The sequence below is a fragment of the Gossypium hirsutum genome, chromosome A07, assembly GCF_007990345.1.
Source record: "Gossypium hirsutum isolate 1008001.06 chromosome A07, Gossypium_hirsutum_v2.1, whole genome shotgun sequence".
NCBI classification, from domain to species: Eukaryota; Viridiplantae; Streptophyta; class Magnoliopsida; order Malvales; family Malvaceae; genus Gossypium; species Gossypium hirsutum.
In genome coordinates, this window is record NC_053430.1 from 7280101 (window position 1) to 7352189 (window position 72089).

Sequence of the window (72089 nt, forward strand, 5' to 3'; positions counted from 1 at the left end):
TTCATCACATTCAAGTTTTGTTCACTAAAATCTGATAAAAATTTAATCCAACATCCATTAATTCCAAAATCTTTGAATATATGAAAAAAAATCAAAGGAAATAATACAACTTCCCCATGAAATTTTTGCCATAGGAAAAAAAGCCTATGTCTTTCTTCTCAGACGCTTCCTTAGCTTCTTGTACTTATGCTTATTCATCTTCTTCTTCCTCTTCTTCTTCACACTATCAGCCCAAATTTCAGTCTCTGTTGTCCCTTCTTCCACTTCCATTGCCATTAATGAATCAAACCCGGTTAAGCTAATGGGATTTAACAAATACCCAAAAGGGAAATTGGGGTAAAACTTCAAAGGTTCAGTAAAGTTGCCATCTTTTGGGGATTTAGGATCGAGGAAAAAACTTGGGCGGTTGAGGAAATCAGGTTTGGTTGATGCAAAATCATGGAGTTGATTGGGAATGAGCGAAGGAGTGAGTTTCGGGAGTGGGTTTTGAAGTTGTGGGGCATTGAAAGATAGGATGACTCTTTGAGTGGATCTGGTTTTGAAGAGTTTATGGATGAGATTCGCCATTGTAGCATAGAAGGAAGGTGAAAGAAGTGAACTTTGAACTCAAAAAGAGTGAGTTTGATGGCTGGTTCGAATCGGTCGTCAAAAAAGGTTTGAGGAAGAAGGGCGCTCGAGAGTTTTGGGGGTTTCTAAGGTTTAACATACTGTTCAAGAGATATAAAACGGTGCCGTATTGATTAAAAGGGGAAAAATAAGAGTGCCCTCACGCAGGATCGAACTACGGACCTTCAGTTTACAAGACTGACGCTCTACCACTGAGCTATAAGGGCTTCATATTTTTTTGTGAAATGTTATTATGTATAATTCGTATATATTGTTTTTGTTTCAAAAGTGTTAGCTTCTTAACCTTCAAACAGTCTTTTAACAATTGGGAGCCATCCAAGTTCATCTCATCGATCTGTTGTTATTGGAATATCCAATCTTATAGTGAGTCAAGATTGAACATTGAATCCTTAAAGACATGATATTTCCGAACTCTACCACTCTTGCAAAGATGCATTGCACGAAGAGAATGTTCCAAGGATTCATCACAATCATTGCAAAGTGGACAATAACCCGTTGTGATAAAATTTTTACTCTAGTTTGTCTTTTCCACCAAAGAAAGAGAAGGATCTGTTAGATATTACCAGCCAAGAATCATGGGTCTTCAAGAAATTTCGAAGAGAATCTCTGTGGTTGTTGCATCATATGCCCATGTGATTGCAGTATTATTCCTTATTCCTAGCTCATACGTCTTTTCCTAAATTACAGACATCCTTTCATGCCACTATTCCCTTCTAGATCCAAGAGTCAGAAGGTTTTGTTTTCATGGTTATAAGTTCCTGATGCCTTCAAAGTTTTAGCTATAGCTGTGTTGGGCACTGTCATAATCCTCTAGGTTTGTTTCACCAGTAGAGCTTCGTTCATCAAAATTGTATGTCAAATACATAACCACCCTCTCGTATAGGTCTACTCAATGTATTCCAACTACATAAAAGGCTTCCAGCATCAAATCAATCTTTATACAAATATAAAAGGGGCTTTAAAACAGGAGAACATCTAGAGGGGTAAGGCCGCAAGCGTCGCCTTCATAAGCATGAATCTTTCTCCTTGTGGCAGACATTCACAAACACAGCCTAACAGAGTAGCTTATCACCTAATCATAAAACACAATGGCTAAATTAAAAAACCCTAAATACACCAACGTAATGACTTATTTTCTTCATTTTATTATCCAAACGAAGACTATCTCAGTCAACAAACCAAAAAGTCATCCTTCTTTCCCTCTCCATTGTTCTACTTCTCCGTAATACACTAATAAGAACAACTCTTGCAGTCACTGGAGGATCAAATCAACTAAAGAAACAACAAGAACCCCTAAATCATACCCATAGTATTTGTACCCAAAAAAACCTCCTAACCGAATTGTCATTTGACTAAGAAGTTCTTAAGGCAGTCACTCTTTTCAGAAAAACAGTGACAATCTTATTTATGACCATTATATTTTATTAGACTAAGTAAGAATGTAGTGTAGTTTGATGGATTTCCTTACATCTGATATATTTTATTGAACTTTTTGAGAGTAAATTACTAATAATATCTATATTTAATCAAGTCTAAATTAATTAATTTTTTTAAATTATTTTTGACTAAGCAAAATTCACTTACTTTATATGTGATATATACCATGGTTCACTATAACTCTATATAAACTGTTGGGATGGACCCGATTAAGCAACAAGTAAAAAAAAATAGTGGAATAAATTGAGAAATTGAACACACAAATTTAACGTGAAAAAACCCCTCCAAAGACGATAAAAAACCAAGGGCAAAGATAATTTTACTATAATGGCAAAAGAATGAAGAGTACAAAAGATTGAGATAAAAACTAAACCCCAAAAACCCGAAAACAAAGAACCCTTAAAATGCCAACACAAATTTAACTAAATGTGTTATGAGTTCTAATATCTAATGGGTGTTTTTTCTAAGGTTGTAAAATAGCCTATTTATAGGCTAAATTCTTATGTCAAATAATAATAAAATAGTCTAAACTAATCAGTGTTTGATTGAAATAAGTAAACAGAGTTTAACTGAAAGATTATTTCTCAAATTTGATTGAAAACAGGACTTATATTTAACAAATCTCCACATTGACTCATACTTCCACCAACGCCATCTTTGCCAAAGCCCCACGAGCCTATCTTGAATTATGCAGGGAATTAAATGAGTCAAATCTATGCTTAGAAACTGGAAGACTGCTAGCCATCGACTTGTACACTACCAAATTAAAACTAACCCCGGTCTGATTTTCACGAACACAGTGCCCTAACTTTTCAAAACCTGCATCCAAAAGAGAACCTCTCTTTAACGAAACAGTTTTACATTTTCCCTCCTATGACAAGCTGCTCCAAACGAGTTGACTTCGACTCTGTAACGGATGAGGAACGTCTAATTTCACCGATCACTGTAGAACCTTCCAGAATATAAAGACTACTAGTTCTTTTGCCTTTTAACAAAATGAGAGCTCCACGAAATACTTTAATGCCACTCGACTCGATGTTGATTCTGCATCTTTTCAAGTCTAAAATACTGAAGGAGATGAGATTCTTTCGTAAATCAGGTACATACCTGGCATCTGAGAGTGTCCTAATCGTCCCATCGTGTATCATAATTTTAACAGTACCAATACCAATTACCTTATTAGATGAATCGTTTCCCTTGCGCACAACTCCACCTTCAACCGAACTGTATGTGGAGAATCATTCTCTATTAGGACACATATGGAAAGAACATTCTGAATCTAAGATCTACTCGGACGTGAGCTTGGAGTTATCGCTTGTTGACACTAACAAGAAATCATCACTGCTTTCATTGGCCAAATTAGCACCAGCTACATCTTACTCGTTACTCTCAGCAGCTCTTTTATTTCGCAGTTTATAAAAATCTGCTTTGACGTGACCTAACTTTTTACAATATGACACATTTTGTCTCGTTTCTTTGATGCTATCAAAATGGAAGCTTGCCTATCTGCCTTGCTATCCAAATAAAACTTATTGTCGAGTTTGTCTCTACTCAACAAATGACCATTCACATCTTCGAATGAGAGTTTGTCTCTGTCATAAATCAGGGTCTCCTTGAAAGACTTGTATGAAGGGGGTAAAAAGCACAATAATAGCATAGCTTGATCATCATCATCAATATGAACCTCAACATTCTTTAAATCATTTAAAAGAGTAATGAATTGACTGATGTGATCTCTAAGAAGCTCACATTCGTTCATGCGAAACGTAAATAGACATTGTTTCAACACTAAACGGTTAGCTAGAGACTTAGTCGCATAAAGAGTTTCTAACCTTTTCTACAATGTGGATGAGGTTTTCTCCATCAATACCTCCTGCAATACCGTATTCACGAGGCACAACTGGATTGCAGACAAGGCCTTTTCATCAAACTCTTCCCATTCTGTTTGATTTAGATTCCCAGGCTTTTTTCCGGTAAAAACCTTTTTCAAGCTGGTTTGAATTAGAATTGCCATCATCCGAACTTGCCACATATTGAAATTTGTCTCACCATTGAACTTCTCAATTTCAAACATTGTTGCTGTCATCTCTGAATGAGCTGATCCATGAAACTTGAATTAGCTCTGATACCATTTGTTAGAATCGACCCGATTAAGGAACAAGTAAAAAAAATAGTAAAAAAAATTGAGAAATTGAACACACAAATTTAACGTGAAAAAACCCCTCCAAAGACGATAAAAAACCACGGGAAAAGATAAATTTACTATAATGGTAAAAGAACGAATAGTACAAAAGACGGAGATAAAAACTAAACCCCGAAAACAAAGAACCCTCAAAACGTCAACACAAATTTGACTAAATGTGCTATGAGTTCTAATAGCTAATGGGTGTTTTTTTTCTAAAGTTGTAAAAGAGCCTATTTATAGGCTAAATTCATAGGTCAAATAATAATAAAATAATCTAAACTAATCAGTGTTTAATTGAAACAAGTAAACAGAGTTTAACTGAAAGATTATTTCTCAAATTTGACTGAAAATAGGAGTCATATTTAACACAAACCTTAAAAAACCTATTATCATCCTTTCTATCCTTTTAAGAGTGGTGAGTATTTTTCTATTGTAATCTATTATTGATTCTTGCTTTAGTTTTATAATTAAAAAGTTTGTTGAATCCTGTGAGATATGTTATACGTAAAATATCTTTAAGGATAATGTCCAACACACCTCAAACTATTAAACTCGTATTTTTACTTTATCAACTTAGTGCAATATTTTCCAAATAGCTAAAAATCCACAATAGCATACCAAAATTGTATCAGCTATATACAGGGGCGAAGCTAGAATAAATATTTAGGGGGTCGGATAAAATTTTAATTTTTTATAGTTTATATCTTTATAGTTTGTAAAGGATTAAATCGAATTTTTATAATTTTAGGGAGGGCCAAAGTGTAATTTTACCTTTACTAATTTAAAATTTTTAAAAAAATTTAACGGCCAAAAGAGCAAATTTACATTTTAGGGGGGACCGAGGCCCATGCCAGCCCTCCTGGCTTCGCCCCTGGCTACATACATTCTTGTTGTTGATTGAGACTTTTCTTGTAACACCCCTAATCTATATCCGTCGCCGAAAAAGGGTTTCGAAGTATTACAGAAGTTTATCGATCAAACAGGCAGAATTCTCAAACATTTCATATCATCGAAACAAGTCAGCAAAGCATCATTATAATCCAAATTATAAAAATACCAAATCCAAATCAGTTTGCCTAGTTCACTTAAACTTAGAATTAAATTTGCATGCACCTATCTAGATTTAGTTCAATTTACCATACCATAATATGGCTTCAAAAACAAACACATATTTATATGTATAAAACCAACCAATAGTAAACTTATAATCTCATTTACATTCAATTCACAACATAACTATTATTTATGTAACACCCCTTAACCCCAACCCGTCGCTGAAACAGGGTTACGAGGTATTACCAGAATTAAACACTAATAACGAACAACACCGAGTCATAAATCTACATTTCAATTTTAAATTTCTCAAATTCCACCTTTAAGATTCTAATATGGACCTACGAGGCCCAAATATACTTAGGAAGTGTTTTGAGATTAAACCGGGAAGAAAGTCAGATTTGTCCACGGGCTGGCCCCACGGGCAGGCCACATGGGCATGTCCCAGGCCACACGACCTGGGCACACGCCATGTGACTTGGTCATGTGAAAACATGATTTTTCACCATTTTAAAGCTATTTTCACATATTAAACACATTTAATTCATGCCCAATACATTGACTTATAAATCTTGATCAAATAACATTCATCTATTCATTTCAATTACTTCTTAAAAGTTACAAATTACTTACACCCAAAACATAAATATATATAAGTGACTAACAAAACCTAATACATGCCACACTTCTAAAAGATAAATTCATCACCAAAAATTAAGTTGAGGTCGGGATTGACTCGGATGCTACACCAAACTTCAACTTTACCTAGCCTGCGCACGGAAACAAACCGTACGTTGAGTAGTGGAAATACTCAGTGGTATTACCATAATTCAAATTATAGCAAATATAAAATATTATAAACATGCATAATTAATTAACAAATCATACATATAATTCATACCAAGTTATCATATTTCCATTGTATCATTTTCATTATTTGATTTAATATTTCATCAATAAGATTACCAATTATTCATGAACCTTTGGTTCATCTCTCAATCACATACGAATATCCAATTCACATTCAAGTATGAATAATTCATGAGCCTTGGTTTTATGCTTATGAATAATTCATGAGCCTTGGTTTTATGCTTTCAATCTCATAGCTCAAATTGTATTTCTCATTTCATCTTATAATATCACTTTCTCATTTCATTTAATAATTTAATTTATCAATTTCATTTAATTTTTTCTCTTTACATATATTTCCCCTTGTCGAAACCATTTTTTAAAGGGATGTTTGAAAAATGGGGATCAACTTTTGAAAAACGAAAACGGGAGTCGCCACCAACCTTTTTATGTGTGATTGGATCACCTTATAAAACGTTTTAGTCTACTAAAATTAAGAAAATAGGTTCGGGAGTCGGTTACGTACGAGGAAGTATTAGCACCCTCGCAACGCCCAAAATTGGTACCAAATTGAATAGTTTTCTGTCTTAATGTCAAAAATTTGAAAGGATTTAAAAATAGGATCCCTTTTTTAAAACCGAAATTATTTAAGTTGAAAAATCGAGATTTCATAGCTTCGAAAGAATACAAACATCCCATCCAACATGATAAGACACGATATTCTTAAACTCTCATAACTGAAATCATCTCGTGATTTACAAAATCTATTTAGAAGGATACTTTAGGCATTTAGACAAACAGGAAATTGCAACCCAGCATGTTAGGGCACTATTTCCCGAATTCCTAAATATGAAAAATATTGCCTCATTTTAGAAAAACTTTTGGATAAAATATGAAAATTAAATGAAATATATATTTTTTAAAATAATGATTTAAGTAAAATTTTAAAAAATAATTTATTAAGAGTAATACTAAAAAAATTATTAAAAAATGAAAGAGTTTGATATGATACTAAAATTATTAAAAAAATTAAAATATATAAAAAATCAGGGAAATATGGATTAAATCAAAATAAAAAGGGTTGAAAAGCGAAGATGAACAAAGAATAAAATAAGAACAAACCGTAGAAAATAAGAACGTAAGAGGGAGAGAAATTTGAGTGAAAGCTCTCAAAAATTTTTATTGTTTCCTAAAACTCCAGTGTGTTTACAATGAAGGGAGAGGCCTCTATTTATAGTTGAACCTCCTCAAATCCAACGGTACAGATCAATTACATCAACAGTTAAGATTAAAAGGTATCTACAAATTAAATCTCTAAGATTACAAAATCATATCTTCTAAGATTGCATATCATATCTAAGATTGCATATCATTGAAGATTATATTTCCATATGAGTCAAGCTTTTAGATGGACCTTAAATCTTTTCAAGTAATGGGCCATTCCGATCGGGCCAAATTATATTTGTAATTCTGGACTGAACTTGGGCTTCATTTTTTTTTGGTTTATTATTTTTGTTTTTGGACTTATTTCTGGGCCCGGGCAAAATTGAGTGTCTACAGCTGCCCCTCTTTGCTCATTGCTGTGTAACAGGAATAGAGCAAAGACTATAAAAGGACCACTTTTGCCCGGGCTCACCGAGTCTTGAGTTCTTGATCTTTGATCTTCTTTAAATGGCCTCTTGACGGCTTCAATCTGCTTTACTGCAGCTCAGGAAGGCGATATCTGCTATCTTTGATCTGCTCCCCGTCTAATACAGAGACGCCAAATCTGTTATCTTCGATCTGCTCACCGTCAAATACAGAGACGCCAAATCTGCTTCTTCAATCTGCTCCCCGTCTAATACAGAGATGCCAAATCTGTTATCTCCGATTTGCTCTCCGTCTGATACAGAGATGCCAAATTTGTCATCTTGGATCTGTTTCGATGTAAACACATGAAGGTCAGATCTGCTCCCCGTCTAATACAGAGATACCAAATCATCTTGGATCTGCTTTAATGAAGGTCCAATCTGTTATGTCTTTGATCTACTTCCCGTCTAATACAGAGATGTCAAATCATCTTGGATTTGCTTCAATGAAGGTCAGATCTGCTGTGTCTTCGATCTGCTCCCCGTCTAATACAGAGATGCCAAATCATCTTGGATCTGCTTTAATAAAGGTCAGATTTGCTATGTCTTCGATCTGCTCTCCGTCTAATATAGAGATGCCAAATCTGTTTCTTCGATTTGTTCTCTGATAGTACAAAGATGCCAAATCATCTTAGATCTGCTTCAGTGTAAACACGTGAAAACCAAATCTGCTATGTCTTCGATCTGCTCCTTGTAAACGCAATGATGCCAAATCATCTTGGATCTACTTCGATGTGAAAACATCCAAAGGTTAGATCTGCTATGTCTTCGATCTGCTCTCCGTCGAATATGGAGATGCCAAATCTATTTCTTCGATTTGTTCTCTGACAATACAGAGATGTTAAATCATCTTGGATCTGCTTCAGCGTAAACACCTGAAGGTCAAATCTGCTATGCTTTAGCCTGTTACCCTACTACTTAGGGGGTAAAGGCGCATCAATCTTCATTGTCCCTTGAAGGACATAACCTGTATAATGTGTATGAGTTCATGCCTAATGATTAGAATGCTATGATCGAAGTGAGTCAAACACTCCTAATTAAACCTGTTATAATGTAAAATGTTTATGAATATGACCCCTATTCCAGACGTCACCACTCATTCTTTCGTCGAAGTTTATCCTTATTTCTCTCGAAGTATCATTCCTACTCAGCCTGTGGGTTTGTATCATTCTTCAAACGCTATGACCCACCAAAAATGCTTGTAAGATGATCCTCTCTTAGGATCGAATCGTTTGATTTGTCCAATCATCATTTTGGACTAAAGAAAGAATTTCCTCGAGTTCTTTCAAACCTCACTTACGTGAATTCTTAGAACAATTGTTCTGTTTTAGTTTCTTGTATTATCTAGAAATTTCCAGAGTAATAAGCAAAACTTCATTTGTGAAAATTATTTAGTTCATCTATCATTATTTTAATGCAACATACTTTAAAAATAATGGAAGATGAATTTAATCTTGAGAATAATTAGATTTGAATGAATTTTGTCAAAAATACAAATGGAATTAATCTGATAGCTTATATTTGAAGAGAATCTAAAGATAGCAAACAGGACAGAAGTTAGATGCCCTAGATATCGCCGCTTGAGCGTTTATACACCAGCTTCATGAAGACTTTCTTGAGTTCAACATGTGTTTAAAATATCAAAGTACTTTGTTGATGCCCCGATATGCAACACGCTTCACCTTTTGTTGAATCAGATATAGCAAGATTACCGTGTGCTCTTCAAAATTTAAGCTGCCTTTTCGGGTTTTCAACTCAAAACCTCTTTGGTCACAAGGCGCCCTTTGCGGGTTTTCATCTTGGCCCCTCTATATATATTGTTTTCGAAAACTGAAGGCGCCCTTTGCGAGTTTTCACCCTGAATTCTTCTCTCCTTAAGACAAAGTACTTTTTGACTGAGTCTGAATTCACTGGATTGAGTAAACTTTTCCCATCCATTTCCATTAAGATCAATGCACCCCCAGAGAAGGCATTCTTTACGACATACGGCCCTTTCCAATTCGGCATCCATTTTCCTCTAAAGTCCTTCTGAATAGGAAGGATCTTTTTTAGTACAAGATCCCCTTCGTGAAATTCTTTTTGACGAACTAGCTCGCATAAGCTCGCATCATTCGCTTCTGATACATCTAGCCATGGCAAATAGCTTTTAGCCTCTTTTCTTCAATCAAGTTTAATTGGTCATACCGGGATTGAATCCATTCTGCTTCATCTAGTTTTATCTCTGACAAAATTTGGAGAGAAGGTATTTCTACTTCAATAGGTAACACTGCCTCCATTCCATATACCAGTGAAAAAAGGGTTGCCCCAATAGAAGTTCTGATGGATGTTCGATAAGCTAAGAGTGCAAATGGTAGTTTATCATGCCAATCTCTATAGGTTTCAGTCGTTTTCCCCACTATCCTCTTGATGTTCTTATTGACTGCCTCTACTGCCCCATTCATTTTTGGACGATACGGAGAAGAGTTATGATGCTTAATCTTGAACTGACTGCAAATTTTTGCTATTGTTTTGTTGTTCAACTTCAATGCATTATCTGATATGATCCTTTCAGGCATCCCGTACCGACAGATGATCTCTTTCTTCAAGAATCGACTTACAGCTGACTTAGTAACATTTGCATAAGAAGCAGCCTCTACCCACTTCGTGAAGTAATCAATGACCACAAAAATAAAGCGATGTCCATTTGAAGCTTTTGGTGATATTGACCCAATAACATCTATGCCCCACATGGAAAAAGGCCATGGAGAAGTCATAACATGTAGAGGTAAAAGTGGTGCATGAACCTTGTCTCCATAAATCTGACATTTATGACATTTCTTGGCGTAGTTCATACAATCCCCTTCCATAGTAGACCAATAATATCCAAACCTCATGATTTGTCTAGCCATCGTGAAACCATTAGCATGCGTCCCACAAACACCCTCGTGAACTTCTTTCAAAATTAACTTAACTTCCACGGCGTCAACACATCTCAACAGTACTTGGTCATTTCTTTAGCCCAAAGGGCATTACCTTGCAACAGAAAGTCCCCCACAAGGTTATGAAGGTGGTTTTGTCCATGTCTTCAGGATGCATCTTTATCTGATTGTACCCTGAAAAACCATTCATGAAGGAGAACAACGAATATCCCGCTGTGTTGTCTACCAAAGTGTCTATGTGAGGCAGAGGGAAATTATCTTTTGGGCTAGCTTTGTTCAGATCCCTGTAATCAACACACATTCGTACATTCCCATCCTTCTTAGGAACTGGTACAATGTTAGATACTCATTCAGAATACTTCACCTCTTGTAAGAATCCTGCATCGAACTATTTTTTGACTTCATCATTTATTTTTAATACGATATCTAGTCTCATTCTTCGCAACTTCTGTTGAACTGGTTTACAATCCTGTCTTATTGGAAGATGATGCACCATAATATCAGTATTTATCCCTGGCATATCTTGATAGGACCATGCGAAGATATCCTTGAACTCACGTAACAACTTAATCAGTCATTGCCTTATATCATCAGTAATATGCGTGCCAATTTTCACCTCTTTCCCTTCCTTTAGGGCTACATTCTCTACTGCCTCTTTTTCATGTGGCATGATTTATTTCTCCTCCTGTTTTACCATCCTCAAAAAATCTAGAGACACATCACAATCCTGGACATCTTCAAAATCTTGTGATTCCTCTAAACACATGTCTTGCTCACGAGAGAAATCAGGATTTGTAATATCAATGCTCATGTCATTGATATCTAGGGATCTGTGAAGTATAAAGAATGAATGAATTTAAGAATGATTATTTATGTGCTATGAATGAAAGAATAAGAATTGCCAAAATTTAACGGAATATTGGTTGATAAAAATGAAACAATAATCGTTCAAATTGATAAAAGTTATGCTTTATTAAAAAATAATAGACGATTGTAAGCCCATTTCACAAATGAAATCCTATTACTCTTAGGCTCTAGAGTAACAAGAATGTTTCAAGAATTACTTTGAAAAATTCTTAAAGACTACAGGAAGTTCCTCCACAGTCCAATTGTTCAGAGAGCTTCCCGGTTCGTAAGGGCGAATGCCCTTAAGGTTTCCTTGCTCCGATCCTTTGTTGTGTATAGCATTAATCTGATGACATTCTTCTAAAAGTAACCCTCCTGATATAAAGGTTTGGGATATTGGAGGGAATGTCATCGGCTCCCACTCCACTTCTCTGCTATTAAAGCACGTTTTTCTTCCCTCTTGGCGCTTCTCAACTTCCTTCCTCCTTTGCTTATAGTCTGGCTTGAAGCCCAGACCAAAGCGATCTCTCTTCTCTTTTAGTTATGGGATTTGAGTCCCTCTTTGAAGGTATTTTTCTAACCCCCTTCCTGGCAAGGCTCCCTTTCCCACTATCATTTGTAGAGCCATTCTCATGGCTCTTGCTATCTTTGGCGCCGATGGCTCACTCCCTTCTGAAATGAAGGTTGCATTCACAAATTCTAAAAAGCGAAAGGAACACTCAATAGACTCTTCGTTCGTCTCGACATAAGGGGCCTTTCTAGTGACTGCGGTTATAATATCCTCCTCCGCATTGATGGTTACTAACCATCCATCTGTCACTAACTTTAATTTTAAGTGCAACGATGAGGGCACCGCTCCCCCTAAATGTATCCATGGCCTTCCTAATAAGCAATTGTAAGAGGGATTGATATCCATCACCAAGAAGTCTATTTCGTATATATTCGGCCCAATTTCCAAGGGGATGTCAATCCTTCTAATCACCTTCCTTTCTGTACCGTCAAAGGCTCTTACCACATTTTGACCTGTCTTCATGTGAGAATTGTCAATGGGTAATCTATTCAGAGTAGACAATGGTAGAACATTCAAAGCCGATCCATTATCAACGAGCACACTTGAAAGTGTGTACACCTTACATCAAGTGGTGATGTCAGGGCCTTTGTTGACCCCCTGCCCCCTGGTGGGATTTCATCGTCATTAAAATAAATGAAATTATCCGCACTTATGTTATTTACCAGTCGGTCCAGCTTGTTAATGGATATGTCATGGGTGACATATGTTTCGTTGAGCACCTTCATCAACGTATCCCGATGCACCTCAGAACTCAGAAGTAAAGCCAAGACTGATATGCGACCCGGCTGCTTACGCAATTGCTCGACCACGCTATACTCGCTATGTTTAAGGAACTTTAGAAATTCCCTAGCATCTTCCTCCTTTACTGGCTCATTAATAGGTGCTTCAGCCTCTTTCTCCTTCTCTGTACTAACATTCTTTATTTTTGTGGGCTCCTCTCTGACGCCCACTGTATCATACCGCCTCCCACTCCGTGTATGGGAACCCTTACCTTGAACTTCCTTAGAAGCACTTGCTATATCCTCCCTTTCCAGTATTAACACATGGCAGTTATAACTCCATGGTACTCTCTTGCTATTCTTATAAGGAAAGGAAACAGGTTTATGAATGATGACTTTCGGTACTGTCGGTATTTCAACTTCATTACTTCCTGTTAAAGAAATAATAATCCTTGGCCGGTTTTGATTCTTCGGTGCACCTTCTAATGTGCATATATGTCTTTCATTTGGTCCAGCTTCATAAAATCCTAGCTCCTTGTTGTCCATAAGGCTTTGTATCAATGCCTTAAACTCGTCGCATTCTTGAAGCTTGTGCCTCTCTTCGGCATGGAACTCACAATAGTCCCTTGCTCATTTATTCCTCTCTTTAGAGATTATTATCTCTCTTTTTACCATTTCTTCCCAAATCATCTTCATCGGCGTTCTCACCTTAGCCACGCCTTCCTTTATTCTCCTCTCACTGGTTTCACCAATGGTGTTCACTCATTAATTGCTATGATTTGGTAATGGGTTTTTAGTATTCAGGGTATTATCGAACTTCACTACCCCCATCTTAATAAGCCTTTCTACGGCCTTCTTAAAACCAGTACAGTTTTCAATTGAACGCCCCGGTATTCTAGCATGGTATTCGCATCTGGAGTTTGCGTCATATCATTTAGGATATGGGGGCTGCAATGGCTTAAAGTGAAAATGAGAAATAAAATGTGCATCGTATAAGCTTTGATAGGGCTCACGATACGTCACGGGGGTAGGTGTGAATTGCATCCTTTCAGAATTCTGCCTTGTACCTGACTCCTGCCTTTGAGAACACTGTTGCTCAACCGCAGCTATTTTAGGTTGACCAACTGTGATTGCCCTCGTGTTGAAAGTGCTTGTGTTATTCACTTCACTATCCTTTCTCTTTTGGGCCGATCTTTTAGTTGTTTCCCCCTCAATTTTGCCACCCCTTATGGCATTCTCAATCATCTTTCCCGCTATGACTATATCCGTAAAGCTTTTGGTGGTGCTCCCAATCATGTGAGTGATGAATGGAGCGTTTAGAGTGTTGATGAACAACATGGTAGTCTCCTTCTCCAACAACGGTGGTTGAACTTGCATTGCTACCTTTCTCCATCTCTGTGCATATTGCCTAAAATTTTCATTAGGATTTTTCTCCATGTTTTGCAACGTGATCCTATCCGGAGTCATGTCAGTCACATGATTGTACTGCTGCATGAAGGCCTGTGCAAGATCCCTCCATGAACTTATTCTGGCCCGGCTCAATTGATTATACCACTTGGCTGCTGCTCCAATTAAACTGTCTTGGAAACAATGAATCAACAATTGATCATTATTCACATACCCAGTCATCCTCCTACAGAACATTGTAATGTGGGCTTCTGGGCAAGTAGTCCCATTGTACTTTTCAAATTCTGGCATCTTGAATTTGTGAGGAAGCACGAAGTCTAGGACCAAGCTTAAATCTTTGGCATCAACCCTATGATGCCCATCAGTATTCTCTAAAGCATTGAACTTTTCCTCCAACCATTTGCAGCGATCTTCCAACTGTCTTGCAGCTTCAATTCTTAGATCCTCTTTTTCAGCCATGTCTAAGTCAGGAATGACAGGATTTGTAGGATTGTCACCCAAATTGAATCCTGAACCAGTTGGGAAATTCGTGGGGATCCCAGTATCGACCGACCCTTGTTGGGGCCTTATAGTGACAGATGGCCTCCTAGGAAGTGCCTCGGTTTGTGTAGGCACGTGGGGTGGGGTGAAACCTGGAGGATGATCCTCACCTTCCTCGCCAGTAATTGCCATGGGAGCCTTTCCCTTATCAGTGGCCTTCAGAAGTTGGGCCATCTCAGCCATCATGTTCCTTTGTGCCTCCAACATTTGCTCCCTCATGTCGTTTTGCATCTTTGCCAATTGCTCTTGCAATTGGTCCTGCATGTCCTTCTGTGACTGGTCAAATCTTTGGTCCATGTTCTTAGTTTTTGTACGAGTTTCGTAGTGATATGTTGCTTCCAGATTTTCTTTCTCTTACTCTCTTTCTCCCTATTAATTTTAACTAATTAGGGTCTTTCTATAAACTTGAATGCATATGATACAATGAGATGCTATGAAATGCAAATGCATGAATGCAAAAAGATGTCGATTCTGATTCAATTTCATTTTAGAAAACGTTATTTAAGGAATAAAAATATTTTCATAAAACGGATTACAAATACGCTTTCGCCCGTAGGCCTAGAGTCTTAACCCTATCTAATAACAATGTTAACTCTCGTCCTCTGTCTGACGATGACTCATACATTATACTCAGCGTTCTAACTTGTACTGCCAAATCCTGCAAGTGTTTAGCAACCTCTCGAATCTGAACTAAGGCTTCTCCCATGAGATAATCCCTATTTCCAACTTGATCCTGAAGATGGTGAAGTTCTCCCTTCCACTGTTCTTCTCTTGCCTCGAGCTGCTCAATTCGTAGCTCACAGCCCTGTAGTGCTGCTTCCAACCTTCCGATATCATGTTTCATTTCCTCGATCTTATTCAAGCTTGCCTTTAACTCGATTGCAAGGTTACGACTTCGGTGATGATGAAGAGATTATCCAAGTTCAACCACCTTAGTTTTTAATTCTTGATTTTCCTTCTCTAGGGCCTGATTACGCAACTGCATCTCTTGGAACTTCTTCTCCCAATACTCAGCTTTGGCTCTTTCTTCCTGAATCTCTTGCTGCCACTGCTCTGGAGATCTCCTTAATCCGACCCTTTTCAACGTTATCTGGGCCTTTTGGTAGTGCGTCTTTAAATCATCTCAATCTTCCTCGATCTTTTTCTTTTCCTTTTTCACCTTCTCGACTTCTATCTTTTGAACATCGACGTCGAGACTTAAGCACATTTTTTCCTCTTCGAGCTTCTCAATCCTCTTTTCAATATCCGAATTCTTTCTCTCGAACTCTTGCTTCATAACCTCCAACTCTGATGGAATCACTTGTAAGCTCTCCTCTAATGATCGAGCCACTCCCAAAATTGGCCTAGGGACATTAGCGTTGACTCTCCTACTAAACCACCCTTTATACTCAAGGATTGACGTCGAGCCTTCGGTCAAGATCTTCATACAGAAAGGCTTCTTTCAAGCCTCAGAAATCTCTCACATCTTCTTCTTATAGTGATCTCCTTTATAAGAGAAATCACTTTGAGCTAAACCCTGTGTAACCGGTATGAATTACCTCGCTCTATATTGCCTTAGAACAAGCAATGGTGCATATCCAACAACTCCCCAAATTCCTGGCAAAGGGACCCAATCAAAACTGCCACAGCGTAAAGGACTTCACTAGGAACCAACCAAGGAGCCTTCCACATAACATTTTCCTCTCGAAGATTCTAAAGAATGTCTATCCACCTCTCCTCTGAAATGTCATCTCTCCTCGGCATGTTTACTGCTTCTTTTAAGAGAGAATAACCCTCAAAGAATACTCGGCAAGGAATCTTATCAAGCTTTCAAAAATGACTATGGAACCAAACCAACAGCAACTATGCACATCTAATGAATCTACCTTTGCCGGCTCTCCGACATGCACACAAAGATCTAAATGTCTTAGCTAGGATTGCTGGTACCGGTGTATTCTGCTTACCAACGTGATCGAACAAATCCACAATTGCCTCATCTATGTGCCCCAACGCCTTTGGGAAAATCACCATGCCGTAAATACTCAAAGCCAGGACGTCAACCATTTTCTTTACATCTGGATGTGTCGATATCAAATCCCTCAAAACGGCCCATGGAACGCACTTACTATCACCCTTTTACTGTATACGAGCTACAGCCCACTGCTCACTCATCCCAGTAATCATCACCAACTTCTTTGCAAAAGTTAGAAGACTAGCAGGCCTAACTAAGCCTTGTGACCCTGAATCCTCGGGCAACGCAGTAAAGTCGTATACTCCTCCAAAGTAGGTACAAGATCAACATAACCAAATGTAAAGCAACCATAAGCAGAGTTCCAGAACTGTACCATGGCTCGAAACAAGTGCCTATCTACTTTGACGTCTAGCAAATAGGGAAGGTCTCCATAATTCTGATAGAAAACCTGCTTAGCCTCTTCATCCCATTGGGCCTAAATGTTTCTCAGCTCTTGAAACTCATTCTGCGTCGAATTCATACGGGTGAAGTCCCATAACTCTAACGTATATCCCTCAGTGACACTATATCCTTTCTCTAACTGGGTTTTCTCTGACCAGGTACCGACAGAAGCATTGTCCTCCACTCTATCAAGGTATTCATTCCTTATTACAAAACTTTCTAATCTAGAAATCGAGCCGTGAATCGACACCTTTAAATGCAAAATGACATGCAATGACAGTAAAATAAAAATAGGTCAGTGTCATAAAAAAATGATAAACAAGTACTTACAAGGGTAGCTTACTAAAGGCTATCACTATCTTTCTTAAACTCTTGAAAGTTTACTATATGAGTTTTAGCTCTAAAGCCAGGGTACCTGAACCAGCAGATTCCTTGGTCTTCACCCATTATAGGATCATATAGACTAAGTTCAGTTTAGGGGGACACATTTCCCTATGGCCATACGGAGATGAAAATCTCATGAGACATAGGTACAGTATCCCGGAAGCAATCCACTAGCTCATACAAAGGTGAAAACCTTATGAAAGCGTAGCTTCTCACTCCCACTTAAGGGTGTGACCACAACGGTCATGCAAATGCAATGTACAACAATAAGGTAACAAACATATGCAGCAAACACATGTAAAAATGATCCAATTTTAAATTTTCCAAACTTCCGACATTAAGATAGAAAATACTCAATTTCTTGGCTTGACTCTCTTAAGTCCCCAGCGGAGTCGCCAAGCTGTCGAAACCATTTTTTAAAAGGATGTTTGAAAAATGGGGATTGACTTTTGAAAAACGAAAATGGGAGTCGCCACCAACCTTTTTAGGTGTGATTGGATCACCTTATAAAACGTTTTGGTCTACGAAAATTAAGAAAACAGGTTCAGGAGTCAGTTACGTACGAGGAAGGATTAGCACCCTCGCAACGCCCAAAATTGGTACCAAATTGAATAGTTTTCTGTCTTAATGTAAAAAATTTGAAAGGATTTAAAAATAGGATCCATTTTTTAAAACCAGAATTATTTAAGTTGAAAAATCGAGATTCCATAGCTCCGAAAGAATACAAACATCACATCCAGCATGATAGGATACGATATTCTTAAACTCTCGTAACTGAAATCATCTCGTGATTTACAAAATCTATTTAGAAGGATACTTTAGGCATTTAGACAAACGAGAAATCGCAACCCAGCATGTTAGGGTACTATTTCCCGAATTCCTCAATACGAAAAACATTGCCTCATTTTAGAAAAACTTTTGGATAAAATATGACCATTAAATGAAATATATATTTTTTAAAATAATGATTTGAGTAAAATTTAAAAAATAATTTACTAAGAGTAATACTAAAAAAATTATTAAAAAATGAAAGAGTTTGATATGATACTAAAATTATTAAAAAAATTAAAATATATAAAAAAAGGGAAACATGGATTAAATCAAAATAAAAAGGGTTGAAAAACGAAGATGAACAAAGAATAAAATAAGAACAAACTGTAGAAAATAAGAACGTAATAGGGAGAGAAATTTGAGTGAAAGCTCTCAAAAATTTTTATTGTTTCCCAAAACTCCAGTGTGTTTACAATGAAGGGAGAAGCCTCTATTTATAGTTGAACCTCCTCAAATCCAACAGTACAGATCAATTACATCAACAGTTAAGATTAAAAGGTATCTACAAATTAAATCTCTAAGGTTACAAAATCATATCTTCTAAGATTGCATATCATATCTAAGATTGCAATCATATCTAAGATTGTATCATTTTTCCATAATTTTGAATTTCTATCAATTTAGTTCCTACAATACAAAACTTATGACATTGTTTACAATTCAATCCTTAAATCAATTTAAATCAAAATTTCTATCAATTAAACTCCTAATTTCATCATTAGTTCAACATAAGCCCTACTTAAAATCTATCATCTTTCAATATTTTCACACAAATTCAAAAGTATTCAACTCTAGAACTTCAAAAACATCAAAATCACTAAGAAAGAGACTTAATTGACTTACCAATTTAATTTCCAAGCTTTCAAACCCTAATTTTTCCTTTTTCTTTTCTTTTCTTCTTTCTTTCTTTCTATTTCGTTTCTTCTCTGTAACTATTTCTCTTTTTTTTTTCTTTTGTTTCTTTATTTACTAAATAACTAATTATACAATATTCTAATTAATACAAATAAAAATACTACAAGTATATTCACACACACATGTACGCATGTAATAATTCATCACCACACGTTTGTCATTATCTCAATTAATTGATAAAATATAATAATAATAATATTTTTTACTTAATTTATAAGTAAATATATATATTATATACATTTGTACTAATAATTTAATATAAGTAAATATATATATTATATACATTTGTACTAATAATTTAAATATACATGTATTTATTTTCTAACTTACACATGTCACTAATTTAGTTTAATTACTAATTTAATCCTTTATCCTTTCTCTATTCTATGATTAAGTTTTATGCTCTATTCAATTTAGTCATTTCTTACTAATTACTTCTAATTAAAAATAAATTCTCCTAATTAAAATCTAATTTAACTCACAATTAACTTCGTAAATATTTTTTTATAAATATTTACGAACTCATTTTCCTAAGACGGAAACCCTAAACTCACTTTTCCAGTGCCCGTGAAATGTGGGTCGTTACATTTCTCCCCCTCTTAATAAATTTTGTCCTCGAAATTTACCTGAGAATAGATGGGGATACTGAACTCTCATAGTTTCTTCCGGTTCCCAAGTCGCTTCTTCCACCTTATGACTTTTCCATAGCACTTTCACTAGAGGAACCCTTTTATTTCTTAATTCTTTTATCTCTCGTGCTAGAATCTCAACTAGTTCTTCTTCATAAGATAAATTCGGTTGAATCTCAATATCTTCAATAGAAATGACATGGGAAGGATCTGATCTATATCTACGTAGTATTGAAACATGGAAAACATCGTGTATCTTCTGTAATTCCGGAGGTAAAGCTAATCGATAAGCAACTGGCCCGATTCTTTCTACAATTTCATACAGCCCAATGTAACGAGGGCTCAATTTACCTTTCCGACCAAATCTCAACACTTTCTTCTATGGAGAAACTTTAAGAAATACTTTATCCCCAATTGAATACTCAATATCCCGTCGTTTTAAATTAATGTAGGACTTTTGTTTATCAAATGCAACTTTTAATCTCTCTTGTACTTTCTTGACTGTCTTTTCTGTTTCTTGAATCAATTCTTGTCCAATCACTTTCCTTTCATTCAGTTCAGTCCAACACACAGGTGATCTACATTTTCGTCCATACAATGCTTCATACGGAGCCATCTGAATACTTAATTGGAAACTATTATTATACACAAATTCAGCTAAAGGTAAATAACGTTCCCAATCTGTTTCAAAATCAATGATGCAAGCCCGAAGCATATCTTCTAATATTTGAATTACCCATTCGGATTGTCCATCAGTCTGCGGATGAAATACTGTGCTGAAATTAAGCCATGTGCCTAGTGACTCATGTAACTGTCTCCAAAATCTTTATGTAAATCGAGGATCTCTATCTGAGATTATAGATATTGGAATACCATGTAATCTAACAATTTCTCGAATATACACTTCTGCAAGCTTCTGCAATGACCAATCTGTTCTGACTGCTATAAAGTGAGTTGATTTTGTAAGCTGATCAACTATTACCCAAATAGCATTTTTCTTACTCACTGACAACGGTAGACTCGTAACAAAATCCATAGTGATGCGATCTTATTTCCACTCGGGAAAACTTATCGGCTGAAGTAACCCAGTAGGAACCTGATGTTCCGCCTTTACTTGCTGACATGTAAGACATTTACCAACATATTCAACTATATCTCTTTTCATTCCTGGCCACCAATACAAATCTCGTAGATCACGATACATCTTTGTGCCTCTCGGGTGTAAAGCAAATGAACCATCGTGTGCCTCTCGGAGTATTAACTCATTCAATTCAGATTTAGCAGGAACACAAACTCGATCTTGGTACCTTAAACATCCATGTGCATCAATGCTGAAATTTTCTATCGTACCAGTCTGTATCATCTCTCTTTCCTTCAACAATTTATCATCTTTCAATTGAGCTAATTTAATCTGGTCAAACATTACTGGTTTTACTTTCAATTCAGCTATCAAACTCCCATCATCATAGATGCTGAGCCGTGAAAACATTGCTCTCAAATCAATTGCAGCTTTTCTACTCAAAGTGTCAGCCACTACATTAGCTTTTCCTAAATGATAGTTTATGACACAGTAATAATCTTTTAAAAGTTCGATCTACAGTCTCTGTCGCAAATTCAATTCTTTTTGGGAGAAAAGATATTTCAAACTTTTATGATCCGTATAAATAGTGTTTCCAAATCTTAAAGGCAAAAATCACTGCTGCTAGCTCCAAATCATGAGTTGGATAGTTACGCTAATGTGGTTTCAACTGACGAGATGCATAAGCTATTACCTTCCCCTCTTGCACCAGTACACAGCCCAAATCACTTAATGAAGCATCAATATATACAATAAAATCATTTCCCGATTCTAGTATCTTCAAAATTGATGCCTCTGTCAACATTTGCTTCAATTCTTCAAAACTTTCTTGACATTGATCATCCCATACAATTGGTACATTCTTTTGTAGCAGTTTGGTCATTGGCAAAGTTATCTTCGAGAATCCATTTACAAATCTTCTATAATACCCAGCTAAACCAAGAAAGCTACGTACCTCTGATACGTTTCTTAGTGGTTTCCACTGTACAATCGCTTCAATCTTCTTTGGATCAACTCGAATTCCATCTGCAGATACTACATGACCTAGGAATACAACCTCTGACAACCAAAATTCACACTTGCTGAGCTTTCCATAAAATTATTTTTCCCGTAATATCTGTAGTACAATCCTGAGATGCTGATCATGCTCTGAATCTGACTTTGAATAAACTAGTATATCATCAATAGAAACTACTACAAACTGATCTAAATATGGTTGAAAGATACGATTCATGAGATCCATAAAAGCAGTTGGAGCATTTGTCAACCCGAATAGCATTACTAAGAACTCATAGTGACCATACCTTGTACGGAAGGTTGTCTTTGGAACGTCGCTTTCTTTTACTTTCAATTGGTAATAGCCTGATCTTAAATCAATCTTCAAAAATACAGAAGCTCCTCTCAACTGATCAAACAAATCATCAATGTGAGGAAGTGGATACTTGTTCTTGATTGTTACTTTATTCAAATGTCTATAGTCAATGCAGAGTCGCATCGAGCCATCTTTCTTTTTAACAAATAATACCGGAGCTCTCCACGGTGATATGCTCGGTCGAATAAAACCACGGTCTAATAAGTCTTGCAACTGTATCTTCAGCTCTTTTAACTCTGTAGGTGACATCCGATACAGAGGTATAGAGATTGGAGTTGTGCCCAGATAAACCTCAATAACGAACTCGACTTGGTTCCAACTGAATTTTACTGCACTGGCTTCCAACTGAATCTGAATTAATAACATATGCCAAATATGCTGAACAACCCTGCTGAAGTAATTTACTAGCCTTTATTGCTAAAACAATTCGTGCTGGCCCACAAGTATGAATACCATTTACTTCAACCTGACCTTCACTCACTACATGTTCAGATAACCAGTCCATTCCCAATATTATATCAAAATCCCCAAATGACATAATTAACAAGTCAACCAGAAAAGTTTTATTCTATATAATCAATGAGCATCTTGGACAGACTTGGTTCACTAACACTGTTTGCCCCAACGGACTCGACACCTCAATAGACACTCTAGATATTTCAGATTTTAATTTTCCTGACTCAACTAATTTTGAATTAATATAGGAATGCGAAGATCCAGGATCAATTAAAGCATGAACAGGCTCAGAATATAGTAGAAATATACCTGTTACCACATCATAGGTATCACCTTCTTCGCTGGTTCTAACCACATATGCTCTAGCCGGCACTCTAGCTTCAGACTGCTGGGTCACTATGTCATTCCCTCTTCTCGTACCTCATCCTCTAGATACTGATCTACCTTTGCCCGATCCTCTGCCTCTAGTAGTAGAGATCGATCTTTGTGATGTCACAGGTGTAACACTATCATTCTTCGGGCAATCTTTAATATAATAGTCTGTAGATCCACATTTAAAACACCCTCTGGTTAATCTCCAGCATTCACCTCTGTGCTTTTTCCCGCAATGTTCACAATCTGGAATATTAACATCTCGAGACGGACATCTTACACTACCGATGGATACTGTAGTTTGTTTCCCCTGACTCTTTTCTCTTTTATCTGATCTAAAACTAGATCTCCATCTACTTCGGGAATCCCTAGGTCTTTTAGGTAAAGTGTTCGAACTTGCAGTTCCCATACATTTCCCAACCAATTTAGAAGTTTCAAAATTTTTGTCAAATTCTAAGACTTGCTCTACCATCTTGGCCCGATCAATCAAATCAACAAATTCAGTGATACATTGAGATACCAACTGTAATTTGATCTCATTTCACAGACCCCGTAAAAATCTTTTACAAATGCTAGCTTCAATTGGAATAAACTCTGAGGCGTATCTACTGAGTCTCGAGAATTCCCTGTCATAATTTATTACTGACATGTCACCTTGTTGCAACGTCAAAAACTCTTGCTTCTTGTCTTCGATATACATTTCTCCGATATATTTCTTTTGAAACTCTTTCTGAAATAGATCCCAAGTTATCTGATTCTCTGGTAAATGTCGAACCACTGATTCCCACCATACATAAGCCTCCCCTTGCAATAATGATACAACACATAACAGACTTTCCCGAGGGGTGCATTCTAGTTGTTGCAAAACTCTCTTGGTCGACTCCATCCAATTTTCAGCTATGGACGGATCAACTCCTTTCAGACCCGAGAATTCTGTGGCACCATATTTTCTTAATTCCTTAATTGGGGCCTGTCTAGGAACATATATAATCGTAATAGCAGGTATAAACTCTACTGCTCGCTGAAGAGTATCAGCTAATATTTTTACTAATTCAGATTCATTTCTACCTTTTTTTTATCTCTTTTTACATTAGGGGGTTGGTTTCTAACTGGATTTACACTGGGAGTAGCTGACTCTGTTTCATCTAAATCATACGACTCTTCATCCCCAGTGAACATTTCTTCATTTATATCATCAAGGTGTTCATCAGACATCTTTAATCTATAAAACAAAAACAATTAGATAGGTCAGCATCCAAAAATCCCGACTCAGTTTTGACTTAACTGTGGCATGTACTTCTAGACTTACTTACGAGCTCGATTTAGTCCGAGAATCGGTTAAACCTGATAGCTCTGATACCAATAAAATGTAACACCCTTTAACCCCAACCCGTCACCGAAATAGGGTTACGAGACATTACCGAAATTAAACACTAATAATGAACAACGCCGAGTCATAAATCTATATTTCAATTTTAAATCTCTCAAATTCCACCTTTAAGACCCTAATATGGACCTACGAGGCCCAAAATATACTTAGAAAGTGTTTTGGGATTAAACCGAGAACTTTGGAAACTTTTTCTTGAGAATAGGGGCACACGTCCGTGTGGCCTGGGACATGCCCATGTGGCCTGCCCGTAGGGCCAGCCCGTGGGATGATCTGACTTTCTCACACGACCGTGGGACTAACCTGTGGGCAATTCTGACTTTGCTACACGACCTGGGCACATGCCCATGTGACTTGGCCGTGTGAAAACATGATTTTTCACCATTTTAAAGCTCACATATCAAACACACCTAATTCATGCCCAATACATTGACTTATAAATCTTGATCAAATAAGATTCATCTATTCATTTCAAATGCTTCTTAAAAGTTACAAATTACTTACACCCAAAACATAAATATATTAAAGTGACTAACAAAACCTAATACATGCCACACTTCTAAAAGATAAATTCATCACCAAAAATTAAGCTGAGGTCAGGATTGACTCGGATGCTGCACCAAACTTCAACTTTACCTAGCCTACGCACGGAAACAAACAGTACGCTGAGTACTGGAAATACTCAGTGGTATTACCATAATTCAAATTATAGCAAATATAAAATATTATAAACATGCATAGATAATTAACAAATCATACATATAATTCATACCAAATTATCATATTTCCATTGTATCATTTTCATTATTTGATTCAATATTTCATCAATATGATTACCAATTATTCATGAACTTTTGGTTCATCCCTCAATCACATACGAATATCCAATTCACATTCAAATATGAATAATTCACGAGCCTTGGTTTTATGCCTTCAATCTCATTGCTTAAATTGTATTTCTTATTTCATCTTATAATATCACTTTTTCATTTCATTCAATAATTTAATTTATCAATTTCATTTAATTTTTTCTCTTCACATATATTTCCCCTATTAAAATAACTCGGACTTTGGAGGATACATGGATCCAATCAAACACACCAGAGTGGTGGCCAATGCTTTATCGGATAGTTCGAAGCAAATAAGTGACGACCAACGTCTCATCGGCTAAGCTGAAGCAAAGTGGCGACCAACACCTCATCGAATCTATTCGAAGTAAATATGACACACCAAGTGTCTCATCGACTCGAGGTCGAAGAATCCCTAAATTCTTCCTATCCTATGGCATGCCAACTATATCCACCCTAGCCCGACTAATTAATAGGGTTTCGAAATCATTCGAATTCAAATCAGTCACAATAACAATTCAATCACAATTTCAAATTCACTACAAATCATTATACAATTCAATTTCACACATGAATACATTCATCAATCAAATCCAATTCTCATTTAATTCAAATATCACTACTTACCTCAATTTCATTTTTCATGTACATATATTGAAATTTAAACATTTAATAATAAATAACTTGAATTAAGGTAATACAAACCGATATTCTCTCGAGCTACTCCTCGATCACTTTTTTCTTTGCCTTCGCATTCAATGTCTCGGTTTCCTTGTTTGCTACGAAAATTAGCCTAATTATAATTAATAACACACTTATTTTATAGAAAATAATAACTTTCCATGCAACTTTAACCTAAATCCCAAATTTGTCCTAACTATTTTCATCTTTTTCCCTTTTTATAATTCATATTATTTCCTTATTCAATTTCCATCAAAAATTTAATATAACCATCAAATTTTTATCATTTTTCCATAATTTTGAATTTCTATCAATTTAGTTCCTACAATACAAAACTTATGACATTTTTTACAATTCAATCCTTAAATCAATATAAATCAAAATTTCTATCAATTAAACTCCTAATTTCATCATTCGTTCAACATAAGCCCTACTTAAAATCTATCATCTTTCAATATTTTCACACAAATTCAAAAGTATTCAACTCTAGAAATTCAAAAACATCAAAATCACTAAGAAAGGGACTTAATTGACTTACCAATTTAATTTCCAAGCTTTCAAACTTGAATTTCTCCTTTTTCTTTTCTTTTCTTCTTTCTCTCTTTCTATTTCGTTTCTTCTCTGTAACTATTTCTCTTTTTTTTTTCTTTTGTTTCTTTATTTACTTAATAACAAATTATACAATATTCTAATTAATACAAATAAAAATATTACAAGTGTATTCATACACACATGTACACATGTAATAATTCATCACCATACATTTATCATTATCTCAATTAATTGATAAAATATAATAATAATAATAATAAATATCTTTTACTTAATTTATAAGTAAATATATATTATATACATTTGTACTAATAATTTAAATACACATGTATTTATTATCTAACTTACACATGTCACTAATTTAGTTTAATTACTAATTTAATCCTTTATCCTTTCTCTATTCTATGATTAAGTTTTATGCTCTATTCAATTTAGTCCTTTCTTACTAATTACTTCTAATTAAAAATAAATTCTCCTAATTCAAATCTAGTTCAACTCACAACTAACTTCGTAAATATTTTTTTATAAATATTTACGAACTCATTTTCCTAAGACGGAAGTCCTAAACTCACTTTTCCAGTGCCCGTGAAATGTGGGTCGTTACAATTTAAACACCCTATGTACATGTCGACACAAAAGATAGACATCACCATATTCGAGTTTAGGAGTGTTGTTGGATGCTGAATCTGCGATCAAAATTGAAGTACCTAATCTGTGCACGGAAAACAAAACCGTACGCTGAGTAAAACTCAGTAGTATTTCTATAATCCGAATATTTAAAGACAAGATAATATAATATGCATATTTTAATATAAGCACAATTGAATATTTAAGACCACATTTATTCATACAATGGCATTAGCCATTCAATATTCAATTCATAAGTACATCATGTCATACCATTCTCAAATCTCATCATTTGCTATATAATAGCTTTTCACAATTTAATATATATCATTTAAACAATAATATTATTCAATTCATATCCAATTCATGAATACGTAACTCATGTGTCTCATTTTCATGTTTCAATTCACTATCCCATTTTCATCCAATATCAATTATAGTACTATTTTATTTAATTACCCCTATTAACACGACTCGGACTCGGATGCATACACGGATCCAACCAACACACCAGTTTGGCACCCAGCGCTATATAAATTTGACACCCAGTGTCTCATCGGTTAAACCGAAATAAATTGGCACCGAGTGCCTCATCGACTCGAAGTCGAAGAAATATCTGAACTCTTCCAATCCTATGGCATGCCATCTATATCCGATTCAGCCCGATACAGTTAATAGAGTTTAATTTCACTTTCCAAATACAACCAATATTCAATTATCATATTTGCACATATATATTCATTTCAATTCAAATAATCAATATATTCATAATATATATATCGACATCGACTTTGTCTTTCCCGGCGTTAGCTGCGGAATTAAAACAATTAAAATTCATTAATACAACACAATTCAATTTCATATTGAATATTTCAATTTTTTATTCAATATTTGCCTAAATTCCAATTTAGTCCCTAAACCGAGAGTAATTTTTATTCTTCACAATTAATTCTATATTTTCATACAATTTCCACTTTAAACTAAATTTAACTCTCTATTTTCACTTAAATCCCTAAATTTCAAATTTTTCACAATTTAATCCCTATTACTCAAAATTTACAATTCATTCTACAATTTAATCCTTTTTTATTTCTAACTTAAAAATCTATCAATTTAATCCCTAATACTAAAATTATTCAACATTAACAACATTTAAAAACTCAATAATTGCTAAAATTTTGACATGGGTCGGGTAGTACTTCACACCGGGTTTTCAAAAACATAAAAATTACAAGAAAAATGAAACTAAATTGACTAACCAATTGAACTTGGAACTTTGAAACCCCTAAGCTATGAGTTCTTCTTTCTTTCTATTTCTTTTTCTTTCTTTCTGTTTCGTTTTGCTTTTGTCTCTTTTTTTTTATTATTTTATTACTATGATAGATATATCTACTTAAATATTAAGTAAAACATATTATTATATATATTAACTTTAAATTATTATTATAATATATATACTTAAATATTAAGTAAACTTATTTTATTATAATATATATTAAATTTATAAATATTTCACCTTATGCCGCCTCATTAAAGAACAATGACATAATTGCTTCTTTAGTTCTTTTAATTTTTCTTTAATCTATAATTCAACTTTTACACTATATGCAAGTAAATTCATTTAACCTAAACCTAATTAACTACACAACTAGCTTCGTGAATATTTATTATATTTTTAATAAATATTTACGAGTCCGATTTACGGGAATGAAGTTCTATTAATGTACTTTCCAACACTTCTGACTATCGGGTCATTACATTTCTTCCCTTTTATATCCTTGTTTTTGCATGACCAATGGAAGAAAAAAAGGAAATGACATAAAATGGTTATAGTTTAAACTAAGCACCAAATTTAATTTTGTTATATCCCTACCTCAATTTGGATCTAGTTGGACTCTTCATTGGGTCACTAAAGGCTCAATAAGTGACATATTTGGATAGGAACTTTTACTTACCTATGGAATACCTCAATGATCAACATAGTAGGGGGATTCCTCTCCACTCAAAATTCTAATTCACTAAGCATATATTCTGAGTCTCTCTACATTTCTGACTCTAGACTCTAGAATGGGTGAATTGACCTTCTTCGACACTGTCCCCACCCCTCCTCCATACCCGTTGATATAATGTATTAATAAATTTAAAAAAAATATTAAAAATAAAACAAAAACAATGAGGTAGAAACTATTTCTTTATGTGAAAACTATGAAAATACATGGACGGTATAGTTGTAGTTAGCTCCCATTAAGGTTTTAACGATACAGTGATTAAAATTTTCAAATTCTTTAACGATGGAGTAAATAAAAATATTTAATTATTGATTTTTTGATTTTTTTTATTTGCAATGTAATGTGAATCATATTTTAATTTACATAAATTTCCGGTTTTAAGGCCCAATAGCCTAAGGAAATTGAATCAATCAATATTTTTATTTGAAACAAACAGAGTTAAAAGAATTATGGAGACTCTAGTAGTTAAATTGTAGTTTGTTCATTTTACTAAAAAAAAGAATAAATTTGTCCATGCATGTTAGATTGAAAAGTAAACTGGTCATTTGCTTAAAAATTTCATTTTTTTTACTGTTAAAAATTGATCTATGTACGTTAACATGACATACATAAGACACGCCATGTGTTACTATCTGGTTATTTCGTCAGGTACAATAATTTTTAATAGTATAAATAGATAAAATCTTTAAATGAAAGAACTAATTTAACTTTTAATTTAATATATATGGATTAGTTTATCTATTTTTAAAGTAAAAGAAATAAAATGTAATATAAATTTTAGTATGGGATACTCTATGTTATCAAATCCAACCACATCAATTAGTTAAATTGAAAATTGCTGATTTGATTAATTGACGATATTTTAAATCAATAAAAATTTATTATCTTTTATAAACCTTATTTAATTATTATTTAATATATAACAACTTCAACTATTTGTAATAATATTGGTTTATCCGTATATCAAGAGAGCAGAACTGGACAAGTGTAAAAAGCTTAAGCGCTGCAATGGATGAAAGTGAGAGAAAGTGCGAGAATGGAATAGAAATGGAATAAACAAAAAAGAAAAAGCTAAAATTAAAATTAAAATGCAAAAATGATGAATCTATCCACGGTGATAGCGTATGGATGCCGCCATTGTACACCCCCAATAAAGCAACTCTTAAACTACACTACCTTCCTTCATCTTCAGCATCACCATCACCATCACCATCACCATCACCATCTTCATCTTCAAGGCCGCCCTCTTTCCTTTAACAGTCTTAATCTCCCTAACCTCAATCTCCTTCTCACGGGTAATTGTCTCTTCTTCAGGATGCAGGTACACTTTTCTTTTCTCTCTATTGGACTTATTTTTAATGCTCACACTTCCATTTTTGGCGTCCTGGGTTGTTTTCCTTTTTCCTTTCATATGATTGATAATGGGAAATTGGGTTTTTTTCTTTTTCTTTTCTTTTTTGTTTATTTACTTAATTTTTGGTTTTGGGTTTTCTAGAAATGATGAATTTGTTGATGTTTTGGTAAAAGTTTATGGGCAAAGCTTGATTGTCAGTGAATTATGAAGAGAACCTTGTTAAAGAACTATGATGATATTGTGTCTCTAGAAATGAGTTGTTTGCACTGGAACATTTTTGGACTTTATTATATAATATAATAGGTTCAATTGGGTTTTTCATTTTTTTTTCTCTTTATTGTTGTATTTTGGACTATTTATAATTTGGGTATTGAATCAACATAATATACAATCTGATGGATAAGGTGATGATTTCAAATGTTGGATTATACTATCTGATGGATAAGGTAATGAAAGAGGGAGATTATATTTTTCCCCTTCTATTTAAAAAATGGGCAAATTAATCCCTAATAAATAGATTAAAGAGCAAATTGGTTATTTTTGTTAAAAATTTAATCCAATCTTAAAAACTGGTGTGGCTGATGAAATAATCTAATAATGACGTGACGTGTCACGTGTACCTCATACTGATGTATAAGGACCAGTTTTTAATAATAGAAATAGATAAAAATTTTAATAGAAGAGCTAGCTTACTCTTGATCCAATGTATATAGGTTAATTTGCTCATTTTTTTAGTTGAGGGGTAAAAATGTAATTCGACTCCTAGTACAGGAGTCTCCACGGTGCTTTTACCATCAATACATTATAAAAAGCATAAGCTTCAAGTAGTTCCTGGTAGAGTTTGGTATTCGAGTAGCATACCGATGCTATGTTCCGCTGGCCATTTCTGATAGGGCCTGTATTGGTAATAACTTAACATGTCTGGATTTTGAATTGCTGTATTTGTGGCCATAGGTGTTTTGATCCAGTGGTTGTAGGAACAGCTCTTCATGGTAGAGTTTTTCATTGTTTTTGTTTCGGTATTTCATTTCTTTCTAGTGAGGTGGTTTTTTTTTCCGATAATTTGAGAGATGTTTTTGTTGTTTTCTTTTGTTTAATTCAATAGTGATTTGTGCCTAATATTTCTTTCGATAATTTGTAGCGCTTTTGGATCGGAAATGGGATCAACAAGAACAAACAAATGGTGGAGCATTTGCAGCATTACGGAGTGATTTCGTCAATGAAAGTAGCTGAAGTAATGGAGACTATTGATAGGGCATTATTTGTACCGGATGGGGCTTCGGCTTATGTTGATAGTCCGCTGGCAATAGGTTACAATGCCACCATTTCAGCACCGCATATGCATGCTACCTGCCTTCAATTATTGGAGCAAAATTTGCAGCCCGGCATGCACGCTTTAGATGTTGGCTCAGGTCTCTTTGCATTCCACAATTCTTCGACTCCATCATGTCATTTCTGCACTTCAATTTCTTCTTATGTGTATAATTCTGTTGGAATGCTGGATTCAAATGATCTACACGTATTCTCTTGGGATTTATTCCGACTCGATGGCCATTGAGAAAAAAAAGGCATATTTTAATTCTGGTTATGCATTTGTTATGTAGGAACTGGATACTTGACTGCTTGTTTTGCGATAATGGTTGGACCACAGGGTCGGGCTGTTGGTGTCGAACATATTCCTGAATTGGTTGCTTCTTCTATAAAAAACATCGAAAAAAGCGCTGCAGCTCCACTGTTGAAAGAAGGTTCTCTCTCGGTGCATGCTGGCGGTATGTACCCAAGGACTTACAATATGTTCTTATGGTTTTATGCTCTATTGTTTAAATGGAAGCGAGTCTGTTGTTGAAATATGTTTGATACTTGCTCTTTTATCGAATGCTTATGACTGATGCTTCGACCTTGTACATTTACCGTAGATGGAAGGCAAGGGTGGCCAGAATGTGCACCCTATGATGCTATACATGTCGGGGCAGCAGCACCGGAAATACCACAGGCTCTCCTTGATCAATTAAAGCCAGGTGGCCGAATGGTGATTCCTGTAGGAAACATGTTCCAAGACTTGAAAGTAGTGGACAAGAATATGGACGGTTCAATTAGCATTCGAAGTGAGACTTCCGTCCGGTACGTTCCTTTAACCAGTCGTGATGCTCAGTTGAGAGGTTACTGAGATTGGAAACATAACAATTACTTTAGCTTGTTTGAAAGTCCAGTTGTGAAAGCCGATAATTCTTGAACCCAGTACTGTACAGAATATCCTAGTTCTTTATCGCATGAGAGGTTACTGAGATTGGAAACATAACAATTACTTTAGCTTGTTTGAAAGTCCAGTTGTGAAAGCCGATTATTCTTGAACCCAGTACTGTACAGAATATCCTACTTCTTTATCGCATTTTCCTTCTTTTGTAAATGCAATAGCTTTTTTTCCTGTTTCAAGTTTGTTCTTGTTATTATGTGCAAAAAATTGCAAAAATAGATCTATTCATTTATCAGATTACATGTTTGTTTGCGTTAAAATGACTAATAGAGATCTTACAATGTTTTTCTGCTAATAAAATTTTGAGCAAACAAACCTTTTAAAACGATGATTTCATAACAATGGATAAATATATATTCCTTACAAAATATAATAAAATTAAAAATTGAACCTTAAAAAAAGGGAAAAATAGGACAAGTTATTTTAGAAAAATGAAAAAAGAAAAAGAAAAGCAAACAGCAGTAGATCATGTATCTAAATCATTTCAACATCAAAAGAATCCTCGCCTTGGTCTTTCCTCTGCAACATTTACTCTTATTGCTCTTCCATCCAGACTCTGCAATGATCGGAAATGTGTTTAGGCTATGCTACTCGAACTTGGGTGTAAGTTTTGTATACAGTTACGTATTTAGAAGACCAAATCTTAATATCGGTTGGATACGAATGTTAAAAAATGAAGAGTCAAAGCAAGAACTGATATGCATATGTGATATGGTGTTGGTTCGGGATTTATGGAAAACTATGACCAAACAATCTAGGAAAAATTGTACCTGTCCATCGAGAGCTGCAATGGCATCATTCAATTCAGTTTCTGAGGACATAGTCACGAAACCGAAACCACGGGATCGGCCTGTCTCCCTATCATAGACTACACGAGCCTCGACTACCTTACCATGTTCACTAAAGACTTGCTCTAGTCGGGCATTATCAACATCCCATGGAAGGTTACCTACATAAACTCTAAAAGCACGTTCAAAAACACGAGGGGGTCGGTCAAGACGTGATCCTCTAGGAGCAGCCTTATTAACAGTCAAGAGCCTTCCATTAAGGTCCTGTTTAGAAACAGGAAAGCAACAATGACTTAAGCACAAGCACCAGATACAGCTTTCGAGTTCAACATCAATCAACAAAGAAAAGAAAATTGGATAGAACAATCTCCTATGACATAAAAAAGAAAACTCAGAGCTTAGTTTAGCTGGTTATACGGCAAACTCTAAGAAGTGCCAAACTCAAATCCCAGATTTAACTTGGTTCATGCAAGCATTTAGTATTGGCTACCAAATCAAACAAGCAAAAGCAAATACTTCACAACTTATGAGAATTTTGGTTCACAACAACAGTTAAATCTCAAAAAAAAAGAAAGTAAAATCAACAATGACCAACTAGTGTTCTTCCACTTGATGTTCAACTGTATTTATGAAATGTATGTTGAATGGAGGTTTTGAAAGGTTAGAAAATGTCAACTGTTGCAGTCCCGACTGATGGATCTAGTCACAGGACAATTCACAAGCAAACTATCTTAGCAGGACTCTTTCCCTGATTTCTACTTCTTCCTCGCGAATGACCTATGATGAACAAGTTGAAATCGTCGAAGGGAATTCTAGACCTTAGACTCGTTAAGAGAGAGCCTTAAACCTCTTAAAAATTGAATTAAATGGACTTAATTTTATTGCTGCCTCTTAAATATAAGTTATATAGATTTAATGGAAAGAGACAAAGAAAAGCTCAAGAAATCCAATGATTAGCAACCTAATGAAATTCACCACCAAATAGCAAAGCTAAAAGTTGGTTAAAATATACATAAAGTTTGAGATTTAGTCCTATACTTGAAAATTAAATCATCTTACTTTCCTAATCTAAAAATTCTAACCCAATTATTAACATCATTTACATTTTCTATCAAAATTAGCTAACATGGCATATTGATTAGGTTGCCCTCATATCATGTGGCACATGATTGACAGAAAATAAATTGCCTCAGTATTAATGATCAGATTAGGATTTTTACATTGAAATAGTAAAAGGGTTTAATTTTTAACCTTTTTATGTACGGAGACAAGATCTCAAACTTTACAAAAGTACAGGAACACGCGGCATATTTTGGCCGTAAAAGTTAATACAAGTCAAAAGAAAGATGTAAATGGGCCAATCAGTCATTCTACACTACTAACAGGCAATTCCTGCAATGCCCCTTGTACACTACTAGCATGCAATTCCTGCAATGCCCCTTGTACACTACTAGCATGCAATTCCTACTATCTAGGTACAGGGTGAACACCCTTGGCCAATCGGCCAAAAGCTGGAGTTCATATCCAATACTCATGTTAGACACTAAAGGATACACTTCATATACATTAAAAAGAACTTTATAAAAAATCAAATATACTTTAGTCATACACATACAAGTATCGAAGATAAGTTGCTCGTATCTTCAATTTCTTTTAAATATACGTGTTCAACACTCATGTTGGTTGCATATCTTGATATGCTATAGGATAAGGCACTCCAAATATGATTCTTTTTATCATGGGACCCAGTGTCATCTAGGTGACAAATTGAAGCTTTAACCACGGCTCTAAACAAGTCTTGACACTCCAAATATCAATTAAACATACCCATAACACACATATCTATATACTAACATATCTATATACTAACCTATCTGTTTATATTTACTATCACAGATATTAATCCAGAAGTAGGAAAATCTAAGCCAAAAAATAAGTAAAATAAAAGAACTTACATAACGATTAAATTGTTCAACAGCCTTCTCAGCTTCCTCAATTGAACTCATTGTTACAAACCCAAAGCCACGACTTTGCTCAGTGTCTCTATTGTAAATAACCTGCAATCAGAATTAAACAACATTTTCAATAATTTTATTACCTAAAAAACCCCCCAAAATCAGAAGAATTTGAAACAATTTAAAAGCAGGAAATAAAGGATTTTCTCTTAAACCTCAGCAATTTCCACAGTTCCTGCTTTCTCAAAAAGCATAGCTAAACTTTGGCTATCAACATCAAAAGGCAAATTCCCAACAAACAATTTAGCTTCCTCAGAGGGTTCAGAACCCTCTTCTTCTAAATCCCTACTTTGCTCTTCAAAAACAGCATCCTTGCCTTCAGGTCCATCACTATCATCGTTTTCCCATTTCGCTTCAATGCCACTTTCCTCATCATCGATGGTGATGGTGGCGTCATTTTCTTCCTCTTGTTGAGCCCAATCTGATGTTTGGGCAACAAAGGAAACTAGAGAAGAGAAATGGGTTTTGGTTTTGAGGGTCAAAGAGGTTGAAGAATGGGAAGATGAGAGGAAAAGATTGATGGGTTTTGGGGGAAAGCAGAGGAGAGATGGGGATTTGGAACAAGTGGTGAATAGTGAAGGGATACAAACGAGGCAACATGAGTCCGCCATGGATATGGGTTTGGTTATTGAAGACATTTTAATTGATTGAATAAAGCGAAGATGGGGGGAGAGTGAAGGAGAGGGTTTAAGAAGAAGATGAAATTGAGAGGATAAGGGATGGCAGGCTAGAGAGACGAGGAGAGGGTTTATCGAAAATTATAAGGTAAACTACTTCATGTCATATGAGTAAATTTAACTAAAAAACTATTACTTCTAAATTTTAAAATTATTTGTATTTTTTAATTGGTATAATAATGTTTTTTAATTTTTTATTATTATTTCAACTTGATTTTATATAAAAATTATAAAAAATAAAAAATATATAATTTTTTTAAAAAAAAATCTCAAATATGTTGTTAAAGAACTAATTTGTATAGGAAATAAAAAAAATATCATTCAATAGAATTTAATAATAAATTAAAAAAATTAAAAAGGGTTAGATCATTAAATGTTTCTTAAAACCGAATTGTCATATCTTCGAGTCAATTTCTATGCTTTTGAAAAATATTAATAACTATAATATAAAAGCTTGTGAAATCAACTTTTATATCATTTTTAGTAAAATAATACAAAATATACTGCAAAAATTTCTTATTTAGACTCAATTCAAAATTTCTAGGTTTGAGTAGTTGAATTTGGCAAAAAAAAAAATTGGATTTATAAATCCAAATTTTTTGTTTGGATAACAAATAAAAAGTTAGATTTGAATTTAAGCAAATCTAAGTCCAATTTTATAAGAGTTAAATTTTTTATTCCAAATTCCATTTTAAAACTTGGAATTTTCAAGACCCAAGTTTGATTAAAAAAATAGAAGAACTTTTTTTCCCAATTCAACCAATTCGATCGATCTGACATTCAATTAAATAAATTATTAAAAAATAGATAAAATCGGTTCAAATGATTCGATTGTCAATTTGACCAATTCAATCGTTGGTTCAATTAATTCACGAGTCAATTAATTTGACCCCTTATTCTAGATTGGTATCCCAATCAATTTCCAATCCAACCAAATTGTTTACATGTATGATATCAATATCATATATATTTGTACAACAATTTAGGTCATAATGTTTTGCAATTTTGATCTCAAATAGTATTAAGATTTTTTTTCATATTATTGTTGTTATTACTAATACTATAATATTCATGTCTATATAAATGTTTATATCAGTTCAGTTGTAAAAAAATTCGAAAATAGATTTTTTGATAAAAATATTTAAAAAAAAATTGGTTTAACCAATTCACTACCCAATAGACTGGTCCATACTGGTACTCAGGTCAACTGATTTAATGACTTTCTCCAAATCAATACCTTAGTCGATTCTCAGTTCGATTGATCGGTTCAGTCAAGTTCAAGCAACAATGTTCAAAATCCTCCTCAAAAATTAAATTAGAAATATATTTTCAAAGCTTAGAATTAGTTGAATTCCAAACCTAAATTTCAATTATCCAAACAATGAATTTAAATTAATTCAAAATCTTGAATTTCAAATAATTTAATTCCAAAACAAAAAAAATTAGAAATAATGAATTCATATATCATAAATTTCAAAGTAAAAATTTTAAAATTTATTTATAATCCAAAATTTTCAAAATCCAAATTGTAACAAAAAATTATATTTTGAATAGCAGGGTGGAGAAATAAAAGAGGTAAAAGAACATAGAACCAATAATTTTGTTTAATGTATTTATATTTTTCTATGTTCTTTTAAAGAATGGGTATTGGATATTTTATAAATTTGGAGGGTTTAACTAATTTCCCCTCATTTTATCTATTTTTGAATTTTTTTTATTTCTATTTAATTTTTAATTTTAGAATTTTCTAAATTTTTAAAAAGAATTTCAATTTTTTAACATTTTATATATAATCAGTATCAAATTGATAGAAAGTATAAAAATTAAGACTAAAATTATTATTATACCAACAAAAGAAGTGCCACCTAACACTTGGGTGACAAAAAAACAATTTTGAAAACATTGGTAGCAAAATTATAATTTTTTTAGTTAAGTGAAAAGATAGTATTGCAAAGATTAAAACTTGTCCTTAAAAGGTTTTAAATTAGTGAATTTTGGAAGTATTTAGTTGTGGAAAGTCAAGGCAGTAGACGTAGCTAATTGAGGTCAAACCACTCTAAATCAGTGTATCATTTTATTTGCCCATCTTGCTTCAAAATTTTAATCACCAATTCATACCCCCTCTTGGTACATTCTTTACAATTGCTATCAAAGCTAGATCTCTCAAGTGATTTATCCATCAAGAGACATAATCCTAAAAGAGCTCATGTACTACAACCATGGAGAACCATGATTGTAACACCCCTTACCCGTATCCAACACCGGAATAGGGTACGAGGCATTACCAAAACACATACACTTGTAAACGTATTTAACCGAGTTATAAAATTTCATCAAAATTAAAACTTTCAAAATAATTAACATGTTTCTATAACTTTTCCCAATATATCCTCAAAATATTATAATCATAATAATTAGGGCCCGCGAGACCCGATACATACTCATGCAATTTAATGCTTCATTTCCATTTCATTCAATTCGCAATTTCTCATGCTCATAATTTAAATCATATCACTAGCAATTTCCATTTAATTCACGTGCAATTCAATGACATCAAATTCAAAACTAATACGTATTTACCATTTAACTCAATGTTTATTGATTATACCATTCAATAACACATTTATGAAATTCTCAATTTAGCAATGAAAATATCACTTTAGTTTGAATAACAACATCGTCCTGATATAAATACACTACCACTTATCCATTTACTTTAATTCTTTTGGGCCCATTTGTCACTTACCATCCTTAATCAAATTAGGGAACGGTCACGGAAAATTGAGTACTTCACTTTCACTTTGCCATAGTATAACTATGGTCTTACGTATGATCACTTATCACTTGTCCCTGATCAGATAAGTGTAGCCACCTATCACTTTGTTTCTTGATCAGATAAGTGTAGCCACTTATCACTTTGTTTCTTGATCAGATAAGTGTAGCCACTTATCACTTTGTTTCTTGATCAGATAAGTGTAGCCACTTATCACTCTGTCTCTTGATCAGATAAGTGTAGCTAAAGCTATCACTTATCACTTTTCACTTGTCACTTGATCAGATAAGTGTAGCCGAAGCTATCACTTATCACTTTGTCACTTGATCAGATAAGTATAGCCGAAGCTATTACTTATCACTTTCCACTTGTCACTTGATCAGATAAGTGTAGCTAAAGCTACCACTTATCACTTTGTCACTTGATCAGATAAGTATAGCCGAAGCTATTACTTATCACTTTCCACTTGTCACTTGATCAGATAAGTATAGCCGAAGCTATTACTTATCACTTTCCACTTGTCACTTGATCAGATAAATGTAGTTAAAGCTACCACTTATCACTTTGTCACTTGATCAGAAGTACTCAAATCCGGCGTTCCGCTCAATTTGATCATTTATTCATATATCAGGCTTACCAACATGTGTTAATTCATAAACCATTCATGGTATTATTTCATGCCAAATCATATACTGAATATACCATACACACATACTATGAAACTTTATTTTCACACATGAGCTTAAACCATGACCAATAATGCACAAAAATAAGCATCATTCATATTTCATCGTTTATGAGTTATAATCAAACATATGACCATTTATACACGAATCATTCATATATTTCCCAATTTTCCTCCTCCTCCTCTCCATTCCACATCCTTAATGTGTATAACACACTTAAACAATATTAACCATAATTTCAATATTCACTAACATGTATATTCAAAGCAGTTTATCCGAGTCAGAGTCACTAAATTATTTTTATCCGGAGCTACAGAGCTCCAAATTAAGATCCGTTAATTTTCCCTGAAACTAGACTCACATATCTTCATACCATAAAATTTTCATAATTTTTGGTTGAGCCAAATAATACAGTTTATTCTTTAAAGTTTCCCCTGTTTCGCTGTCTGACAGTTCCGACCACTCTTCACTAAAAATTAATTATCTCATTGTACAGAATTCGGATGATGTTTTAGCTTGTTTCTTCTAAAAATAGACTCATTAAGGATTCTAACCATATAAACTATAACTCATAATCATTTTTGTACAATTTTTAATGATTTTCCAAAGTCAGAACAGGGGAACCCGAATTCATTCTGACCTTGTCTCACAAAATCTATTATATCTCATGATTTACAATTCCATTGCTCACATCATTTCTTTTATAAGAAACTAGACTCAATAAGCTTTAGTTTCATATTTTATTCATCCTCTAATTCAATCTCTACAATTTTTGGTGATTTTTCAAAGTTACACTACTGCTGCTGTCCAAAACTGCTTTAGTGCAAAATGTTGATTTCCATTTTGCCCCAAATTTCACAGTTTATACAATTCGGTCCTTTCTCAATTAACCCCTCAATTAATCTAATTTTCTCAATTAGTACTTTACTAGACATTATAAGTTGTTACACAACTATTGAAATTCAGAATTTCCACATATAACTCTATCTTCAAACTCTTTTACTATTAGGTCCCAAACATTCACTTTCTATTCAATTCTTTCAATAAAATCAGCATATGAACAATTTAAAGCTCTAATTTCATGCTAAATCATCATATACTTCCAGCACATATTCATATCAACTTTCAACTTCTTTCATAAAATCAAAAACTAATGGATTTAACAAGTGGGCCTAGTTGTAAAAGTCATAAAAATACAAAAATTTCAAGAAATAGTCAAGAATTGAACTTACTTGTAATAAAAATATGAAGAACCAGCTTGAAGAAGCCCTTCCATGGTGTTTTAGCTGATGAGAATTCAGAAAAATGAAGAGAAATCTGGATAATTCCACTTGGGTCCTAACTTTATTAAGCAAATTTTGCAATTTTCCAATTTTGCCCTTAATTCTCCTTACTTTCTTGCTGATTTCATGCCTCTGCCGTGCAGCCCAAATAGACCTTGGGTCTATTTGCCTTTAAAGCCCTCTTTCTTTTATCATTTAAGCTATTTAATCATTTCCCAAAATTTTGCATTTGTTACAATTTAGTCCTTTTTGTTCAATTAATTATCGGAACTTTAAAATTTCTTAACGAAACTTTAATACTAACTTTTTAACACTCCATGAATATTTATAAAAATATTTATGGCTCAGTTTAAAATCCCCGAGGTCTTGATACCTCATTTCGAGTCTAATTATTTTAATATTTATTTCTAGTGCACTATTCACTATTTCAAAAATTTTCCTAACTTCATATTTAACTTATACTTACTAAATTAATAATATTTTCTACCCATTTGTCGAATTTAGTGATCTCGAATCACCGTTCCGACACCTCTGAAAATTCAAGCCATTACATTTTTTTTTCGTCGGATTTGTGGTCCCGAAACCACTGTTCCGACTAAGCCTAAAATCGGGCTATTACAACTCTCCCCCCCTTTAGGGATTTTCGTCCCCGAAAATCTTACCAGATGGTAGGTTAATGATTTACTTCCACAGTATATTTCAAATTCACACATGATTTTGGATTTTCATATCTTTTACAGATAATCACATAGATTCATAAGAAAATCAGGATAGCGATATTTCAGCATCTGAAGCTACACAAAGTATCGAAAAATTACAATCCATATAGAATGATATCCATTTTGATAACCTGAGTAGTTTTCAGAACTATCAAATATTTCTCTCTTTTTATATTGTCCTCATTTTCTAATTCATTCACTTTTCCGACCACATTATTATTCTCCCGTACACGAACTTCTGTAACACTACACTCGTAAGCTTATTCAACCAAAATCTCACAAATTTCATTGTAACATTTTACTAATATGGGGGTGAGTGTAGTAAAGCCTCAAATTTATCTTACACATAAATGCGCATAACACATACCATCACAAATAGCCAATTCATTACTAAGTTCACATTCTCAAAGCATTTAATAAACATTTGCTTTTAATCACTTTGTTCTCAACACAAAATTCTAACTCAAATCACTAATTCACAATCAAAATTTCTATATAGCATCATAATCCAAATATCATAACTCATATGCTTGTATAATTATAACATTCATCAATAAAAAAAATGTTTTATTCTTTGATCCATACCTTTATGAGTTTCAACTCATAATCAATACATTTTCACTCAAACATTTTAGTATTTATTTCTATACTATTAGAATTAACTCAGTTGAAAAACATATCTGTCTCATCAAGATAATTTTCGTCATAGAACAATACTGATAAGGGGGTGATGGTGAAGTCATAAATCTTTCAACTTGCTCTCATAGATACATATATATATATGATTTTGTATTCATCATCAATGTAATACCATCATAACCACGTAATTCATTCCAAGCAAATTAACACATCTATTTATTACAAATGTTTTCTGTCACTCACAATTTCACACAACGAATTTACTTACTCAAGCTCAACGTTAATATCTAATTAAATTCCAATACTTGGCTTCTATTTTACTTACCGACATTTGCCAAATTAGAGAACGTCTTACGGAATTGAGTACTTCGTTTTCTCGATGCCATAGTCCAACTATGGTCTTACACGTAATCACAAATCACATACCGATGCCATAGCCCAACTATGGTCTTACACGAAATCACATATCACTTACCGATGCCATAGCCCAGCTATGGTCTTACACGGAATCACATATCACACATATCACTTACCGATGCCATAGCCCAGCTATGGTCTTACACGGAATCACATAATCACATGTTCACATGTTGCCATGGTCAAACCATGGTCTTTTCCGTCAATTCATCACATATCACTGAACGAAAGTACTCATTCCTGCGTTCTACTCAATTTGACTTCCAATTCAATTTTTCATACTATTATAATATTCATGGTTTAGACATAAAACAAAATATCTTATTATCTTTAATTTAACAATTAAACATAAGATTCTATCATATGAACATACTAATTTCACTTATTCAAGCAGATGTACATACACACGTTCCATCTATTTAAGTAAATTTGCTTATCATATTCACTTAATCAAATATGTTGAGCACATAGCATTATATAATCACCAACATACTTGGATGAGCTTGTCACAACATAAACTTTTTTTTTTTAACTTATAGTCATCTCTTTTCATACATGAACACATCCATATCACAAATTTTTATACTTACCTTTCCAAATTCCAACATAACGTGAGCATATTTCATTTATCTCAATATCATTTTTAGCATTATCGAAAATAGCTCGATTGAAAATCATCTCTGTCTTAACAAAGCAATTTCGTTAGAGCCCGGAGATATCACATCATCAAGAGTAATAACGTGGCATGTATAGCTAGGCTCCCATATGCTATGTTTGGTCCGAGAACCGACTAAACCGTAGCTCTGATACCACTAAATGTAACACCCCTTACCCGTATCCAACACCGGAATAGGGTACGAGGCATTACCAAAACACATACACTTGTAAACGTATTTAACCGAGTTATAAAATTTCATCAAAATTAAAACTTTCAAAATAATTAACATGTTTCTATAACTTTTCCCAATATATCCTCAAAATATTATAATCATAATAATTAGGGCCCGCGAGACCCGATACATACTCATGCAATTTAATGCTTCATTTCCATTTCATTCAATTCGCAATTTCTCATGCTCATAATTTAAATCATATCACTAGCAATTTCCATTTAATTCACGTGCAATTCAATGACATCAAATTCAAAACTAATACGTATTTACCATTTAACTCAATGTTTATTGATTATACCATTCAATAACACATTTATGAAATTCTCAATTTAGCAATGAAAATATCACTTTAGTTTGAATAACAACATCGTCCTGATATAAATACACTACCACTTATCCATTTACTTTAATTCTTTTGGGCCCATTTGTCACTTACCATCCTTAATCAAATTAGGGAACGGTCACGGAAAATTGAGTACTTCACTTTCACTTTGCCATAGTATAACTATGGTCTTACGTATGATCACTTATCACTTGTCCCTGATCAGATAAGTGTAGCCACCTATCACTTTGTTTCTTGATCAGATAAGTGTAGCCACTTATCACTTTGTTTCTTGATCAGATAAGTGTAGCCACTTATCACTTTGTTTCTTGATCAGATAAGTGTAGCCACTTATCACTCTGTCTCTTGATCAGATAAGTGTAGCTAAAGCTATCACTTATCACTTTTCACTTGTCACTTGATCAGATAAGTGTAGCCGAAGCTATCACTTATCACTTTGTCACTTGATCAGATAAGTATAGCCGAAGCTATTACTTATCACTTTCCACTTGTCACTTGATCAGATAAGTGTAGCTAAAGCTACCACTTATCACTTTGTCACTTGATCAGATAAGTATAGCCGAAGCTATTACTTATCACTTTCCACTTGTCACTTGATCAGATAAGTATAGCCGAAGCTATTACTTATCACTTTCCACTTGTCACTTGATCAGATAAGTGTAGTTAAAGCTACCACTTATCACTTTGTCACTTGATCAGAAGTACTCAAATCCGGCGTTCCGCTCAATTTGATCATTTATTCATATATCAGGCTTACCAACATGTGTTAATTCATAAACCATTCATGGTATTATTTCATGCCAAATCATATACTGAATATACCATACACACATACTATGAAACTTTATTTTCACACATGAGCTTAAACCATGACCAATAATGCACAAAAATAAGCATCATTCATATTTCATCGTTTATGAGTTATAATCAAACATATGAACATTTATACACGAATCATTCATATATTTCCCAATTTTCCTCCTCCTCCTCTCCATTCCACATCCTTAATGTGTATAACACACTTAAACAATATTAACCATAATTTCAATATTCACTAACATGTATATTCAAAGCAGTTTATCCGAGTCAGAGTCACTAAATTATTTTTATCCGGAGCTACAGAGCTCCAAATTAAGATCCGTTAATTTTCCCTGAAACTAGACTCACATATCTTCATACCATAAAATTTTCATAATTTTTGGTTGAGCCAAATAATACAGTTTATTCTTTAAAGTTTCCCCTGTTTCGCTGTCTGACAGTTCCGACCACTCTTCACTAAAAATTAATTATCTCATTGTACAGAATTCGGATGATGTTTTAGCTTGTTTCTTCTAAAAATAGACTCATTAAGGATTCTAACCATATAAACTATAACTCATAATCATTTTTGTACAATTTTTAATGATTTTCCAAAGTCAGAACAGGGGAACCCGAATTCATTCTGACCTTGTCTCACAAAATCTATTATATCTCATGATTTACAATTCCATTGCTCACATCATTTCTTTTATAAGAAACTAGACTCAATAAGCTTTAGTTTCATATTTTATTCATCCTCTAATTCAATCTCTACAATTTTTGGTGATTTTTCAAAGTTACACTACTGCTGCTGTCCAAAACTGCTTTAGTGCAAAATGTTGATTTCCATTTTGCCCCAAATTTCACAGTTTATACAATTCGGTCCTTTCTCAATTAACCCCTCAATTAATCTAATTTTCTCAATTAGTACTTTACTAGACATTATAAGTTGTTACACAACTATTGAAATTCAGAATTTCCACATATAACTCTATCTTCAAACTCTTTTACTATTAGGTCCCAAACATTCACTTTCTATTCAATTCTTTCAATAAAATCAGCATATGAACAATTTAAAGCTCTAATTTCATGCTAAATCATCATATACTTCCAGCACATATTCATATCAACTTTCAACTTCTTTCATAAAATCAAAAACTAATGGATTTAACAAGTGGGCCTAGTTGTAAAAGTCATAAAAATACAAAAATTTCAAGAAATAGTCAAGAATTGAACTTACTTGTAATAAAAATATGAAGAACCAGCTTGAAGAAGCCCTTCCATGGTGTTTTAGCTGATGAGAATTCAGAAAAATGAAGAGAAATCTGGATAATTCCACTTGGGTCCTAACTTTATTAAGCAAATTTTGCAATTTTCCAATTTTGCCCTTAATTCTCCTTACTTTCTTGCTGATTTCATGCCTCTGCCGTGCAGCCCAAATAGACCTTGGGTCTATTTGCCTTTAAAGCCCTCTTCCTTTTATCATTTAAGCTATTTAATCATTTCCCAAAATTTTGCATTTGTTACAATTTAGTCCTTTTTGTTCAATTAATTATCGGAACTTTAAAATTTCTTAACGAAACTTTAATACTAACTTTTTAACACTCCATGAATATTTATAAAAATATTTATGGCTCAGTTTAAAATCCCCGAGGTCTTGATACCTCATTTCGAGTCTAATTATTTTAATATTTATTTCTAGTGCACTATTCACTATTTCAAAAATTTTCCTAACTTCATATTTAACTTATACTTACTAAATTAATAATATTTTCTACCCATTTGTCGAATTTAGTGATCTCGAATCACCGTTCCGACACCTCTGAAAATTCAAGCCATTACATTTTTTTTTCGTCGGATTTGTGGTCCCGAAACCACTGTTCCGACTAAGCCTAAAATCGGGCTATTACAACTCTCCCCCCTTTAGGGATTTTCGTCCCCGAAAATCTTACCAGATGGTAGGTTAATGATTTACTTCCACAGTATATTTCAAATTCACACATGATTTTGGATTTTCATATCTTTTACAGATAATCACATAGATTCATAAGAAAATCAGGATAGCGATATTTCAGCATCTGAAGCTACACAAAGTATCGAAAAATTACAATCCATATAGAATGATATCCATTTTGATAACCTGAGTAGTTTTCAGAACTATCAAATATTTCTCTCTTTTTATATTGTCCTCATTTTCTAATTCATTCACTTTTCCGACCACATTATTATTCTCCCGTACACGAACTTCTGTAACACTACACTCGTAAGCTTATTCAACCAAAATCTCACAAATTTCATTGTAACATTTTACTAATATGGGGGTGAGTGTAGTAAAGCCTCAAATTTATCTTACACATAAATGCGCATAACACATACCATCACAAATAGCCAATTCATTACTAAGTTCACATTCTCAAAGCATTTAATAAACATTTGCTTTTAATCACTTTTGTTCTCAACACAAAATTCTAACTCAAATCACTAATTCACAATCAAAATTTCTATATAGCATCATAATCCAAATATCATAACTCATATGCTTGTATAATTATAACATTCATCAATAAAAAAAATGTTTTATTCTTTGATCCATACCTTTATGAGTTTCAACTCATAATCAATACATTTTCACTCAAACATTTTAGTATTTATTTCTATACTATTAGAATTAACTCAGTTGAAAAACATATCTGTCTCATCAAGATAATTTTCGTCATAGAACAATACTGATAAGGGGGTGATGGTGAAGTCATAAATCTTTCAACTTGCTCTCATAGATACATATATATATATATGATTTTGTATTCATCATCAATGTAATACCATCATAACCACGTAATTCATTCCAAGCAAATTAACACATCTATTTATTACAAATGTTTTCTGTCACTCACAATTTCACACAACGAATTTACTTACTCAAGCTCAACGTTAATATCTAATTAAATTCCAATACTTGGCTTCTATTTTACTTACCGACATTTGCCAAATTAGAGAACGTCTTACGGAATTGAGTACTTCGTTTTCTCGATGCCATAGTCCAACTATGGTCTTACACGTAATCACAAATCACATACCGATGCCATAGCCCAACTATGGTCTTACACGAAATCACATATCACTTACCGATGCCATAGCCCAGCTATGGTCTTACACGGAATCACATATCACACATATCACTTACCGATGCCATAGCCCAGCTATGGTCTTACACGGAATCACATAATCACATGTTCACATGTTGCCATGGTCAAACCATGGTCTTTTCCGTCAATTCATCACATATCACTGAACGAAAGTACTCATTCCTGCGTTCTACTCAATTTGACTTCCAATTCAATTTTTCATACTATTATAATATTCATGGTTTAGACATAAAACAAAATATCTTATTATCTTTAATTTAACAATTAAACATAAGATTCTATCATATGAACATACTAATTTCACTTATTCAAGCAGATGTACATACACACGTTCCATCTATTTAAGTAAATTTGCTTATCATATTCACTTAATCAAATATGTTGAGCACATAGCATTATATAATCACCAACATACTTGGATGAGCTTGTCACAACATAAACTTTTTTTTTTTAACTTATAGTCATCTCTTTTCATACATGAACACATCCATATCACAAATTTTTATACTTACCTTTCCAAATTCCAACATAACGTGAGCATATTTCATTTATCTCAATATCATTTTTAGCATTATCGAAAATAGCTCGATTGAAAATCATCTCTGTCTTAACAAAGCAATTTCGTTAGAGCCCGGAGATATCACATCATCAAGAGTAATAACGTGGCATGTATAGCTAGGCTCCCATATGCTATGTTTGGTCCGAGAACCGACTAAACCGTAGCTCTGATACCACTAAATGTAACACCCCTTACCCGTATCCAACACCGGAATAGGGTACGAGGCATTACCAAAACACATACACTTGTAAACGTATTTAACCGAGTTATAAAATTTCATCAAAATTAAAACTTTCAAAATAATTAACATGTTTCTATAACTTTTCCCAATATATCCTCAAAATATTATAATCATAATAATTAGGGCCCGCGAGACCCGATACATACTCATGCAATTTAATGCTTCATTTCCATTTCATTCAATTCGCAATTTCTCATGCTCATAATTTAAATCATATCACTAGCAATTTCCATTTAATTCACGTGCAATTCAATGACATCAAATTCAAAACTAATACGTATTTACCATTTAACTCAATGTTTATTGATTATACCATTCAATAACACATTTATGAAATTCTCAATTTAGCAATGAAAATATCACTTTAGTTTGAATAACAACATCGTCCTGATATAAATACACTACCACTTATCCATTTACTTTAATTCTTTTGGGCCCATTTGTCACTTACCATCCTTAATCAAATTAGGGAACGGTCACGGAAAATTGAGTACTTCACTTTCACTTTGCCATAGTATAACTATGGTCTTACGTATGATCACTTATCACTTGTCCCTGATCAGATAAGTGTAGCCACCTATCACTTTGTTTCTTGATCAGATAAGTGTAGCCACTTATCACTTTGTTTCTTGATCAGATAAGTGTAGCCACTTATCACTTTGTTTCTTGATCAGATAAGTGTAGCCACTTATCACTCTGTCTCTTGATCAGATAAGTGTAGCTAAAGCTATCACTTATCACTTTTCACTTGTCACTTGATCAGATAAGTGTAGCCGAAGCTATCACTTATCACTTTGTCACTTGATCAGATAAGTATAGCCGAAGCTATTACTTATCACTTTCCACTTGTCACTTGATCAGATAAGTGTAGCTAAAGCTACCACTTATCACTTTGTCACTTGATCAGATAAGTATAGCCGAAGCTATTACTTATCACTTTCCACTTGTCACTTGATCAGATAAGTATAGCCGAAGCTATTACTTATCACTTTCCACTTGTCACTTGATCAGATAAGTGTAGTTAAAGCTACCACTTATCACTTTGTCACTTGATCAGAAGTACTCAAATCCGGCGTTCCGCTCAATTTGATCATTTATTCATATATCAGGCTTACCAACATGTGTTAATTCATAAACCATTCATGGTATTATTTCATGCCAAATCATATACTGAATATACCATACACACATACTATGAAACTTTATTTTCACACATGAGCTTAAACCATGACCAATAATGCACAAAAATAAGCATCATTCATATTTCATCGTTTATGAGTTATAATCAAACATATGACCATTTATACACGAATCATTCATATATTTCCCAATTTTCCTCCTCCTCCTCTCCATTCCACATCCTTTATGTGTATAACACACTTAAACAATATTAACCATAATTTCAATATTCACTAACATGTATATTCAAAGCAGTTTATCCGAGTCAGAGTCACTAAATTATTTTTATCCGGAGCTACAGAGCTCCAAATTAAGATCCGTTAATTTTCCCTGAAACTAGACTCACATATCTTCATACCATAAAATTTTCATAATTTTTGGTTGAGCCAAATAATACAGTTTATTCTTTAAAGTTTCCCCTGTTTCGCTGTCTGACAGTTCCGACCACTCTTCACTAAAAATTAATTATCTCATTGTACAGAATTCGGATGATGTTTTAGCTTGTTTCTTCTAAAAATAGACTCATTAAGGATTCTAACCATATAAACTATAACTCATAATCATTTTTGTACAATTTTTAATGATTTTCCAAAGTCAGAACAGGGGAACCCGAATTCATTCTGACCTTGTCTCACAAAATCTATTATATCTCATGATTTACAATTCCATTGCTCACATCATTTCTTTTATAAGAAACTAGACTCAATAAGCTTTAGTTTCATATTTTATTCATCCTCTAATTCAATCTCTACAATTTTTGGTGATTTTTCAAAGTTACACTACTGCTGCTGTCCAAAACTGCTTTAGTGCAAAATGTTGATTTCCATTTTGCCCCAAATTTCACAGTTTATACAATTCGGTCCTTTCTCAATTAACCCCTCAATTAATCTAATTTTCTCAATTAGTACTTTACTAGACATTATAAGTTGTTACACAACTATTGAAATTCAGAATTTCCACATATAACTCTATCTTCAAACTCTTTTACTATTAGGTCCCAAACATTCACTTTCTATTCAATTCTTTCAATAAAATCAGCATATGAACAATTTAAAGCTCTAATTTCATGCTAAATCATCATATACTTCCAGCACATATTCATATCAACTTTCAACTTCTTTCATAAAATCAAAAACTAATGGATTTAACAAGTGGGCCTAGTTGTAAAAGTCATAAAAATACAAAAATTTCAAGAAATAGTCAAGAATTGAACTTACTTGTAATAAAAATATGAAGAACCAGCTTGAAGAAGCCCTTCCATGGTGTTTTAGCTGATGAGAATTCAGAAAAATGAAGAGAAATCTGGATAATTCCACTTGGGTCCTAACTTTATTAAGCAAATTTTGCAATTTTCCAATTTTGCCCTTAATTCTCCTTACTTTCTTGCTGATTTCATGCCTCTGCCGTGCAGCCCAAATAGACCTTGGGTCTATTTGCCTTTAAAGCCCTCTTCCTTTTATCATTTAAGCTATTTAATCATTTCCCAAAATTTTGCATTTGTTACAATTTAGTCCTTTTTGTTCAATTAATTATCGGAACTTTAAAATTTCTTAACGAAACTTTAATACTAACTTTTTAACACTCCATGAATATTTATAAAAATATTTATGGCTCAGTTTAAAATCCCCGAGGTCTTGATACCTCATTTCGAGTCTAATTATTTTAATATTTATTTCTAGTGCACTATTCACTATTTCAAAAATTTTCCTAACTTCATATTTAACTTATACTTACTAAATTAATAATATTTTCTACCCATTTGTCGAATTTAGTGATCTCGAATCACCGTTCCGACACCTCTGAAAATTCAAGCCATTACATTTTTTTTTCGTCGGATTTGTGGTCCCGAAACCACTGTTCCGACTAAGCCTAAAATCGGGCTATTACAATGATCACCAAGAAGTTTCCACCATGAAGGATGTGTGTTTGATGACCTTTGAGCAAAACTCCACAATGTTGGGAGAAGATCATTCTACCATGAGGCTTCCACTCTTCAGTGACACTAATTACTCATATTAGAGGACAAGAATGAAGTTAATCATCCAAGCTAATGATTATAAGGTGTGAATCACGAATGGGTTATCCATCCCTAAGAAAAGAGTTGATGGCACTATAGTCAAGAAAGAAAAAGATGTATAGGATGAAGTTGATATCAATATGGTGATATTGAATACCAAGGCAATGCACACTCAATTTTGTGCACTAAGCTCCAAAAAATATAATAGAGCCTCTTTATGTGGAAATGCTAAGTAGATGTCACACATGAGGAGACAAGCTTGAAGTCACACAAGAGGGGACAAGTAGGGTCAATGAGTCCAAGATAAGTCTTCTCACCTTCAACTATGAATTGTTCAAGGCCAAGTCAAATGAAGGAATTAAGGAGATGTCTAGTTGCTTTACTAATATTATCAATGGTCTTAAGGCACTTAGGAAGACCTATGCCAACAAGGGGATGGGGAAGAAGATGTTGAATAGCCTTTTAAAATCATAGAAAGCTAAGGTGGCGGCTACAGAGGAGTTAAAAAACCTTGACACTCTTTCTTTTGATAAGCTTATTGGGTCTCTCTTGACATATGAAATGAAAATCAACCACAACACTCAAGAGACAAAGGATGCTCCAAAAAAATTGGTGTGACATTCAAATCAACAACTATGGAAGATGGTAATTCTAGTGAAGATTTGGAAGATGATGATGAGATGAGGAGATGGCTATGTTTGTTAGAAAATTCAAGAAATTCATGAAGTTCAACAAAGGCAAAACACTTTAAAGAATAGAATTCACCAAAGGAGAGTTAAGCAAGAAAGAAAATGATCCAATCATTTGTTATGAGTGCAATAAGGAAAAAATCACATAAATCAAATTTACATGTATTTGCATGTATTATAACCCCCGCATAAAATTATATATATATTTGTGTGTATGGGTAAACTACACCTAAGGTCATTAAGCTATTAGTAAGTTTACATTTTGGTCACTTAATTTCAAATAGTTACACAACGGTCACAAAACTATTCGAAAATTTTCATTTAAATTACTGAGTTATTCGAAAGTTTTCATTTAAGTAACTGAACTGTTTGAAAGGTTATATTTAAGTCACTTAGTTGTTATATTTTTTTAAAGTTCGACTAGAGAGCTTTAAGTGATGGTTCAACGATTGGTACGGTAGACCAATACTCATCGACGAGTAGAAGAACATATCTTAGATTCAAGTTGATTTGATGGTCAGTGTTAGAGATCGAAGAAGAAAGTTGTTTCGATTTTGATTTGCAAATTCATGGTATTCAAAGTTGTTTAATGAAAAAAATTGAACTATAGAAGAGAAGAGGAATGAGACCTTTTGATTGGTGCAGACAGTGCGAACAGAGAAAGTCATAAAATAACTTAGTGACATTTTGTAACTTTTTGAAGTTGAACAAAAAAAATATAAACTTACTATAAGTTTAGTGACCTTCATGTAGTTTAACCTATAATATTATTATAATGATATTTTTGTCTATTCATACTTTTAAATAATCTTTAAACAAAATAGCCGATAAACATTATGGATAAACTACATTGCAGGTCACCCAATTATACTTGAATTTCTTTTTTGGTCACCAACTTTTAAAACTTTTAAAATTATCACTTAACTAATTGAGATTGTTTTTTTTGGGTCCATTTTTGTTAAGTGTCATTAAGTGTTTGATGAGAAGGTGATGTGACAATTCAAAAATTGGTATTATAACAAATTTAGCCCTCAAATTTTACATATTGTATTGATTTAGTCATAATTTTAAAAAATCAACTATTAAACTTTACAAATGGTCTCAATTTGATCCTAATTCTAAAAAAATCAAAGAAATATATAAAAATACATAAATATTTTCAAAAAATATACAATAAATTTTAAATAAAAGATGGTTTCTAAAAAATAAAAATAAATTTAGAAAAAAATGCCTGCAAAATCTTCAATTTCCATATACCATTTTCTTAAAATATTTAAAATTTAAAAAAAAACCTTATAAATATTTAAATAAATTATACTTGGATTGTCTTGTATGTTGTCACGTTTCAAATATTAAAGTTTTAGTTAATATTTTTATTTAAAAAAAACACAAAATTTTAACATCTTTTAAAAAGTTGATGGTAAAATTTGCCATTTTTATAATATTAAAACCAAAATTAACTTAAAAAAAAGTAATAAGGACTAAATTAATAAAAATTGAAAAATAAAATTGAGATCATACAAAAAGATATTGTGCAAAATAATACTCACCAAACGTTTAAAACACCGACAAGAATGGTTAGATGGAAACAAACTATTGGTAGCGGCTTATAAATAACGTGGACGTAAAGTTGTAGTATTATCTTTAACTACCATTTTACCAACAAATTCCAGCTTCCCTTTTGCCTTTATTGCACTCAACTCCATTTTCCATCGGCGAGTCTTGGTTCTCAGTCCAGCTTAAATTTAATTTATATATATATTATTATTAATATTATATATATAATTGTTTGTTTAATCTTTTTATATTTATAAATGACCTACCCAATTTATTTATATATTTTTTAAAAATGACATATTATATTTGTTTAACGTATAGTAATTTTATATTTTATTAAACTTTTTAAATATATTCAACTTCAACATATTTTCAATATTTACATTATTTTTCATATCATAATATATAAAAGTAAATAACCAATGTATTATAAAATAAAAATTAAGTCGGATTGCTTGTTGAGTCTTGTTTTAGTTGATTTTTTACTTTTACAACAATTAGGATAGCGTTGATTTGAGCGTGTATTTTATTTTAATTTAAAGATATAAGGAGTTAATGTGTAGAAATAAGTGTTGTATAAAAAATTAAATAGTTTATGCTACACTCATATTTATATTTTAAATAAATCTAATATTTTTATGAAAATTTATTTTTAAAATCTAATATTTTTATTTAAGTATTTGATAATAAATAACTTTATCATCTATACACATGAAAAAAATTCACACACTACGACACTTAAAAAACACTAAAAAGCAATGAAAAAATAACATTAAATCCTGTGAAGGAAAAGCAAACTCAACACTTTCTCCTTCACAGGCTCATCCTAAACCTACCCTATATTTACTTACTGTGAACTTACTACTTATGTAATGGCTTCCATCCCCAAGTTTTCTTATCAAAGGCTGAAGAACGAAGAGTGTAGTTTTAATGAAGCCGAAGAAGAAAAAGCAATACAATTCAAGCAGACCTCAAGGAAATGGCAGAGGCCGAGGTTCAAGAGGTTCGCCATTAGAAGCCGACCAAAGCTTCGAATCCCTGGGTTAACAAGGTTCTTGAGAAAAAGAAGCAGGGTGTTGTCAAGGCTTAAGCTTTCATGGAGGAAAGCTTTGAACAGGTTGAAGCATGGGCAAGCTCATATGAACGATTTGTTTGGTGGGAATTTCTTGGTTCTACAAGTTAGCCATACTCCGTTTACAACTGGGAAGAAGAAGCCATTGTATGGATCATAATACGTTTCCTTCTTTTACTTTTTTTTTTTTGGAGGAGTAGGCTTTCCTCATAGAAATCTTGCATTAATTTTAAGTATTTTCTTTTAGGTAGTTGATCCAAATCTCAGCAACAGAGAACATTGTTCGGTGTCGAAGTTTTGTCCCTGATTTTCGCGGAGAGCTATGATTCATGGAGAAGGTGTCTTGGTTGATGAATATCAATACCTATAATACTCGAGATAAGTGTTAGTATTAAACGTACGAATAATAATGCAGGTTGAGCTCAAGTGATATCATGTTTGCAAACAAGTTACATATAAAATTTCGATGGATGATTTAAACTACGATGCGTCTAGACACCTTTCATTAATATTCATACTAATATTAATATCTGTCTTTAGTTTTGAAGGTATTGGTCTCTACCTATTGAAGCACCTCATCTATGAATTGTACATGACTCTTTACGAAAGCTAAGAATAAAATCCCAACTAGAAGATAAACCGGTACAAATTAACCTTGGAAAACAAAATCTAGAAGAGCTGATTCTCCTCTACAACTTTCTATATGTCTTTAATTTTGCTTCTTAAATATTGTATAATATGATATGAAATTAATGTCTAGTATATAATGGGCTTTTATGTTTTGTAATTTGAAAACCTTATAGTATAATGAATGTATCTGGGTTTATATTACTTTTACACATAGATGTATATGTATATATTAATGAGAGACTAATTAATTTTAATTGTATAACGGCCTCTTTGATCTTAATTATTTATGCTTTTTTCCCACTGAAACTATGTTATTGATTTAAATAGAGAATGAATTCTCATTTTTTTTAATGTTTCACTATTTTATTAACTTAATTTTATAAAATTCATTTTTAATAACCAAAATACCATGAGTTTTGATTAAACTTTTCAATTAAGCGTTTTGGGGCAGATGAATTCGGGATTTAAATTTTTTTTATCTAAATAATTTTTGGTTTAAATTATTTTAAATTCGATTTAGTTTCAGGTTTAAGTCATTTTGTATTTGAGGGATAGGTTGAGTTTAACTATTAAAGTTATAAAGTTTAATTTTTGAATTTTAAAACAAAATAAAAATAAAGTTAAAATAAATAATTGATTGGTTGATTTAAATTTATTATAAAAGTAACGGCTATCAAAAATAATTTTTGAAATAAAATATAATGAGCCATTATTTAGATTAATTAACTATAGGATTTTTTATCGAGGAAAATAGTTATTATTTAATTTATTTTTAAATTTAATTGCAATATTGTATTGTTAAGAGCATTTTTAATCTAATATTATGATATTTTTATTGTTATTAACATTTAGATATGGCAAAACTCGAATCGCCTGAGGATTTTGAATCGATCTGCTCCATTCTTTTGGAAAGTGGATGCAGTGTAAGGTGGGTTTTTTCTTTTAGATAGTGGGTATTGAGCGATTGTCATAATTGCTTGTCCTATCCCCACTTGCTCCACTATATGAAATTATTATTTTATTCTTTTATATATAAACTGTTAAAACGGTAATAATAATAATGTAATATAAAAAAATTCATATATTTTATGTTTAAATATTTACTTGACTTTAAAAATATTAAATATATTAAATATAAGTATTAAAATTTAAATTAGAGCAGGGCAAAGATGAATGTATGTAACATCTATAGAGATGATAATAGTTTTCAAGATTATATATTCATAATAGTGCGGGACGGGTGATAGAACTGAGTATACCAACCGTGAAACAGTGATAAATATAACAATATTCATCTTCACTCGACTCCATGGCCATTCCTTATAACATTACCTAATCTAAAATTTGTTGGATAAGCATAAATCAATGATATTTTAAAGATTTAGAACACATGAAAAATTTTAAAAAAGTAATCAAAAATATTTTTATGGTTTTCAAATCAATTAAAATCAAATGAAAAGATAATAAATTTTATTTTATTTTTTAAAGGTTTTGAAGTCAAACGAATCAAAAAATCTAACACTTTTGAGATTTTGGAATATGTAAGATTTTGTTTTTGTTTTGCATTTTCTTTGCAATTTACTATTTAGAAAATATGATATAAGTTGCAATTGTATATTTTATGAAAATAAAAATTTATAATTTTTCAAGTTATAAAGTAAAAACAAATTAATAATTTAGACTATAATTATTAATTTTCAAAAAATTATATTTAATTTAAGTTCAAGTCACTTCGAATTATTTATTAAGTTATTTTGAGTTTAGACCCTTTCAAATTTGAATTAATTTTGAGTTGGATCAATTTTGAGTTTAAATGGGATGAATTTGAATAGTTGAATTCTGATGTTGAAATTAAATTAACTTACTGCTATCAAATACATACTCATATTAATAACTATCATCACTTTTTTTTTACTTCCTATTTCTGTTTTTTTTTTCCTTTTTTGTAATAATGGAGGAAAACACTTCAGATTACCACATAACCAGGCTACTTCATGAGATCCCATCACTGTCATTCTTGAAAGTTGCAATAACTTATGGTGGGGCTGTGTCAAAAACTTGCAAACCAAGCTGATGATGCCTTGCGACTGCAGCTAAACAATCAGCAACAATATTTTCTTTTGTTAAATATGACTCCTATTTTCAATCAAATTTGAGAAATAATCTTTCAGTTAAACTCTATTTACTTGTTTCAATCAAACACTGATTAGTTTAGATTATTTTATTATTATTTGACCTATGAATTTAGTCTATAAATAGGCTCTTTTACAACCTTAGAAAAATACACCCATTAGAGATTAGAACTCATAACACATTTAGAGAATTTTGTGTTTACGTTTTGTGGATTCTTTATTTTTGGGTTTTCGGGGTTTAGTTTTTATCTCCATCTTTTGTACTCTTCGTTTTTTTGCCATTATAGTAAAATTATCTTTGTCCGTGGTTTTTTATCCTCTTTGGAGGGGGTTTTCCATGTTAAATTTGTGTGTTCAATTTCTCAATTTATTCAGCTATTTTCTTGTTCGTTGTTTAATAGGGTTGAAATCCTAACAAGTGGTATCAGAGCCAGGTTCAATTTTTATATATCAGCCCGTTCAGAGATGGCAGCAACAAGATTTGAAATTGAGAAGTTTGATAGTGAGACAAATTTCAATCTATGGCAAGTTCGGATGATGGCAATTCTAGTTCACTCTGGTTTGAAAAAGGTTGTTACTGGGAAAAAGCCTGAGAATCTAAATAAAACAGAATGGGAAGAGCTTGATGAAAAGGCTTTGTTTGCAATCCAGTTGTGCCTCACGAATATGGTATTGCAGGAGGTATTGATGGAGAAGACCTCATCCGCCTTGTGGAAAAGGTTAGAAACTTTTTATGCGACTAAGTCTCTGGCTAATCGTTTAGTGTTGAAACAACATCTATTTACGTTTTGCATGAACGAATGTGAGCTTCTTAGAGATCACATCAGTCAATTTATTACTCTTTTAAATGATTTAAAAAAGGTTGAGGTTCATATTGACGATGAAGATCAGGCTATGCTATTATTATGCTCTTTAACCCCTTCATACAAGTCTTTCAGGAAGACCCTGATTTATGGCAGAGACAAACTCTCGTTCGAAGATGTGAAGGGTTATTTGTTGAGTAGAGACAAACTCGAAAATGAGCTTCATTTGGATAGCAAGACAGATAGGCAAGCTTCCGTTTTGGTAGCATCAAAGAAACGAGACAAAAGGTGTCGCTATTGTAAAAAGTTAGGTCACGTCAAAGCAGATTGTTATAAACTGCGAAATAAAAGAGCTGCTAAGAGTAACGAGGAAGATGTAGCTGGTGCTAATTTGGCCGATCAAAATGGTGATGATTTCTTGTTAGTGTCAACGAGCGATAACACCAAGCTCACGTCCGAGTGGATCCTAAATTCAGGATGTTCTTTTCATATGTGTCTCAATAGAGAATGGTTCTCCACATACAGTTCGGTTAAAGGTGGAGTTGTGCACATGGGAAACGATTCATCTAGTAAGGTAATTGGTATTGGTACTGTTAAAATTAAGATACACGATGGGATGATTAGGACACTCTCAGATGTCAGATATGTACCTGATTTACGAAAGAATCTCATCTCCTTAAGTATTTTAGACTTGAAAGGATGCAAAATCAACATCGAGTCGAGTGGCATTAAAGTATCTCGTGGAGCTCTTGTTTTGTTAAAAGGTAAAAGAACCGGCAGTCTTTATATTCTGGAAGGTTATACAGTGACCGGTGAAATCGGACGTCCCTCGTCCGTTACGGAGTTGAAGTCAACTTGTTTGGAGCGGAGGCAACTTGGTCATAGGAGGGAAAAATGTATGACTGTTTCGTTGAAGAAAGGTTCTTTTTTAGATGCAGGTTTTGAAAAGTTAGGGCACTATGTTCGTGAAAATTAGACCCGGGTTAGTTTTGATTTGGCAGTGTACAAGTTGAAGGCTAGAAGTCTTCACTACAATAAAATAGACTTTTAGCGGCATTTTTTTTAGCCTTTAGCGGCACTTTTGAAAACGCCGCCAAAAATGCCGCTATAGGCAACGCCGCAAAAAATTGGTGGCGTTTATTTAAAAAAACGTCGCTAAAAGCCATGACTTTTAGCGGCGTTTGTAAAAAAGCACAGCTAATAGTCATGGTTTTTAGCGATGTTTGTTGGGAAAGCGCCTCTAAAAGTCATAGCTTTTAGCGGCGTTTGTTGGGAAAGTGCCGTTAAAAGCTAATTTTGATAGATTTGCAATGCATTTTTTTCACCAATATCCAGCCATTCCTGCATTAAAATCCAACCAAATATAACACATATAGCATAAAATGCAGCCAAAAACAACAAATTTAGCATAAAAATACAACCAAAAACATTAATTCTAAATGATACTTCAAATTTAACGAAAGATATATGATGTAATTAATAAATAAAGTGTAATTTAAAATATTATTACAATAATGTTAAACGTGACAAAGATAAAAATATTCTTACAATGAGAAAATTAATGTCTAAGATGGCAGCTTTTGCGACTGCTGAAACATCTGCATCATCTGCTGAAGCTGTAGCTAGAGGTCATTGTACTTTTTGCTCTATTCTGCTGCCATCGCTGCTGCCTCTGCCTTCCTCGCTACTGCCGCTGCCTCCCTCTCTGTTGCCTCCGCTCTAAGTTGTTGCTGGAGTTCTTCATATTTTCGTTGAACCTCGACAATTTGCTCAACTGTGTTTGCTTGCATCTGAGCTATCTGGTCTCTTAACCTCTGAACTTCAGCTTGATCTTGACTTTCGGAAGGCATGTATTGCTGGGAGCCGAATCCAAAATATTGGGTCGGGGTAACACCAGATCCTTGAAATAGAACCCGATCGTACCTTTCAGGACCCAAAACTTCAGTGATAATTCTGTTATCAATGTTCTCAAGATTAACAGAACTATCAGTCGAAGCAATCGCTTCATATTCCTCCTTCTTCTCCTTTAGTTTCTCCTAAAAAATCAATTAAACAGTTAGAAACGAAATATATAATAAAAATGAATGTAACATAACTTAACATTATTTAAAACTACTAATGATGAATTGAATTAAACAATTATAATTAAACATTATAAATATTTAGAATAAATCAAATATTATTAGGTAAATATACCATAATTTCTTCAGCTTCAGATGTCATAGGAGATCCATCTTTCTTCCTATGCGTAATCTCAAAAAGCTGAAGGCGTCCAACTTTTTGTCCAGATTTGACTTCCTACAATATAGTAGGAAAAATATTATTTAATAGTAAAAAGTTATTAATATTTGAAAGAATTAATAAATTCATAATACCTCGGCCTCAGCTACAGAAGCAAAACTTCTCGACCCTTCCGTGTGTGTGAATTTTTGTTTTTGCCTGCTGCTTGTTCCAACTCGCTCACTGTCCTACATAATGAAATTATTATTACGTATATAGTAAACACTATATATAAGAGTTTGGAAATACGCAAAACCTCTCATTTCTTTGAATTCCAGAATCTAACCGCATCTTCCTATTGGTATCTCAGCATTCCGGGCGGGACATTTCTCAATTTTTCCTCAAGGCTTATGTCTTTCTTAAAATATTGTTTTTTTAAAGTGCTTTTATTATCTCTCCATTTTTTACCCAATGCCTTCTTGATATAATCATCGAAGACCTCTAAAGCAAATGTCTCATAAAAAAACACAAGTTTAGAATGTAAATATAAATGAAACTTAAACCAAAGTATTTTAAATTACATTCACATTTTGTTACCTTAATATTAGCGAGAGCCTAATTTTTGTTGCATCAGGCATGTGATGCCATGATTCGTAGTTGATGGGCAACATATTGGTATTTCGTGCTAAAATGCCCAAATAGCCTGCTAAAAGTCAAGCTTCAGATCCAACAGGATGACCATGAGTATTTCTACTTACTTTAACACGCTCGATAGGATCTAAGTCGTATAAATCTCTAGGCAGCGTACGTCCTCGAACTCTGCGCGTCCCACCACTTTCAGCTGAAAAATGATATACTATTATTATATTAAAATTGACAAATAAATCAATAATAAAAGTCAACACATGTAAAATGAACATAACATTACTTTGAAATTCTTCAGGCTCGTTAAGTGTCTTCGGCACATTCGAAGATCCAACAACTGTCTGCTGTTCACTATTTGCTTCTTCCGAATTTGGAGTATTCTGGACAATACTTAAATATCGTAATCTTCTTCTACGCATTTTTCCTGCAATACACATAAAATAGTTAAAGTTTTAGCAACAAATTACAACAATAATAGTAAATATAAAATAGTTAAATTATATAACATGACCAAGATTAAAATTATAATATTACATATAATTAAAAAATCGTAAAATCTTACTGCATCATTATTCGTAAATATCTTCATCCACATCATGTCGAACCCATTGATGTTGTGTATTAGTACTAGAGATATTTTCATCTAAGTTTTGTTCTGGAAAAGGTAATGTTTCTGATTTTTCAACGATGTCATCTCTACTTCCATTACCCATGTCAAACAAGTCTCTAGGGGTGTTTCGGAGTACAACATACCAACCCTCATCAGTTGGATCTTTCGAATAAAAAACTTGTTTCACTTGAGAGGAAAATACATATGGCTCATCCATCAATTGTTGTCCAGTGTGAATCAAGCGAAAGAAATTCACCATTGTAAAACCAAATTGATATTTTTTAATTCCTCGAGCAGTATTAACATCAGCCCAATCATACCAAAATAAGACAACTTTCCATCTGCCATAGTAATCCAACTCAATAATGTCGGTAAGAAGTCCGTAATACTCCATATTACCCTTAACCGGATTACTGTCTCTAGCACTAGCAAACTTGTAATTGAAGGATTAACAACAACTCCACAATTTTGAGTTCTCCTCATTCTCTCGCGATACTTTGTATGAAATCTGTATCTATTGATGAGAAATGTACTATATCTTTTTATTACTCTGTTCGGACCTTAGGAAAGCCATTTAACCTCGTCATTGACGTCCTTCCCACTCCAAACCTATTGAATCGAAAGTAAATTGAATAATTATAAATATATTATATAAAAACATTTTTATTTGATTAACTAAATTTCGCGATTATATGTAACTTATTAACTTTAGTTACATACCGTTTGGCTTAACCATTCATGAAAAGATTTTGTGAATAACTTATTAATATCTCGATGTTGTAATCTTCGAGAGCGTGCACGAGATCTCAAAATTTGTTTGTACTCACTATGTTAAAAACAAGTTTAATTGGTTAGAAGATAAATAAATCAAAATGACGAATATGTGAGGAAATTTTAGAACTTACTTGCGTAACGGTTCAAGTAAATCGTGGTGAAAAAGTACATATCGATGTGCTTGTATCCACTATATATCATCTAATTCTGCAATTTCAACTTTGCCGATTGGTTCTCCATAACTTTGGAAAAAATAAGTTTCGGCTAAGTTATGATCATTGAGCCCAGCATTTCTAGTTGGTCTATTCAATCGTGTTTCAATATCTTCTAAATATCTAGAACAGAAGGTCATGCACTCCTCTGCCAAGTAGCTTTTAGCAATTGATCTTTCTGGATAACGCTTATTGCGACAATAAGATTTCAATTTGCTTAGGAACCTAAACATGATATACAATATTTATCAAAAGGTGTAACTAAATGTATAGAGGCGAATGAATAAATACTTGACAAATAAATTAGCACCTTTCTATAGGATACATCCATCGATAAAAAACCGGTCCACCAAGTATTGCTTCGTGAGGGAGATGGATTACCAAGTACACCATAATAGTGAAGAAGGAAGGTGGAAAGATCTTCTCCAAATTGCATAAAGTTAAAGCAGCTCAATCCTGTACTTTCTTAAGTTCTTCAACATCCAAAACTTTGCCACAAATAGCTTTCATTATATTGGATAGTTCAATTATACAGGACGCCACTTTTTTTAACATGCAGCACCGTAAAGCAACTGGGAGTAAATCTTGCATCAAGATGTGGAAATCATGTGATTTTAATGAATATAATCTTCGATTTTTAAGACTCACACATCGAGATATATTTGACGCATATGTATCTGGGACCTTTATATCCTTTAACACCATGCAAAACACCTCTTTCTCTTTCTTTGACATTGAAAAAATAGAAGGCGGCAACCGATATTTCCCATTCGGAAGTACTTGAGGATGAAGATCACGCCGAATTCTCATGTCAACTAAATCAAGTCGACTTTGAAGATTGTCTTTTGATTTTCCATCGACATTTAAAATTGTCCCAATTATGTTCTCGTAGACATTCTTCTCAATATGCATAACATCAAGATTGTGGCGTAAAATGTTGTGGTCCCAATAAGTCAACTCAAAAAAATACTCCTTTTTTTTTCCACAAGTCCGCTTCATTAGGATCATCCTCTTCGTCAGATTCATCATCAGATTCATCCCTCGATATTCTCCTTGTTTGCGTGATAGGTGGTTGATTCATCTTCCCATAACTAAAGTTGATATCTTTTAACATAAACAAGATTTCAAATCCAACGGTCTGCTCAGGAGCTCCTCTGTACTTTTCAGTACCGTCAAATAGAGTCCTCTGAAATCTAAATTTATGATTTCCATCTAACCACCGACAATGGCCCATGTAAGAGAACTTCTTCCCATTATACAACCATTTCGAACAAGTTTACGCAGCACAACAAGGACAGACATAACGTCCTTCAGTACTCCAACCCGATAAATTAGCATAAGCCGGGAAATCATTAATTGTCCACAATAAACTGCACGTAAATTAAAGTTCTCCTTTCTTAATACATCATATGTCTCAACACCCGACCATAACTATTTTAACTCTTCAATAAGTGGCTGCAAATAGATGTCAATATCATTTTCGGGACCTTTCTCTCCAAGGATAATCATTGATAAAATAGATGAAGATTGCTTCATGCAAATCCATGGAGGCAAATTGCAAGGAACAAGCACTACAGGCCAAGTACTGTACGAAGTACTCATGATTTTAAAAGGATTAAAGCCATCAGCTGCTAACCCAAGCCTCACATTCCGAGGATCGCTTGCAAAGCTTAGAAATTTACTGTCAAACGATTTCCAAGCTAAAGAATCAGCGGGATGCCTTAATAATCCATCATCGGTTCATTGATCATTATGCCACCTTATAGAATCGGCCGTCTTTGATGACATGAAAAGCCTTTGAAGTCTTGGTATTAGGGGAAAATATCGCATAACCTTGACTGGCTTCTTTCTTAAATGTGCCCTACCTTCATTCTCATTCACATCTTCTGTATTCACATTCATCCAACGAGACTTACCGCAAACATGACAAGACTGTTGGTTCTTCTAATCACCCCAGTACAACATGCAGTCATTTGGGCAACTATGAATTTTATCGTATCCAAGGCCCAATTCTTTTATTAGTCTCTTCATATCTTGACAAGACTGGGGGATTTTTGCAAACGAAAACATCTCTCTCAGAAACTCTAACAGCATTGTAAAAGAGTTTCTGGTCCACCCTCCCAAACATTTTAAGTGAAATAGACGAATACAGAAGGACAATTTCGAATATTTTGATCCCTCGTAAAGTTCTTCGTTCATTTTGTTAAGTAAATTGTAGAACTTCGCCGCTTCTTCATTTGCCGCCGCTTCTTCATTTGCTTCCTCATCAGGTGCGCTTGTTCCCGTTTCGCAAAAAACATTTCCACCAATATTACAATTGTCGGATGCAATAAAGTTAGGTGAAAACGATTGCTCATCATGACTGTACATATTAAATGCATCCCGCAACATACCTTCCATGTCATCTTGTCTAACATACTGGTGGTAATCAGTATCAGGATAAGTCGGATTAATCGTTGAAGAAGTTCCACTAGATGTACACTCTCCATGGAAAATCCATTTTTATAACAATTAGATGCTCGTAGACAACTTCACGAAAATGCCAATTGATGTTGCCACACTTCTTACATGGGCAAAGAATCATATTCTCTTGGCTTGCATTTTGAAATGCAAAATTTAGAAAAGTTTGTACTCCATTTCGATAGGCATTGCTTACCCTTGACAATTTCATCCAACTCCTATCCATTTCGTAGTTCTTGAAATCTAAAGTTGACAATAAATTGCGTTTACTAAAATAGATAATATATATCAAGTACAAATTATCTAATAGGTGTAAACTAATTCAGGCAGGGGGATTTTGAAGTGTATATTTATTTATTACGTAAGTTAAGTAAGCTTAGCAAGTTATGTAAGTTATTATATGATATATATTTATGTAAGCTATTATATGATATATATTTATGTAAGCTATTATATGATATATATTTATGATATATATATTTATGTATTATTTAAGTTTTGTAAGTTATTATATGATATATATTTAACATTAAGATAAATATTATTTCCCTTTAAAAAAATTATTTTAATTAAATAAAATTTAAATAATTTTTTTAAAAAAATCACATGAATAAATTTTGTTCTCCAACTTGGAGCCTTGTTGTTGGATCTGTGTGGTGAGATAGTCTATTTTTATTAATATCAAAATCACATGAATTGATTATTTTAGGCATTGATATCACAATATTAATTTATTTTTAATATTAAATTTTCAAATTTCTAAAGAAATCGAATTCAACTTTTATTTAATTGGTATTATTGTTGTTGTAGCAATTTCGAGAATACAAGTTTAAGTGCATTTAAACATATTCTTTTTACGTTTTAAGAATTAAAGAAAGGTTATAAATAAACATAGAGATTATATAAAATTTTTATTATTTATTAAAATAGTTATGATATTGAACTTATTTTTTATTAAAATAATAAAATTTTATTAAAATTTAATAATAATTATAACTTATTCTTTTTACGTTTTAGTATTTGAATTTTTATTAAAATTTAATAATATTTATAACTTTTGTTGATTTTAAATTTTTTATAATTTTTAATAAAAGTAGGGCTTAATTTTTTTTTGAAAAAGTTTGAGGGCCTTTTTGATGCATTTTGAAAGTTTAAGTACCCAATTGAGTGAAAAAAGTAGGGGTTTAATTACTTTTTTTTAAAAAAAATTTGAGAACCTTTTTGATACATTTTAAAAGTTTAAGTACCCAAATGAATAAAAAAGAACAAGGAGCTTAGTTAAATTTTTTTGAAAAAAATTAAGGGTTTTTTCAACCTTAAGCAAATATAGAAACTCAACGATACTTTTAGTCATTTTTTTTGGTTCAATCATGAATTGTCTCTTATATTGTTTAAATTGTGCAACAAAAATTCAATTTTTATATAAAAAATGGAAATAAAAGTCGAACGGTTGGATTAGACTTATTTCTAATTACAACATAAGCTCAATTTTTACATTAAACATTAAATCTTTTTTATAATAATTAAAAAAAAAACTCAATTCAAGAGATAAAGTTAAATCTTTCCTCAAAGACATGGATTTACCACATACTTAACTCAACAATCATCTAATCCAATTTGAATTTTCTTCTTACCAAATCAAATCTTGATAAAGTCAATAGATGAGACGTGTCCATTTATTTTCCCTTATTATAATTTTTATATTTTAATTTAACATTAATACTTTTTCTAATTAAATTACTGATATGAGTCTTCTTAAAATAAAATTTCTAACCAAAAAATTATTTTAAAAGTAACAAATTAGATTATAACAAATTGAAACATACAAACCGAATCTTAAACGTAAACATAGTAAAAAGACTATAATCATAATTTAACCTAAGACAAAGACAATCTATACTAATCGCAGTTACTTGTATTATTAATTTTTTAAATAATAAAAAATAAGTTCAATATCATAACTAACCTTTTGGCTATCTAGGCTTTCTGTATATTGCTTTAGTGTATGAAAAGAGCAGCAAATGAAGGTCCTGATAATTTGATGCCAAACTGCTAGAAAAGAGCCACTCCAATGGGTTTTCTATGCTTGCCCTTGAATCACCTACAACACCAAGGAAACAGGTTCAATCCGAAAGAGAAAGAACAAAGAAGATTACATTCTATGAAGAGAAACATCATAAAGAAGGAAAATAAGAAAAAATACTTGTCAACCATACGTGGTATTTTAGAAAATCCACAAAATTGATAAGTTGAAACCCACAAGTGACAAAGTAATTACTGTAGAAACTAGAAATCACAACATAAGTAGCATCGAAACCAACAATCTTCTCTATAAACAGCACAAAGGAAAACCAATAGAAACGCAAAATTGAACAAACCAATGGCAATTTTGAATAGTTCAATGACCAAAACAAAATTTACTAATAATTTTGTGACTTTGAATGCAGTTTACCTTTCATTTATTTAGGCTAAATCAATATTTAAGACTTAAAAGTAATAAAAGGCAGTACATACACAAGTTGACTATGGACCGACAAGCCAGCTTTTATTCAGTTTTGAGTAAAATCTAAGTCGTTTGCAGAAATGTAGAGCTGATCTAGGTTCAAGGCCAGCACTTGATGATCTTAATGCAATATATTATAATCAATATTCTATTTTTTTTACAATTTAATATTTATCATAAATCATCATCACCATAAAAAATTTTCGTCATCTTCAATCATATATAAATGTATTAGTATCGAAACTTAAATCATTGCATCTACACTCTAAAAATTTATGTCTGCACAAGTATACTCACACTCAAGTTTGAGAACATAGTCAACAGTATCATGTAGAGAGATATAGAAGTATTTACTAACCAGAGACCCTGCGAGGAAAGCTGTGGGATTTCTTACTCCTAGTGTAAATCGCTCTATTGTAGATCAAAAAACAGGACCACTAGAAAACGTAAATTTTAATTCCTCAAACATGCACATTAAAACCTCAAACATAATTCAAGAAATTTGTCTAATATGATTAAAAATATTCTAAAACGTTAAAAATATATATGTTTGATACAGGTATATCCAGATTTTCTTAAAGCTTCTTTATGTATTTTAGGTATCTTTAAAAAGACTATCTCTATATGACTATATCCATAGCCGGATATATGTCAGACATGAATATCATATCAAATAGCACTTCCCAATATGCAAAAAAAAGAAAAAAGAAAAAAAAAGAGCAGAGTAAAGAAGCTCTTGTAACTCACACTACAGGAAAATAGGGCTTTAGCGACGTTTTTAGAGGCATTTTATCAAAAAACGCAGCAAAAATTGTAAAACACATAGCAATAGCGGCGTTTTAGTAAAAAACGCCGCGAAAAACAGAGCATTAGCGGCGCTTTTGGCAAAACGCCGCTAAAAACCAGAGCATTAGCGGCGCTTTTGGAAAACACCGCTAAAAACCAGAGCATTAGCGGCGCTTTTGGCAAAACGCCGCTAAAAACCAGAGCATTAGCAGCACTATTGGCAAAACGCCGCTAAAAATCAGAGCATTAGCGGCGCTTTTGGCAAAACGCCGCTAAAAATCATATAACCCCTAAACCCAAAAAAATCATAAACACTAATCTATAACCCCTAAAACAATAATTATTAAAATTTATGGTTATACAATATATTAAAAATTTTCTTATATAATCGTAAAAGAGATAGTATTGAATTTAAAATATCGAATTAATTATCATTATAGTTTATGGTTTATGGTTTAAGATATATAGTTTAGGGTTTAAGATTTTTGAGTTAACTATGGTTTAAGATATATGGTTTAGGGTTTAAGGTTTAGGAGTTAACTAGTATTTGAAGGTTTATGATGAATTATGGGTTTAGGGATTATAATTATGGGTTTAGGGGTTAGGGTTGGAGTTTAAGGTGTAAGGGTTTGGGGTTAAGGGTTAAGGGTTTAGAGTTTAGAATAATAATAATAATTAAAAATATTTAACTTGTTTATATTTAAAAAATTAAAAAATATCAAATGAAAATAACATGAATATATTTATAAAAAAATTAAAACAATATCATTAGGTTTAAGTAAATTTACGTTAAGTATTTATAAATTTAATTGGAAATTTAACTTAAACGGGGTCGTTTTCTTTTTGAAATGTTTTCTTTTTCTCATGCCCGACACTAAAACCCCTAATTTTTAAAGTCATTGAATATATATTAATAAAAAAACATAATTGTTTAACTTAAACATGATTGTGCTTTAAGCATGATATTAATATATTTTATTTTTATTCAAGTCTCACTTCATTCAATATATGAGCCTAAAATTTTATCTAAGTATGCCCATATTAATAAAAGGCTTAACCTAAACCCAATTTAATATATATATTTATATTATTTTTAATTTAATATTTAATATCCTATATATGTAATTGTATTTAAATTTTTAATTTATATTTATTAAAATTTTATATGTAATTGTATTAGCATTTTTTAATGTTGACATTGTTACTTAAAAACATGGTCCCTGGTGAAGCAAGGTTAAAAACACTAGTTAAATCAAATTGTTAGTTGTTAGGATTTTGTCCTTCTTATAATTTACAAAAAAAAAATAAAATCAAATTATCAGTATAAAACATGTCAAAATTAATTCTTAATGTAAATAAAAAATTAATTAACATTAAAAATTTGGCAATATTTAATAACATAGGTTATTCAATAATTAATTCTTGCCAAATTTGATATTTTCCCTTCTATAAAATGAATAACATAATTAAATTTAAGAACATATTTGTTGTGTTTCCGTATTAATTAGTTATTGTGAAAATTAATTCAATCCGACTAAAATTTATTCAAGTTAGGAATTAATATGTATTTTTAATTCACATTAAAAATTATTTTTTCTAAAATTAATTAGTTAAATCGGTAATAACACGAAAAAATTATCAAGAAATTAATAATAGTTGTATTGTGTAATTTTCATTTTATGTTTTAGGATATGAAAAATGAATGCCAAATGTCAATTTTTTACGTTGCCGCATCAACAACTTACCATAATTGGTTGAATAGAAGGCAACGAATTAAACTTAAATTGCACCAAATTAAAATTCATGTATACAATTACACATTAAATCAATGTTAATGTATAATTGGATCAAACTTAAATTACAACCAGAATATAGGCCCAAATAGGTTGGACACTATTGGACTGTAGCCCAAGAAGAGTATTTATATTCTTGAAATATGGGCTAGACCCGGGGATAGCAAACAAAATATAATTGTTTTTTCAATTTTAAAAAAATGAAAAACCCAAACCCTAAAATATCTTTGCGGGAGAGCATCAAACATGGAAAGAGTTTTCAAATTTGCCACTATTCGTACCTGAGTCAGTGTTTTTTCCTGTCTTCTTTTCATCTCTTTGTTTCAAAGAGCGGGAAACGAAGAAAAGCCTAAAGTTAGGGGTTTTGTGTTTTTTTTCTTCGAGTGATGGCGAATGTAGCAGTGGATAAAGATCAACAATGGCTAATGAATTTCCGTTTAAGGTAAGTCGGAAATCTTAGTATTGCTTTCCTTTTTATTGTGTTTCCATTTATTGTTTTATATATACGTTTTTTTTTATCACAGAAAAAGAAGTTTGAAGTTGTTCAATGTAATGCTACTATAAATAAAGGTTTCTGTATTTGTATTGATTTTAAACTCTTTTTTTTGGGGGGGGGGTTATATAATGTTAACTTTCGATGGCGTTCTTTGGTTTGTTCATCTTTGTTTCATTGGAGAGCTGATAGGTGAGTTAGTGTATTTTCTTTATTTTTTATGTTTATTTTATATATAAATTAATATTTGAATCTCACTGTTTTCTGTTTGTTTCTCGGGATTTTGCTTCTTGGTTTTCTTCCTTCCCAAATATCCTTTCTTTTTTCAAAATTTTCTCTTCTTCGTCCTCACACTTTCTGGGATTTTTATTCCGTTGTTATCAGTTTTCTTTATCAACTTTTTTTAATGATTTTATAATATTACAGGAATTGTTGTGTAAATTAGAAAGAGTGGGAGCTTTCAATTGTCATATCGATTCACGCAAACACAATAAGAAGTGAGGAGGAAGTTAACAGAGGTGAAATTTTGTGTTTGTTTTGTAAGAGGTACGTACATTTGTCGACCATTTTTTTTTTCTGTTAGCTGCAGAATTTCTTTACCCATTTAATTAGGCTA

The 72089-nt window shown here is 32.8% G+C and overlaps 5 protein-coding genes and 1 non-coding gene across 10 annotated transcripts in view; 3 read left to right on the forward strand and 3 right to left on the reverse strand.

The window, feature by feature from the left end:
- Positions 1 to 144: 144 nt before the first annotated feature.
- LOC121232323 (uncharacterized) lies at positions 145 to 567 on the reverse strand. Its single transcript, XM_041118068.1, has one exon. It carries the CDS (start codon positions 565 to 567, stop codon positions 145 to 147), a length of 423 nt encoding a protein of 140 aa, XP_040974002.1.
- A 194-nt stretch (positions 568 to 761) lies between these two features.
- TRNAT-UGU (transfer RNA threonine (anticodon UGU)) lies at positions 762 to 833 on the reverse strand. The gene has a single exon. It is a non-coding gene; the product is annotated as a tRNA-Thr (tRNA).
- Positions 834 to 30285: 29452 nt separating this feature from the next.
- LOC107953552 (protein-L-isoaspartate O-methyltransferase 1) lies at positions 30286 to 33100 on the forward strand. Of its 2 annotated transcripts, none has more exons than XM_016888893.2 (5): positions 30286 to 30634; positions 31809 to 32079; positions 32272 to 32436; positions 32584 to 32826; positions 32945 to 33100. In XM_016888893.2, the coding sequence occupies exons 1-5, from the start codon at positions 30410 to 30412 to the stop codon at positions 32950 to 32952; spliced, it is 912 nt and encodes a 303-aa protein (XP_016744382.1). In that variant the 5' UTR covers positions 30286 to 30409; the 3' UTR covers positions 32953 to 33100. The 2 variants fall into 2 exon arrangements, with proteins under 2 accessions (XP_016744382.1, XP_040973382.1); XM_041117448.1 differs by adding an exon at positions 31622 to 31659 and having other exon boundaries at positions 30460 to 30634; positions 32584 to 33100.
- Positions 33101 to 33221: 121 nt separating this feature from the next.
- On the reverse strand, positions 33222 to 36524 carry LOC121232070 (28 kDa ribonucleoprotein, chloroplastic). The gene is made up of 4 exons (XM_041117449.1): positions 35880 to 36524; positions 35665 to 35766; positions 33692 to 33973; positions 33222 to 33477 (listed from the first exon to the last, which is right to left on the reverse strand). The coding sequence occupies exons 1-4, from the start codon at positions 36360 to 36362 to the stop codon at positions 33412 to 33414; spliced, it is 933 nt and encodes a 310-aa protein (XP_040973383.1). The 5' UTR covers positions 36363 to 36524; the 3' UTR covers positions 33222 to 33411.
- An 18539-nt stretch (positions 36525 to 55063) lies between these two features.
- On the forward strand, positions 55064 to 56296 carry LOC107926631 (uncharacterized). 2 transcript variants are annotated; one of them, XM_016857523.2, is made up of 2 exons: positions 55064 to 55559; positions 55660 to 56296. In XM_016857523.2, the coding sequence occupies exons 1-2, from the start codon at positions 55213 to 55215 to the stop codon at positions 55661 to 55663; spliced, it is 351 nt and encodes a 116-aa protein (XP_016713012.1). In that variant the 5' UTR covers positions 55064 to 55212; the 3' UTR covers positions 55664 to 56296. The 2 variants fall into 2 exon arrangements, with proteins under 2 accessions (XP_016713012.1, XP_040973384.1); XM_041117450.1 differs by having other exon boundaries at positions 55076 to 55559; positions 55664 to 56296.
- Positions 56297 to 71178: 14882 nt separating this feature from the next.
- Positions 71179 to 72089, forward strand: part of LOC107926659 (apyrase 2) — a 4292-nt gene continuing 3381 nt past the window's right edge. Inside the window, exons 1-3 of one of the 3 annotated variants that reach the window (XR_005930277.1) lie at positions 71179 to 71422; positions 71505 to 71665; positions 71900 to 72019. The gene's annotated coding sequence lies outside the window, so the exon portion shown is untranslated. Of the gene's footprint in view, positions 71423 to 71504; positions 71666 to 71899; positions 72020 to 72046 lie in introns of those variants that run through there. The other 2 variants (XR_005930276.1, XR_005930278.1) reach the window with 2 other exon arrangements.

Coding starts and splice junctions, on each gene's coding strand:
- LOC121232323 (XM_041118068.1), bottom strand. CDS start 567: ATGGCGAATCTCATCCATAAACTCTTCAAAACCAGATCCACTCAAAGA.
- LOC107953552 (XM_016888893.2), top strand. CDS start 30,410: ATGATGAATCTATCCACGGTGATAGCGTATGGATGCCGCCATTGTACA. Junction 30,635..31,808: donor GTCTCTTCTTCAGGATGCAG/GTACACTTTTCT, acceptor GATAATTTGTAG/CGCTTTTGGATCGGAAATGG. Junction 32,080..32,271: donor CGCTTTAGATGTTGGCTCAG/GTCTCTTTGCAT, acceptor TTTGTTATGTAG/GAACTGGATACTTGACTGCT.
- LOC107926631 (XM_016857523.2), top strand. CDS start 55,213: ATGGCTTCCATCCCCAAGTTTTCTTATCAAAGGCTGAAGAACGAAGAG.
- LOC121232070 (XM_041117449.1), bottom strand. CDS start 36,362: ATGTCTTCAATAACCAAACCCATATCCATGGCGGACTCATGTTGCCTC. Junction 33,974..35,664: donor TTGAACAATTTAATCGTTAT/GTAAGTTCTTTT, acceptor GTTTCTAAACAG/GACCTTAATGGAAGGCTCTT. Junction 33,478..33,691: donor TTGCAGCTCTCGATGGACAG/GTACAATTTTTC, acceptor CGATCATTGCAG/AGTCTGGATGGAAGAGCAAT.